The following is a 72,089-nucleotide window of genomic DNA, read 5'->3' on the forward strand; positions in this document are numbered from 1 at the left end:
ATCTATATTGTATATGGGATATATCCATCCATCCATGTTCAACTATATTTTGTCTTCATAGTTAATAGTTGATTACAACATAACTTTAGCGTTCTTCCACCTTGGAATTTTCCATATGTTTCACCTTCCTTTGATGAGTCATTTGACTTCTCTAAGATTCTTGGTCATTGTTGTTAGATGAGGGTGGTCTTCTTTTGAAGGGTTATTAGTCCCTGCCTCCAGCATAGCATCGCAGGGACTATAGCATTTGATCGAGCGTTGAATTCATATTATTTGCCATTGACCAAACAATATATTGTCGTACATTTCAGGTTTAACCAATTTTTGAAATAAAATGTTCTGTGCAATAGAGTTTTATCCAATGTTTTTGTTTCGACCTCTTATTGCCGGCTCAATTGTATACTTTTCTCAAAAGTTAGGATAAAGAGTTTGGGGCTCCACTGTGTACTTTTCTCAAAAGTTAGGATAAACAGTTTGGCAGGCTCGACTCTATGCTTTCATTTGCCTACCAGCTAGATAGCCATGCATAAGCTATGCTTGCCAGCGATATAGCCATGCATAAGCTATGCTTGACAGCCTTCCACCTATTTCAACTGCTACCTATTTCAAAAGTCACCTCAGCCTGCCAGCTACACAATCTTGTGTTTTGACATCCTTCGTGGGTTTCAAGATCCCACCGGTGAGTGATATCTGCATCCTTTCCATTTTGATAGACAGAATCAGATCCTTCATAGCCAAAGAATTCATCATAGAGAGCAGAGGCCATTAAATATCTTGCATATCCTCCTGACAACAGCTGAAGAAGTCATCACAAAGAACATAGGCCATAGAGGTTGGTATATAGAGGCAGATAGAGGCAGATATTCAAAAGGGAACTCAAACACTAAACCTTTCAACAAAAGAAAAGGTAAGGTGTTTTAAGTGTCCTTCAACTCTACCTACCCTATTAATGATGAATATGAAGCATATAATTAGCTTCACTGTAAAAAAAACATACCTATGTAGAGAAAAGAATGTGTGGTGACCCTCGAACCAAGCCTGTTTTGTTCTTGTAGCCCTCTCTCTGAATAAGCAAGCAATTTATCACTGTTAAATAAGGTAAAGATGCACTCTTTCAATGATTAACACGATGCTTTTGGAATTTAGTACATGCAAAATATTACCAAATTATTAATCACTCTGCTTTTGCAAGTTCTTATGTGCAGAATATTACCAAATTATTACCTTCCAGCAATGGTAATGAGCACTGTCGATGATTGACTATCAATTGCCCTTCTCAGAAATTGGCTTTCTCAGAAATGCGAGGCAACTATAGTAGTCCACTACGTCGGCATCTAGCTCGGACAACGTCAGGCCAGATGTTTGCATTTCTTTCGCAAACATTACAAGAACCTGCAATCATGGATATTTGTTGTAAACATATTCTTTTATTTGCACTGCCACTTCCTTCCACTCCCCCTGAACTGTAAACATATTCATTTATTTGCAATGCCGCTTCCTTCCATTCCGGCTAAAATGTAAACATATTCCTTTATTTGCACTGCCACTTCCTTCCACTGCGTGGAGTTGATTCAGTACACACAACTTGGACTAGTTTGGTTCTGCCATAAAATTCATCTCTAAATGTGAATGTATTTCACTGTGTACCAGCCATGATACAACCTCAAGCAGTAGGTGATATCATAGCATGATTCTTACCCAAGAATCTGGATATTTCTGCTACAGTTCGACAAGAGTTTGAGCTATTGGCCCTGAATTTCCACCATTTAGGCTCGTCGATCTTATTGCAGGCTTGACGAAGAACCTGACTGACCTGACAAGGTTCGTTAGCTCCCCATAGTGATGATTCATCCCTATGACCCTTGGATCTGCACATGCTTGAAACACCTGCACTCAACACCGGCTAGAGGGGGCACGTGGGCTTCATGCAAGCCCCCACATGCTTACCAACAAGTTTTCCATTCAGGTGGATTGCCAATGTATTTTTCTTTGGTTACATGCATATTAGTGTATAAAGTTATTTCTATCTCTATCTTTATAATTAAATAAAATTAAAGGTTCATTTTCATTATCCAATTCCATCTGATGAGTAAAATCTGTCTGGAAATTAAAATTTATTGATCCCTAGGTAATCTGTTCCATTAAATATACATAAATATTTGTTCTGCCGAATAGAGATGTTTCGACGTAAATAGAATACAGAACAAGCTACTCTGTAATGTCAAAATGCTATCAGGTAAACCCTGTTTCTTTCATTTCAAATTGGCTTTGATTGGAAAGCATTTAATTGTATGAATTTATAAACTGTTTCATCATAGTCGGTTCCCTAAGATTCTGTATAAATAATCCTTTCACGGGTTGACTGAATGAGAAATATGTATGTATCTATACCAACTTTTCTACTTTTCCATGTGAGTTATTCCTCGCCTTTATCTTGTTTTGACCAATCAGCTCTTAACTTTACCATGAAAATTTTGTACAAAGAATAGCCAACGATGAGTCAAGTTAATTGAATTAAATGCGTAGCCTACGCGCCACTCATTAACAGGGAAATCACTGAACTACTGCCGACGAATAATCGGCAAACGTCGATTTCACGTTAAAATTTTCCATCCCTTTCAATTTTCACAAGTAGATAACTCTATCCAAACTACTCTGGGGTGATTTTAGGTTCTGGAATATTTGGGATAATTTTTATTTTATTTTTATGATAATTATAAATTATAAAATGTTTGTTGCTTGTAGATTAATTGGTAATAGTTATGAAAATGAAATCTTAAAATTAGTTTGAGTTAAAATTATGCACTATTTCTAAATTAAACACCATAAAAATGTAGTACTATCAAACATAAAAAAAAGTTATAAAATATTTTATATTATTAAATTTTCTAGTATGATGTCTTTTTTGACAACAGTTTGCTTGGTGAAATATGAGTGTAAAGTTAAAAAAAAATGTAAAAGAAGACAACTTTTTTAATGGTAAGATAGACTCTCAGAAAGGAAAGATAAATAGAGTGCAAGACCGACAAGTTTCCATGGAGATATTTCATGATGATCATAGAGCTTACGGAGGAACAGAGAAATAAAACGTAACTGCGTTTAGTTTTAACAAAGTCAGAGAAATAAATTGTGACTGTGTTTAGTTTTAACAAAAGTCTGTAGGGTTTTTTTTGTTGAAAAATATTCCATCTGATGAGTAAAATCTGCCTGGCAATTAAAAGCTATTGATCCCCAAGTAATCTATTCCATTAAACATACATAAATCTTTGTTCTGTCGAATATAGATGTTTCAACGTAAATAGAATACAAAACAAGCTGCTCTATAATGTAAAAATTTGAATACTTTTATTTTCAAAATCGCCCATTATTCATCCTCCAATTCCGATGAAATTGGTGGACGAACAAGAACTTTGGATCCGTGAATAGACTACCTACTTCCCTCCAATATCTGCAAATTTTTGTTCCCACAAATACTCAAATTCCACATTGGACGGACCTGTAAGAGATGACACTGGCAGTGTTGCCGATGTTGGCATCGTGTGGTTGTGTCATCCGATATCATGTGAATTGATACCTCAAACAAATTTAGAAACATCATACACGACAATCATTACTCAGAACCTGCCCTGGTTTTTGTGGAACCGCCTACTACAGCTTGTTGAGGCTGCTGACCTGACTAAGGCTGCCGAATACACCGGCAACTCAAACGAATAGAGTTTCTCAACCCCGGCAGGGACTACCACTACGACAGTGGCTCCCTTTTTTTTGTTTATCATACTTTTCTTATAAGCACCCTCACTTCTTTTGAAGGGTTATTTTTTGTTTACCATATTTTTCTTATAAGTACTGATCTTGTTTCTCCACATAGCCTTGGACTTTCGATAACCTATGATTCAATAAATAAACCTTATTTATTTCCATTATTAAATTTTGGCTTTCCACCATCAAACTATCAAGTAAATACACTTACATTTAATAATCTAATTTATAATTAAAATGGTGAAAACATTACTTTTCCACATTCCCATTTCAAACCTCCATTTATACTTAACCCTTCATTATCCATATTTTCCAACTCTACACACCCCAAATGCACTCTTAGACCATACTTCTTTCTCTCATATTCCCTTCCCATAGTTCACAACCTAGTCATGTATGATACATGTCTTCTAATTGTAAAATGAATAAACATTTTCTTCTTAAAAAAAAGTCAACAACCAAAAAAACACGAACCATAAAATTCAGTAGACATTAAACAAATACCAACTAAACAAAAATTTAATATACTTTAAAAAAATATCAAGTAAACAAAAAGTCAAAAACTATTATATTGGTTTTTATTCCTATAGAGTATTAGATCATGTATCTCTTCACGAGGTCACATCATTGTCAATGTCATCTCAGTTATTGAGAATTAGTATCATATCACATTACCATGTTCATTTGTGACATCCATTGGATCTTAAGTGCCTTTTGTTTTATCAATCAAACCACTTTTTTCACCATGGCCTCTAAGTCTTATTCATCCTTTTAAGTTTATTTAGTAGCCGTTGATTTAAACCCATATTTATCGTCTCACATTGAGCTCATTTTTACCTTAGTAAACTCTTAATTAATCTCACCTCCTAGACTTTAAATTGAAATCCAATAAAATTATGTGGTTTGAAAAAAAAATTGGTCATTGCCTTAGGTAACTATTAGTTATATTAAGTTTATTGGAAATATTTTTGTTTTATCTCCATGGTGATTTCATCCCTTTAAGTCTAGTCCAAGTCTTTATCCACCCCAAATAATTTTAATTGACTAGATAATAAATATTTTATAAAGAATAAAGATGTAATTTTCATTTAACGGATTGATATTATGTAATATTTCACAAACAGTTTTTTTTCAGGACAGAAAAAGCACAATAGTATTTATATAAGGAATATAAAAGAGTCATAATGTACATACATCCAAAACATAGAAATATGTCCCAAAGTTATGAGACTGCACATAAGCAGAGCCATATTTTGAAAGAGCGCAATCAGGCCTTATAAAACCACAGAGATAGAGCACAGAAAAAAAAATTCGCGCCAGGATGAAACCATATCAAGAGAAAACCATACATAGAATCAAAATCTTGACAAATAACCCGCATCCTGTATGCAACCAAGCTGCGCCGAGAGATAGAGGTGAAGCCTGCTCAACCAAAACATTGAAAACAACATCATATATAGCATAAGAAGAAAAGACAATGGGAACTGAAAAACAGAAGAGAAACCACCGATCTGCAATAGAAAGCTAGAAGTCAGGAGGGAAAAATTCCTGAATGGGAAAGTTTTTTCCCTCGGAGGAAACCTGAAGATGCCAGAAACCCGGAGCTGCATGAAGACCCTTTTTCGATAAGGAGTCAGCCATTTGATTTTGATCCCTGCAGATGTAGTTGACTGAGCCACCTTTTAAAGAGTTCCAAAAAAAACTGATCCGATCAAGCCACCCCACGAGATGAGGCCTGGAGATGGATTTTTTCCCAGAGACATAATCCACCAAGACTTTTGAGTCTCCAAAAATAGACACACCTTGAAGATTTAGAAAGAGACAAAGGCTCATGAGACCTGTGAGAGCCACTGCCTCAGCCAACATGTTTTTACCCCTCCCCCCATTCCAATGCATAGAGAAAAGATTGTCTTCATTTGTTACAATATGAAAACCACAACCACATAACCCCTTCTACTTAGCAACATCAAAGAATGCCCTAGGCAAAGAAGAAGATACATGTGATAGATTTTTACCAACCTAGTGCTTTAGCTTGGGGGAGGAATGCGGTATTTCCTCATAGTGAGCATTAATTATGATAAAGATTTCCATAAACGGGGTCCTAATGTCATTGAAGATATAGCTGTTCCGCCACATCCAAATGCACCAGAAAGTAATAATAAAAATTGATCTCCATGATACTTTTTGTTTGCTGCACCATAGGAATGCTTCATTTATCGAAGCATGAGACTTGTGCTGGATACCAAAGCATTTTTCCAAAAGCATCCATAATTGACGAGAGCCTTTGCAATTTAGAAATAAGTGAAAATTATTTTCCCCTGCTGATTTGTAAATGGGGCAAATGCCCAGACCCTGCCATCCACGCTTGATTAGATTCTCCCAAGACAGATTCTTATTATGGAAGGTCAACCATGCAAAGAAGACCATTTTGGATGGACACCCTGATTTCCAGAAAATACACGGGAAGGAGATATTGCATGAGGATTTTTTGCAACTAATCAAATACTGATATATGTCTTTTACCCGCATGGAACCCATCCTGTTTGCGTTTCTCCAAATAAGACAGTCATGCTTGGACGAGCGGAAAATGCCACAGTTCCGGAGTCTTGTCCTGATATTTTCCCATATCAGAGTGAGATCAGCCGGCATATGTAAACTTTCAGCATCACACCAGATAGGGATAGGGCCTTGCCATCTTGCGATCAGACCGTCCCAAAAGAAGATGCCCTTCCTGTGAAGAAAAAATAGTAAGGATTCAGGAACGTTGATTTCCTCTGTGCCACTCAGAAAAACGTCTTTTCCAATAAGAATCTTTTTTCCAGATTGAAAGCTCCATATTAGATTTTCCAGGAACAGACTTTCGATTTTACGGAGGCTTAACCAAATTGACGATCCATGAGAGGATCCTATCCTTCCTTTTCTTAACCAAAAGGATATGTTATTCCTACCCAGATACTTTTTATGTGTTATGTTGCTCCAAATCCCTTTCTCATATAACCCCCTCCATAAAGTCTTGCATAGAAGGGCCTTCCTGAAAGTCCTCATGTCTAACAGACCCCATCCACCCATGCTTTTGGCAGAGAAATATAGGATAGCTTCGAGAGATGATATTTCTTCTTTCCCACCTGACCACCCCAGATAAAGTTTGCAGTGAGCTTGTTCATTGATTGAATTATGGACATGGGGAGGAGAAACAAATGTGCCTAGTAAACTGCCATCTGATTTAGAACCGATTGCACCAAAACAACTCTCCCTACCAAAGAAAGACATCTACACTCCCAAGTTGATATCTTCTTGAAGTATCTCTCAGGTATCCATTGCCAATCCATCTTTGAGTATCTATTTGCTTTTAACATAAAGCCCAGGTACTTGATTCCATTACTGATGGAATTTGCCTCAATATCGAAAAGATCAGATAACCATGCCAACTCTTCCTGGTTTATATCACTGTGATATATAATAGACTTCGAGCTATTTATTTGCAAACCAGCTGCCTTTTGGAAATTTTGATGAATTTCGTAGTAACACAGCCAAGTTACTCTGCATAAAATGCCAAACATTATAACATCATCAACGAAAATATTGCGAGAGATTGAAATATTCTTGCATATTGTCATCGGGAAGCACTTTTTTTCTTTTACAACCTTGTTGATATGAAGACTGAGGGAATTCATAGCCAAGATAAATAAAAGCGAGGATAGGGGGAAGCCTTGGCGAAGGCCTCTAGACGCTAGGAAGAAGGAGATGGGATCCCATTGACAATGACTGCATAATTCACCCTTTCTACACATGCCATGACCCAGTTTATCATATTTTCTCTTAATCCAACCTTTGCTAGCAAACATCTGATGAATGCCAAATCCATGCAATCATAAGCTTTGCAGAGGTCGACTTTTAGAATGACTGCATCACTTTTTTTAGCATGGCTGGCATAAAGACCTTCTTGAGTCGTTGCAACCGCATCTAAAATGTTCCTCCCCTGTAAAAAAGCATGCTGATCCTTTGATAAGAAGGTAGAGGAAGTTCCTTTTATTCTTTCAGCGACTATTTTTTATATGATTTTGTAAGAAATGTTACATAGAGAGATCAGGTGGAAATCCGTGAAAGAGGTTGCTTCTCCTTTTTTTGGGATGAGTGCTATATAAGTGGATGATGTTTTCTGGTTTATGCTACCTGACATCCTAGACCCTTCCACCGTTTTTAGCAGGTCATATTTTATGTTATCAAAAAATTGACAAAAAATCTCAATTGACCACCCATCCGGACCGAGGCATTTGTCCCTTTTAAAAGCTTTTAAAGTTCTCAGCAATTCCTCCTCGGTAACTGGTTGAAAAATTTGATTATTTGTGTCCTCATCGAACATCTGAGGATACACTTCAATGCCCCACAGAATATCCAGAAACGACCTGTTTTCCGATCTCTTATATTGCCTTTCAAAGAATCTCACTGCCTCTTTTGAGATTTCCTCTTGGGAATATAAAAAGCCCCCTCTTCCATCACTTATTTTCCAGATTGAGTTTTTTTCCCTCCTTGCGCTTGTGAATTTATGGAAGAACTTTGTGTTCTTGTCCCCTTCTCTTAGCCATAAATCCCTACTCTTTAGCCTCCAGAATAATTCCTCCTGTTCTAAAATTTTTTATTTCTTCCTTTGTAACTCCTTAATATGGCATCTCATTTGAAAAGACATGCAATTAGAAGCCATAGCTTCCGATGCATAATCTAACTCCTTTTGAATTTTCTGAAGGTCAGATCTGTTGGATTGCCTTTTCTTAAATTGCCACTCTTTTACCACCTTCCTTAAATGATCCATTTTATCTCTGAATGTCATACAGATCGAGCAAGGATTTGAAGGTAGCATCTCGCACCAGACTTTCTTAATGAGGTCATTAAAAGTTGGGTCTTCCAGATACGTCCTATTGAATTTGAAGGAGTATCCCTTCCTGAAACCTTTTTCCTTCCACCCCAACAAAATCGGTCTATGATAAGAAATGAACACCTTTTCAATCGATGAGAAAGGCATTCCCATCTTGTCAATTAAGCTGGAATGAAGAATAAAACGATCTAGCCTCTTTGCGATATATGCTTTTTTAGTTCTTCCATTTTTCCATGTCAGAAGCATCTGATCTGGGAGGATGTCCATGAAATTACTTCTCAGTAACTCATTTTTTATTCTTTCAGCCAACGGATCCTTTTTCCTGTTAATGCCCCATATTTCATCCATATTTAGAGTGATATTTAAATCCCCTGCAATCAGTAAATTTTCAATGTCATGAACTTCAAAAACAAAAAGTTTCTCCCAGAACGACATTCTGTTCCTGTAAGGCGCATAAAATTTTAAGATATTAACGCAGAATTTATGACCCCTTATTTGGGCGGAGATCAAAATTCCCACCAGACAGTTGTATGCTTTTTCCATGATCCAGTCCAGATTCCACAGGACTGCTAATCCACCCGAGAGCCCATTTTCTTCTACAACCGATATATACCAGGAAGGAAACACTTTCCTAAAATAAGAAATAGCAACAGAGGAGGCATGCATGGTTTCCTGGATTAAGATAATCTTAGGTTTGACTGAGAAGAAAAAATCCTTTAACTCCAAAAATTTATTCCCTGCCCCCAGCCCCCGAATGTTCATAGATATGATAAAATTCATTTTGAAAGCTTCTCGGCTATGCTTGCTCTAAGAGGCCTCTCATCAGTCATTTCTACAATACGGACATAAACAAGTGACAATTTACTGATTCCTCTACCCGCACCCTCACCTCTTCCTCTAAAGTGCCTATTGCCCCTGTTATTTTTCCTTCTCACCGTAATGTTGCTGGCGGAATTTGGACTGATGAGAGGAGATTTTTGGGTGCCGGGTTTATGGATGGTGAGAGCTCTGAGCTCCAGCGACTTCTTGGAAAGCAGGAAATCCAAATCACTGCCTATAGAATTAGAGGGCGAGGAAGATGGAGAGTTAGCAGGGGTGGGGGCTATCAAGATGTCCTTACCTTTCCCGACCGAAGAAACTGTCTTTTTAGGAGTTGGGGATGACTATATAATGTGAATTTCATTTCTTCTATTTTTGAAAGGATGAGGAATCGGGGGTGGATTGGGGACCTCGTGATCATATGATGGCTCCAGGGGAGGCATAGGCGGGGATATGAGCGAAAAAGGGATATCATGATCGAAGGCAGGTTCTAAAGGAGGCATAGAAGGGGATATAGGCTCCACAGGGGCGAGGGATTTAGCCTCCGAAGGAGGGCGATGAAGATCACCGAATGTGGTCAATTGAATTTCCTCAGATTCGGAGGAGGACCGGCTCTTCGTGGATGGAGATTTCCCTAAATTCCGGCAAGGAGAGATAACCCTATCAAAATTTGCTTTGAATTGATTAGTTCCATGGAATTTTCGACTATTATGAAGACGCTGAGAACATTTCCTAATTAGATGGCCAGTGTGATGGCACGCTGAGCACCTAAACGGAACCCCCCAATAGTCCAATCTTTGCCTAATTTTCAGCTCCTTCCAGAGAATTTCGATATGATCCGGAAATCCTCCCCTGTACGATTTATCTATCAGCACCCACGCCACTCTTTTATCTTTTTCTCCCAGACACCAAGGATCAATGTAAACACACTTTCCTATGGCATTCCCAATTTCGACTAAGGTTTCTTTTGACCATAATTCTAATGGCAGACCGGGTAGCTTGACCCAAATGAAGTTGTTTGAAGGGGTGTTTCTTAGTGGATTGAAACCCATGTACCATCTGTGCAATACCAGGAAGCTTCTATTATAGACCCACTGATGCTTCAGAACGGTTTCCAGATCACTTGGTTTAAGAAAATGAAAGCAGTACCATTCCTTTAGGAGGCTGGCTATAATAGGAACATACCCTATTAGCGGTTTCCACTGAGACGCGAGCCAACTTCTCATCTTAGAGTCATTCATTTCCGAGAAGTGCCATCGCCCGATCAAGGCGTTTCCTTGGAGGCTAGCTATGCAATCAGCAAGGTGGGTATTGTCTATTCTAATGGTTGCGGGAGGAGGAACAATCTTGACCGGTTTATGGATTTTCTGATATGAACCTTCTTCCGAATCCTTTCCAATATGATCATTTTCATTTAGTCTGGGAATTCGAGAAGGTCCTTCCTTTTGCTGATCAGAACCAGCCAAGTCATTCTGTGGGACCGATGGTCGAATCAGCAAGTCCTCCAGAGTGGACTGCCAGTCAAATGACAACTTGGCATTTTCATGGACTGTTTCTGCTTGAATGGTAGCTTGTATCATCTCCTCCGTAGCAGATGTGTCAGATAGTAACTCCATTCTTGAATGAGCCACCAACTCTTACCTCATAGGTACCACAAAAATCCAGAAGAGATATGGATCAGACAAGAGGTACAACTTACACCTGAACAAAAAGCCTAGAGAAAGAAGGATAGAAATGCGGTCTTCTGACTGGAGGACTGACAAAGGAAACCTCGAGAACATAAGGACTCTTTTCCCAAAAGGATGATAGTTATGAAAATTCCATCTGTCCTCCTATCTTAAAAGAGGTGACGACATCATGAGCTGGACATCAGACAAGCGGGAGGGAATTTGAAAAATGACGGCTTCCACTTAATTCATCCGATCAGATTGCATCCCAAGGATTCAGGATGACATCGCGAGAGAATAATATTTCACAAACATATGAATAGTTATACAAACATTTTATCAATTTTCCCTATAAAAAGTGTATGTTGCTTGATGTAAACTATTTGATACGAAGGAATTTCGAAGTATAAGTTTTAGACGCAATCCAATTCTAAATTTCCTCCCAATTGTTTCCATCGTTAGCCCATATTGTTTATCCTATTTGTAGTGAAATTTGAAATTTATAAACATGGAAGGACCTTTGGGAGGAGACACATATATTATTCTTATCTTCTCTAGTTCCCATTCGTATTTGAAATGTGGTTCAACTTGTTCAAAATGTGGTAAAAATTATTAAACGCAACAAAATGAATTTTAAAACTTAGTAAATGTTTAGTGGAAATTAATTGATTTCTATTTTTTTTAAGCTTACCTTTTCATATATAATTAGTGTAAAAGATTTCTTAATTTAACATATTAGATGATACATCATAATATTATTTTTATATTTTATATTTTTCCAAAAATCATAGTAATCAATTTTATTTATATTTTATACCGATTTATTTAGTTTTTTTTAGATTATGTTATAATAATATATTTTTTTATAATATTAACTTAATTATATTGAGAAAAAAATCGGTATTTGAAGTTTAATGTTTTCTTTTTGGATTGGTTTAAAATCGTCGACATAATTAAAATAGTTGTTTTATGTGCCTCTATATTTTTCAAAAATAAATTAAATTATTTAGAAAATATGTCGAATTCATTCCATAGATAATTTGTACTTGTTTCTAAGTAGTGTAATAAGTGTTGCTGCAATTTATTTAATGCCTTGAGCTCAATGATGTTAATGCCTAAGTTCCAATCATCACAATAAATCTTCTAATTGGAGATTTAGTATGCTTAGTTATAGATAAGGCTTCATCAAAGTCATTGGATCATTATCTACTTGCTACATGGACTTTGGAGGTGGTGGTGATTATCTTACTCATGTTCTATAATTCATATCATCATAATAACTTATTATTGTGTCTTTATTTTTTAATTAGGAATTGGAATTGAACTCTTTTGTACATACGTTAGTTTGGACCTTCATAAAAACTCAAAAAAATTCTTATCTTCACTCGCATAGCATCATGTGTGACTCTTAAACTCATTGTTTGTTCACTCGCTTGGTGTGGAAGAATATTAGAGTCAGCTTTACTCAAAAGGAAGTGTAAATGGGAATTAATGTTTTTCTACTTGGGTGTTACTTATGGTTCCACTTGGTCAATTATGTCATAATATATGTTCACCAAATCTCAAGGGAGAACTATGCTTACATGATCTATCCATATGGCAATGGCACTTAGTGGAAAGATCTAGTGGAGGTAGCTCCAAGGAGGAATTTATTTGGAAATGTAAATATTCACCTCAAATATCTCAACAAAATTTGATCACACCGAATAATCGGACCCCGGATCTCCGATCCAGATTGTGGCCAAGAAAGGTACTGGCTTGATTTAAAAGTGCCACTTTTGGGAAATTAAGAATGAATCACAACTTTGTTATGGGTTGATTGTGGCAACAGCTACCCAAGTTACATGACAAAATTTAGCTAGATCATTGAAGATAACAAATGATAGCCCGGGGAAAAAAAAAATTACAAACTACTAGAAAAAGTAGGTGGTAGAGAAGCAATGGATCTAATGGATTCCCCAAAGAATTGGAACCCTAAATGAGATGATGAAGTTTCGAGGAATTTCTCGAGAAATTTTTCAAAATTTACAAATTACAATTCCAATCATGATGACAAATTAAGATGGTGTTACAAATCTAAGGAGACTTTCTCTATAAATGAATCCTCGCAATTAGAAGTGAGATGGAAAGATCTACCAATAGAAGAGGTATGGTCTAAAATAATGAAAATCAATGTCTTCGTAAAAAATTATGTATTTTTCTTTGGTTGTTTGTAAAAAATAATCAATTAAAGTGGGTGAATAAAAAAGTGAAAGTACAAGGGTCCCCTCTTTGTTTGTTGCACTCCTAGGATGTTATGTAACCAAAGCGCAAAAAAAAAAATATGGATCAACATCTTGAAATAAGCCTCTTTGAGGGGGAAATTCCTTTAAAATTACATAAATGAACAATTCTTGGATGATGCAAATGACAAGGCCCCATTGGTATATATAGGAGTCTAAAGGGTCACAATATAACCAGGGCATACATAACAATAATAATGTAACCAGACAATAAGAACAATAGTGGACTTTTATGCAGCATAACAATAATAATTTAGGGGCTACAGAGGGCACAACGATAAAAATACCAGGACTACACTAGCATTATAGGGACCTAACATCTCCCTCTCCTTCAAAAAAGTGTTTCCTTAATGCTTGAGTAGTTTTGGATTATTTTGTATCAAATACTCACCCCTACATGTAGAATATTTAGCGGGTAAGTTCTTCCACTTAATGAGATACTCTGAAGTTGATAGATTTCATAGTTGTTAGGTTCTTATTTCTATGACTTATTCTGGATCCATATGATTTTTCCTTCTTTATCAAATTTTGGAAGTATTGTTTGAACAATGAGCTTATCATCGATAACCTTCTTTAAGAATGAAACATGGAAAACTAGGTGTAATTAGGAAGATGCAGTCCACTCCAAATTGTACTGCATAGTACTAATCTTTTGCGACACCTTGTAATTAACATAATACTTTGGTGATAATTTATTATACTTCTTAACTTTCTTTTTTTCTTATGGGGGCCTGACCAAGGTTTAGTGTTAGTTAGCCAAACAAATCCCTACATTAATGGCCCTTTCGGCATTAGCTTGCAGAGCATGAATTGAAGTCTCACTCAAAGCAGTATGGGGGGATGATGGAACCAATTTTCTGTCCCCTTGAGATAGTTTTGACGTTAGTTTATTCCAAATATACCTACCTGTGCACTCTGTTCCACCCTTCGGTATCTTTGCGAAGGGTTACAATCAACTTTCGTGCAGCCCTAACTAGGGGCTAAAGTCCTTTCATGCTGCTAGTGCAACGAACTATGCTATTTCCCAAACTCGACTAAGCATCTTACTTATCTTATTAAAAGCTCTTAATTATCTTCGTGTAAACATATATTCTAACTTGTGTTCAGTTAACCAATACAATTATACATATTTGCGCATCATATAAGCATTATATGTGAAATTCATACCCAATATAACAAATGCATAAAAGGGAAATAAAGACGTGGAAATAATAGAAAATTCTCTTTATTAATACTTCCAAATGATTACATACTCGACTCTCCCTGCACACTCAACTGCAGGTTTCCGTGCACTTAGCTGTAGACTACTAGGCCTTTGCGCACTTAGCTACAAAGTCTCTACATACGCTACGACCCAAAACTTAGACTTTTACTTCAAAGCTATCTCGCATACATCATATCTTCTTCTTTTTATCTATTGATTCCTTAACTACTTAAAGCTTTGCTCTATTTATATAATCCCATGGTATGCGGACCATGGGTAGATCTTTTACAGCCGACATTATATTAGCAAAATAAGGGCGAAAAAACCTATTACTCTTTAACAACTACGTGCTCCATGCCCACAAAATGCGGAGTCTTTACATTGGAATTACAAAATTGGACAAAAATCTGGGCTCTAAGCCCCAAAACTACCCTTGGGGGATCCCATGACCAATAGACCCCTAACAAAAACATCGTGAATAACCCTTGAGTCACTTTGCAAGTGCAGAGATCTTAGCACAAAGACCTTCTAGCTCTGTTTGGATTGCTGCAAGTTTGGCAGCGCACTTAGCGGCTGCCTGCTGGACTTCCTCCACTCACTGTTCAGTGACCGCTACTATTGAATTGCTGCCCTGAATCCTCTCTTCAGTTGCTTGCAGTTGTGCGAGCTTTGCTTCAATGGAGGCTGTAATTGTATAAGCCTCATCGATCCATGGTTATAGGTGTGCTTTCAATACCACTTCTTTGTGCCGAGCGGCATCCTCCTATTCCTTGAGACCCTTGGCTTGCTGCATCCTTGCAAGCCTCTATGTAAGGGCAACCGTCTGCATGGCCCCTTTTATCTTATCGTATTTTTGTTGTAGCTTGCGCACCTCTGCCTCTGGGTGCTCTATGTTCGGGTCCTCGTGTAGGGTGGTTAGGACCTTAATTGATTGTTCGAGCAACTTCATGCAGTCTATTACTGCACTGTCAATCGTCACCATTGTTGTTGTGATCGTGGTGGTACACTGTTCTCAGACATTTGGTGCAGTTGAAGGTTGAATCTTCAACTATAGTTCTGTGATATGCAGGTTCAACTCTAGCTGAACCCGGGCCATTTCTATTCTTGTGTCACGTGCCCCTGTAGCTAACTTATGGACGTGCGCCTCCACTGGTTCCTCTGCTTGAATGGCCAACTCCGGGACCATTTGGTAGGCTTCCTCCATAACCTACATGATCTGTTTGTTCTATTCCATGGCCTCATTGTGCTGCAGGCTCAACTGCTCAATGATGATGTGTTGCTAGCTCATTACCTGTATAGTGTGACTCTCCCTAGCCCAAATTTTTATGGTGGTTCCATCCTATAAGAGGTAGAGTGTCTCTCAACGGAGCGCAACCATGTTTATACCTACCCCTTTCAAATAGCTCACAATGGGTCTGTCGGATTCCTTTTCTATGGTAAGTGACCCATCTTGTAGAACTATTGTATTGGTCACCCTCATGCACAACATTTCCTCGACAGCTGAAGTGCCAAATAGAAGGTTTGTGGACATTGTGCCGACCTATGGAGTGTGCTCCTACAACTCCTATATTTCTACATGGAGAGCCCCCAATACCAACTAGTGTTGTTCCTCAAACTGCTAGAGGGCCTCTGTGGTGACATCCCTCGTTGTTTCACTAATATCATGCAAACCCCCTTCAGTGAGGGTGATAGGGTCAAAATATGTCTTCGAGGCCTTTTTTTTTTTTCGTGTCCCTACCTGCTCTCATGGTCATTGACATTTGAGTTGGGTGGATGTCATCTCTGGGTTCATGCCACCTTGTTTTGTGTCTATCTCTAGTTCTGGCGAAGGTGACTTCTGTCCTTTGTGCTCTTCTTCTATTTTTTCTGCTACTCCTCTAGCTTCGCAGCATCACGCGCTGCCTAGGCCTTAGCCGCTGCTTCTTATTTTCTATGCTTTTTGCCAGCTGCACCATCCATAGTTTTGTATCTTCCTTCTTCCGCTACACAGTGGACTTCTCTACTTCCACCCTTTAGTATCTTCACCAAGGGTTAAAATCGGCTTTCACACAGCCCTAACTAGGGGCTGAAGTCCTTTCACGCTGCTAGGGCAATGAACTGCTATTTCCCAAACTAGACTAAGTATCTTACTTATCTTATTGACAACTCTTAATTATCTTCACATAAAGAGATACTCTAACTTGCATTCACTTAACCGATACAGTTATACACATTCACGCATCATATAAGCATTAGATGTGAAATTCATCCCTAATATAATAGATGCATAAATAAGAAATAATGACGTAGAAATGATAGAAACATCTCCTTGTTAATACTTCCAAATGATTACAGACTTGACTCCCCATGTGCACTCAACTGCGCGGGTCGGCGCACTTAGCTGTGGACTACTAGGCCTCTGCGCAGTTAGCTACAGAGCCTCTACCTACACTACGGCCCAAAACTTATACTTTTACTTCAGAGCTATCTCGCATACATCATATCTTATTCTTTTTATCTATTGATGCCTTAACTACTTAGAGCTTCTCTCTATTTATAAAATCCCATGGTCCACGGACCATGGGTACATATTTTATAGCTGACATTATATTATCCAAATAAGGGCAGACAACCCTATGACTCTTTAACAACTATGCACTTCGCACCCACAAAATGCAGAGTCTTTACATTGGAATTACAAAATTAGAAAAAAAATCTAGGCTCTAAGCCCCAAAACTTCCCTTTGGGGATCCCATATCCAATAGGCCCCGAACACAAACATCATGACTTGCCCTTGAGTCATTCTGCAGGTGCGAAGATCTTAGCGCAAAGACCTTCCAGCTCTTTTTGGATTGCTACAAGTTCGGCAGCGCAATGGGGGATCATGTTCCCAACATTGCTCGAGGGACATTTTTTGTATGGTTGTAGCTATAAAAATACCCAATCCCTTACGCCAAAATATCTTTGACTTTGATGTTTTTCTTGTTGTTTCATTCAATTCTATGCTACTGTCAGGTTATCCTTTAAGAGTTGGAGAGCCTAATTTTGATGCTCGATGTGATCTTCCACTTGTTTAACCTTATAATTTTCTCTTAAAGATGAGGTGATGGATGGTGGATGATATCGATAAAGTTCCATAAATGGGGTAATTTTTTCTATGGTATGGAATTGTTATATCGCCATTAATCCATAGGTAACGACTTGGCCAATAATAAAATCGCCTCACTATTGTCAACGTCTTTTAATACCCTCGGTGACCCGAATATTGTTTCGCATCAAACTCCCTCAATATCACCTTCTTAAGGTTAATGCTATCTGCAAGATATATCTTATCTCTGAGCCTAACCAACCCATCAACTATAACAAAATTATCCACAACTTGTGCACTTGCACCTGTAGCTATACCTATACTACATCCCATACCTGTACCTGTATTACTACCTATATCTCTACCTCTACCTATATCTTTACCTATACTACTACTTGTACCACCACATGTACCTCTACCTGTACTTTGTTGTAACCTGTGCACAATCTACATATACCTGACATCCTATTGACCTGCATGCAAGATATTATCATGTAATTTTGTCCCATATGAGCTCATAACTATTCAATGATTTACGTGTATCCTCCTCCTGAGAGCATCTACCACCTTGTTCTCCTTTCCTTTGATGTACCTAATCATGAAGTAAAGCTCACTGGTCATGGTCAATCATATAGCTTCTCTGGCATTCAAATTTGTTTGGTCAAACAAATACCTCAACCTAATGTGATCACTCATCCATATAAACCTCCTTCCAAGAAGATAACACCTCCACATATTCAATTCATGTATGATCGCTGCTAAGTCAAAATCATCTATTGGAAAGTTCTGCTCGTGCCGGTTTAGCTTCCGTGACTCATAGCATACCACCTACCCATCCCGCATATGGACTCTACCAAGTCCTCACTTGCAATAATCTGCACATACTGCAAACTACTTGTCTGGATCTACAATATTTAACATTGGAGGATGTGTCAATAACTGCTTAAGATGCTCAAAGCTAGCCTCACAATCCTCTCTCCATTCAAACTTCTTACTTTCCTCTACAATGATGTAATAGGATAAGCAATCTGTGAGAATTTCATGATGAACCTCTTGTAATAACCTACCAATCCCATGAAAGATCTCACCTCATCTATATTATTAGGAGCTACCCACTCGATGATGGCCCTTATTTTTTCTAGATCTACTGTAAGTCCGTCCTTGGAAAGAACATGTCCCATGTAGTGTACCTCAGTCTAAAAGAAACTACAGTTGATGATCTTAGCATATAATTGATGCACTCTCAACAACCTCAACATTACTGCTAAATGCTCAGCATTCTCTTCCTCATTTTTAGAGTATACCAATATGTCATCAAAGAACAAAATAACAAACCTATCCAAATATGGGCACAACATACTATTAATCAAGCACATATATGTAGCTGGAGCATTAGTCAAACTGAATGGAGCTACAAAAAAAATCATAATTCCCATACCTGGTCTGGAATTTTGTCTTGTAAATGTCCTGTTCTTTGATGTGTACCTAATGGTTTCTAGATCTCAGGTCAATCTTAGAGAACATTGTTGCTCCCTTTAGCTGATAAAAAAAATCATCAATCCTTGGTAACAAATACCTGTTCTTGATGGTTACTTTGTTCAAGTTCCTGTTGTCAATGCATAATCTCAGAGTTCCATTTTTATTCTTCACTAATAATACCGGTACACCCCAAGGTGATACACTTGGTCTAATGTATCCTTTGTCCAACAATTTCCTTTAACGACAACTTTAAATCAACCAAATTTGGAGTGCTCATATTGTAAGGCACCTTTGCTGTTGGAGCTACCCCTAGCACTAACTCAATAGAAATGTCTACCTCCCTATGAGGTGGAAACTCTGAAATGTCCTTAGGAAATACATCCCGAAACTATTGTAGAACTGGGTATTTATTCAAAACATCTACATACTCAACTTCGTTACCTTTGTCACTAGAAATATGTACGAAAAATAACACACATCCTTTTCTATTACTACGCTTTTCCTACATAGCTGTCACCATCCTAACTGATGTGGATTTCCTCTTCCTATGTAAGACTCTTGGTTCCCCATTATCATCCATGCACTCAATGGCTTTGTCATAATAGTCTACCTTGGTTCTATGAAGCTACAACCAATCCAAGCCCAACAACATATTGTATGATCCCAAAGGTAATACATTCAAATCATGTGTTGTGCTAGGAATACCATTCAAATCAAATGCATAGGATCTTAACCAATAATGAACTCACTTCTTTGTACATGTATCTAACTGCACTAACTAAGGTTTTGCATTCAATTCATCACTCAAACCACAATTATCCACCAATTTAGGACTAGCATAGTTATAATTAGTTTTAGGGTCAATCAAAATAGAAATAACTTGATCATAAAGCTTACAGTACATCTCAATGATAGATTCCTGATGGTATGCTTGTTTATTATCCAATGCTACATAAATACGAGGAATCCTTAGAACAACATCCCCAACAGTCTGTGCCTCCTGCACACTATATATCTGTGAATTATGACACTTATTATGTGCACAATCTCTCTGAAGGTGCTCCTTACCACATGTCCAACACTCCAACCCAATAGTACCCTCACCTCTATGCTGCTACTATGACCCATGTCCCTGGTTAGCTGCATTGAAACTCTTTTTTGGTGCCACATTTTCTTTCTCACTGCAATATGATGCCTTATCCTTTTCATATGCCATTTAGCTTTACCTTTTTCCTTTCCCTTTTTTTCTTACACTTTTATTGTTCATAAAAATGATTTAATTTCCCATTAAATTCCTCAAGTGACCTAGGCTCATCATACTCAATATGATCTCTAAACACCAATGTAAATCCACTAACAAATTGTTGAACTTAAGCCTTCTCATCTATAAGACATGGTACATCCCTTAACAGCTCCAACAGCTTGGTCGTGTATTCTTCATCTCCCATTGATCCCATCTTTAACTCATAGAATTCTTTGGCCTTACTATCGTAGTAGCTCTCTGACAAGTATTTCTGCCCGAAAATCCTCTTCAGCTTGTTCCAACTCAAGTCATTTGTTTTGATATCTCTCACCCACTTCAAATATTCCCACCAAATGTCTACTTTACCTGTCAAGCTGAAGATAGAAATTCTAGCCTTCATGTTATATGTGTAATTATGGAAGTCAAATATTTTTTTCATGGCAAGTATCCAAGCCTCTACATCTTCTGACTTCTTCACATATCCATCAAAAGTAGGTGGCATTTCTTTTTTAAGATCATCTGGAAACCATCCCGTATCACTCCTCATGTAAGGATGATAATGATGATGACCATGATGCCTATCAGAACCATAACTAGAATATTACCTGTATCCATCACCTCTCCTAACTAAAGTATCCAAAAATTTGCCATCCCTAACCGCATCATCTATATCTGACTTGTAACCACCATGAGAGATACTGCCATATGCCCCATTAGCTTTTTCCTCTAGTCCATGGTTGATCCAAAGTGGCTCTTGTCACTGCAATTCTGACAAACTTTGAAGATGTATTACATTAACCTCTACTTGTTTCCCTTGTGCCTGTATGATCTTGTCATTGTCTTCCTTACAACTCCTTATTTCTCCCTTCAATCTTCTCAATTTGTCTACCAAATTAGAAGAGTGAACAATGCCACACTTCTAATCTGATTCATAGGGAGATTCTTTGTATTCTACAATCTTGCTAGTCATTTTGATATTTCTCCTTCAAGGCATACTATGTAAACTAAACCAAATCACAATAAATAAATAGATCTTAGCATAACTTGGGGAGGATACCTTATGTACAAAATAAAAAAATTAGTGTGATACATGTATAACATAATCATAACATCATATAGACATATACAAATAAGTGCATCAACACATAAGCATCATTATAGCTAGAGTCCAGTCATCAATGCATGACCATATCGATTACACATACCATGACCTCATGCATGACAGAAACCATTACACAACTGTACACATGGCCACATGAATAATAAATGTGTAATAAACCACACACACGCATGAACACATATAATAAAGCATATGTCAACAACACTTGAAACCAATCTTACAAGAATGATACATGCAACCAAGCATACAAGAATATAACGAAGCGCACAAAAATGATACTTGTAAGTGACATATGACAACATGTAACAATTCATATGCTCATGATGATGCATCTCACAACAACAATCTCAACTTCCACCTGGCCACATCACTACAACCATGATCAACACCATGCAATGCAACAAGCACATGGAATGAAAGTATAAGAGACACACACGCAATTGACATGCATGCATGACCAACACACATAGCTCATCCATTCTGAGGGTTGATCCATGCTCTGATACCACTTTGTAACACCCTCCTCTCACACCTACCCAAGTAATTGGCTAACCGAGGTAAACATGCGAAGAGAGACTACTATGATTGGATTCAACCTCCTATGTGATCTTAAGGAAATGGAATTGAACACAACATATAGACCTTCCACATCAGCTATAGGACCCTGGAGAACCACTCGAACTCTTCAGGTAGTTATCCCCTCAATCCCATTGATGTTTGTGACCACTTAACCTCTAGACAATCTCATGCTATAAGTATGCCAACGTTCAAGAGGCTCTGAATACTCTCATGCTATAGAGATGCCAACAACTAGGGACTCTTTTGTCCAGTGTTGTGCTAGCTGTCCATGGGTTTTGAGCCAATTTTTTAGCCGCAGAGCCCAAGTCACTACCCATAATTGAATGAGATCTACATAATAGTAAAATAATAGGGAAGAAATGATGTAAACACAAATAGTTGAACAAGCCCTTACCAAACCCCTACTAGCCATGATAGGCATTTCGTCACGCATATCACAAATATGTAATCAATAGGTGTAAGTAACATATTTAAGTGTAGGGATCCCATACTTATATGAGAATTGCTAAGAATCATTGTTCCCTCATATCATTTGCTACATTATCATATATTAGGTCATGGATACATTATCCATTCATTTAAAAATAAAAACACGATGAGAGGCATGCATAGCCACTATCATAAAACACATACATAACCAGCATAATAGTAGCAGAAATAACAATGAAATCATAGTCATATGATGCAAATATAAATTTGTATAATACTCATAGAAATACAAGTAGAAATTACCTCTCATAAATGATGCAAAATCCAAACCTAGGATGGGACTACGACATTCCACTCGACCATAGAATGGTTGAGCAAAATTCCAAGCATGAATGTGGGACTCAAACCAAATAACCACCCAAGGCATCCCGAGGCTAAACCACCTCACACTTATCAATAGAAACCAGGGTTTACCGTAATCCATCCCGGATTCACTAGGCCAGCACAATCATAACAGGCTTTACCATTATCTCTACCTGATCACTAGGCCAAATAAGCATAGATGCCACTAGGCCAACACAATCATAACAGGCTTTACCATTATCTCCTAGTATCTCAGGATTTACCGTAATCCAAAGCTAAATCAATAGTCCCTAAACTGAGATCCACTCTCAAGGCTTTACCACATATCCCAAACGTGGGATTATTGGGTCCAATCGAAAGAAAACCACCCCTTGGATGTACCATATATCCTGCCATTCACTAATAAGGATTCATAGGCCCACCGAGGAAACACAATCCTGGCTTTACCACAACCCACAATCTGGCTCAAGGGTCACCAGGCCAGTGGCTTTAGCATGATCCACAGTCTAGTTTAGGGACCACTAGGCCATGTTCTCTATCATTCAGAGATCCACCTCACTCAGCCTTGAATCCATTTGGAAATCCAACTCAACCAAAATATGAGGACCCCATAATACAATGGCTATCTGGAAATGGAAAGGCTAGGGTGAAATGACTCTTACACCTAGAAAAACCCATGCCATAACAAAAAAAGAGCCACATGCCATACCATGCATGCCAAATCCAGCAAGGAAAATAGATGCAAATTGATACCTCTGAAGAATACTCTTGTACATGTTTGATCCTATTCTTCCCTGATTGATGCTTGCTTCGTCTTTCCTTCTTTTCCTTTCTTGATCCAATTTCAAAATGCTCCAAGAAAAATCAAAGTGTCCAAGAGTGAGAGAGTGAGGGAGAATAATGTGAGAGATAAAAAATTTAACCGACAAAAGGGCTTTCCTTCAATTTCCTCTTCACATGCAACCTGTGACCTTTCACCTTCATTTTCTCCTAATTTCCAATATTCTCATAAATAAATGTGCCAAAATTCCATTTTCCCTTTCCAAAGCCTTAGCCATTGCCTTTACCAATTTCCTTAGCCATAATAAACTGATGAACACCCACACTAGGATGCACTGCCCAACATTTAGCTTGGAATAAGTGTCCCATCAACTGTGGTTTTTACTTTTCCTTTATTAACTTTTATTACATGGAATTTTCACTGGGGATGTTACATAAAAAGGAATTTCCATGGACTTTTTGAGGGGTTTACATATAATGAGGAAAGGCCATGACTGCATGTTCATGGTACTTGATAGGTTCAGTAAGATGTGTGTTCTGATGCATTGTAAAAATACCATCAGTGCATAAGAAGCGATAAACATATTCTTTGGACAGGTATGGGTGCACTTTGGATACCAAGGAGCATCATTTCAAATAGGAATACGAGATTTTTGAGTGCATTTTGGACTACATTGTTGGAGAATATGGACACAAAGTTGAAGAGATCTACATCATTCCATCCACTAATAGATGGGAAGGCAAAAGTAGTGAACAGGACATTGGTGTAGCTTCTGAGGGGATATAACCAAAAGCATCCAAAGACTTAGGATGGAAATATAGTATATATACAACATTCTTACAATATATCAATCCACACTTCTATAGGAAAGTCCCCATTTGAGACTTGTTTTGGATGTTTTCAACCTTCAACTTTGGTTATTACATATGGTCATCAAGGAGGAGTGGGGTAAATTCTTACAGAAGATCCTTTAAGGGCTAAAAAATATATAGAGAAGATTAGGAAAATCCATGTATAGTTATAGGAATCACTCCAAAATTTGTAGGAGAAGTATAACGCTAGCAATGATCAGCACAAAACAAAGAAATCGTTCAATGTGGGATACAACATATGGCTACAGTTAAATAAGGAGAGGTTGTAGGGGCCTGGTATGAAAATAAGGGCTTTGAGAATTGGTCCCTTTGAGATACAAGAAAAGGTAGGTGATAATGCCTATCGACTCAGTTTACCACCATATATACGCATTTACTCAATTGTGCATGTAGATAATTTGAATATCTATAAGCCTTCCATGCTAGATGAAGAAGAGGAATATGTCCTACCTTTTGTGGAGAAGTTGGCATGAGATGCTCAAGTTTATTTGAAAAAAAATATAGGTTTACATAAGAGGTCTAGAACTACAAGATAGGGGCATCATGAACTTTGGTAGATTGGGTTGATGGGGTAACTCCCAAGCAAATCTAAATGGTACACCAGAGAGAAGGTCGAGGAAAAATCTCCTCACCTCATTCAGTAAAAAAAAAAAATCGGAGAAAAATCCTCCCAAAATGGGGAGGCGTTATCTAGATTGGATCATTTGATTGTTTTTCATCCATCTCGATGCATTCAAAGTGGAAAAACTTGAGGAATCGGCTGATGGGACCCTTTTTTCGTACAAGACCCATTTATATGAAATGATGTCTAAAACTTGCCAAGAGAATTTTTGAGGCATCGAACAAATTTCTTTGGGGTAAAAATTAGCCTATTTTTTTTCATACTTCCATGTTATTCTACACACATAGATCTTTCCAACGAAACAAGAAGCACATCAATCAGCTTTCGTATGCATAAGTTATGCCACTTAGAAGTTGACCTTCCTGTCTTCAAACCTATAGTTTGGAAGGATGCCAAGTCAAGCCCCATTATTCATGCAAATGGTGCTAGTCATGTGTTTTCAATGTAAAATACTCTAGAAGAGTATATATTGTAACTATTTAAGAGTTGATGTAGTCAAACTTAACCAGTCATAGGCTAATTGGTTGTGTTATAACTCGGCTACTAGGAGGAAGAGGCATTCCATTCTTTTGAGACAATTTTGTTCCATAGTTGAGTGAATATATCTAGGAGAGATAGGATGTAGAGCACACAAAGAGGATCTATGCACTGTAGGAGCCCACGGGCCAAAATCATTACTTCTTTGTACCTCAAAGCATATTTCTAGATAGAGAAAAAGAGCGAAGCGACCTCACCTTCTAGTTGGGTTTTCTCCCAAAAGGGTTCCCCAGAGAATATATTGTGCGTTATGTGTATGTGTGAGCTTATTTTGTCACTCTAGTTTTTGCATAATTTCCATTCACATGCGTGCACTAGTTATAGTAATTTATAGATCTAGAAGTTTAATAAAATTGTAATAGTGTAAAAATTCATAATTTTAATATATTATTATCACATATGTTGTGATGAACTATCCAGTGGAATATCCATGGAATTGTATAGATCATTTGTATTAGAGCGAGTTTATTTGTGTATTTTTTGGAGATTATAAGGATCTAGATTAGAGGGACCAAAAATTATAAAACCTTAATCATGGACGATGAATCTGTAAATGAACCTCGTGATCCTGCAAATGTGAGGTTTACATGGTTGCGACAAAAAATCACAAATATCAACCACAATGTAATCCACCTCATGGAAGCCTTGAATAGAAATTTGGGGATATTTGGAGAAGATGGGTGTTCAAATATAGAGGATAAATTTGAATGCGGATAAAAAGGTCGAGGAGAAATAAAGAACTAGTCAAAGAAAGAATTCAGAAAATATCAACCCAAATCGAGTGCCATGAATCATTCCCTATTTAAAATGGAATAAAAAATTGATATCATGCAATATCATGTAGATGTCTACACTCTAAATATGAACCATTGGTTGCAACAACTAGAAGTTTGTTTTAGCATCCATTAGTTGTGGAAGGATAGAAGATCTGATTCATGTGGCTGAAATTAGAGAACCATGCACTTACTTGGTGGGAAAGCCAAACGATAACCTTGAGGTTGGGGGCAGATCCTCTAGCGACTGAATGGGAATATTTAAAAACCATCAGTAAGTCACATTTTTACCCCATTGATTACGTGGAGTATTAGTGGATACTGTAGCATTACGTCAGGCAAACTTCTAGCCAAAGGGTGTGACAATACACCACATAATTCGAAAATATGGCTATAATGCTGAGTATCTCTTCAAAGAACCCATATGTACTCCTCAAGTATTTTGAGTGTCTTGACTGTTATCTATCCGAACAAGTGATGTTTCTCAATTCGAAACTGGTGGATGAGGCTTGTGTATAGGCATAGTACATGGAAAACATAGGCCTAAAGCGAGTGAAATTAAGTGGATCAAATTAGAAGGAGAAGCAAGATGCTTCTAAGGTGGGGAAGAAGAGGCAAAAAGGGGCTAAATATAAAAATATGGCAACCACAACACACTCATGCAAATATCCTATAAAACACTGAAACCACTGTAACATTGATGGCCATATAGAGGAGAAGTGTTGGAAGTTGCATCTAGAGCTAAACTCAAAGAAAAAGAAGAAAGATAAAAAGAAGAAGAATCTCATGGCCACGGATTCAAGCAACCAAGTTGAAAGAAACTCATATGTGGATCAGAATATGGTATTTACATCAATCAAGAAGGAGGTAAATTTGAGTAGCCTTTAGCAACATGAAGAGAAAGAAATGACCAAACTCTTCCATATAAAGATATAGTTCAAGAAGAAAAATATTGATGCCCTATTTGAATCTACATCGCGTGTGAATCTCATTGCAGCAGATTTGGTCAAGAAGATTTGGTTGGAATTTCATGATCATATAAACCCATATCCACTTAAGATGGGTTAATAGGGATGCAGAGTTGAAGGTACCAAAACAATATAAAATTAAATTTACTATCAATGTTGATTTTATTGATGAAGTATATCTAGATGTGGTTCCCTATGATATATGTGGATTCGTGTTTGGGGATCCATACATGTATGTGAAAGATGCAATATTCATGAGGATATCCAATTAGTACTGATAGGTAAATGATGTAAAATCATTCATCATTAACGCGAACAAAGGAAAGTCAAAAATTTCACTAGTAAGTGTGAGCCAAGCAAATAAATTGATTAGTTCTAGCGAGAAGTATGTTTTATTATTTTTAAGAGAAATTTAGCATGAAGAGGAGTCAACAAAAGGCAAGGCAGCCCTGGAGCGGTTTACTAAGAAATACAAGCAACAATTGGATGAGTTGATACAAGCGTACAAGGATTTTTTTGATATCTGAAAGGGTTACCACCTAAGAGAGAAGAAGAGCATGAGATCCAATTATTGATAGACTCCCCGTTGCCAAATATTGGGCTATAATTTTTGCAATAAGAGCGAATACGGCGAACAAAATGTTGTGGCATCTATTGGAACAAGGTGTTATTCAACTGAGTAGATCACCATGTCGATCACCCATCGTCATTGTGCCAAGGAAGGACACAAATTGACAGATAATTATAGATTATAGAGCATTGAATAAAATCACACTCAAGAAAATATACCCTCTACCCAAGACAGATGATCTACTAGATAAGTTTCATCAAGAAAAATACTTCACCAAGCTAGACTTGATGTCTAGATATTACCAGTTTTGAGTCAAATAATAAGAGACATGGAAGACCACCTCCAAAACCAAGCAAGGTTTCTATGAGTGGTTAGTTACGCCATTTGTCTTATGTAATGCATCATCTACATTTATCAGATTAATGAATGACGTAATGCACCCTTTTATAGATGCATTTTTTATTTTCTATTTCAGATTTTAGGCAAGTGGTGGACACCTTGGTGTATCTGGGGTATGTGATTGATGGAGGAGAACTGAAAATAGATCCTTCCAAGATGGAGGCCATCATGAAATGGATGGTACCTACTAATGTTTCTGAGGTCAGTAGCTTCATTGGGGCAACACATTACCTAAGTAAATTCATAGCCTCATTTTCAATAGTAGCAACGCCCCTCCACGCAACAATAGCAGGTGGCAAGACTTTCTAGTGGGAAAATGGTCAGGATAAGGCTTTATAGGAGTACAGAATAATATTAGTGAAGCACCAGTTCTGGCATTAATAAACTTGAAATGAACCTTTGAAGTGGAGACATATGTGAGTGGGTATTCTATGGGAGGTTTTTTGATGCAAGGAGGAAAGCCCTTTTGCTACCATTCTAAAGTATTCATTGGGTAGTTCTTAACTACCCTACATACGATAAAGAGATTTATGCCATGGTGAAAGCTGTGAAGAAGTGGAAGCACTATCTGATGGGAAAGGAGACAGTAATCCACACAAATCACATGTTTTTATAGTACTTCTAGGCACAAAATAAGCTACAAAAACCAGACATTACAAGTGGATGGTATTTTCGCAACAATTTCATTTGGTGATCAAGTATAAGAAGGGAAACACAAACAAGTTGGCCGACATGCTATCAAGATGGCCCACATGAAATATCACAACTTTGGTGACTCTTATGCACATGAATCCATTCATCCATGATGCACACAAAGAGGCATATTCATAATATTAGAACTTCAAAACGGTGTATCAGTAGTTTCAAAGTCAGAGTCATGTGCACAATGACAAAAACACCATTGACTACCATCTCTAGGATGGGTTACTATATAGGTTGCATAAGCTATGTGTTTCTAAAGGTGATTGATTGAAGCTAATCAGATAGGCTCATGGCTATATGGTTGCAGGGCACTTTGGCGTAGAGAATATCATGGCTAACTTATAGAGGTATGTGTGTTGGCTGAAGATCCAAGAGCATGTCACTAGGCTCATAAGGGGATGCATGATTTGTTGTATTAGAAATCCTATAAACAAGAAAAAGGATCTATATCATCCCTTACCTATATCTACCTTTCCTTGGGAAAGCATTTCCATGGACATTGTGGCTATTTTACCAACAACCAAGAAGGGGCATGACTACCTGTTCCTGGTAGTTGATAGGTTCAGTAAGATGTGTGTTATGATGCCCCATAAAAGGATCATCAATGGGAAAGAAGCAATAAAGTTGTTCTTTGGATAGGCATGGGTGCACTTTGGGATACCAAGGAACATCATCGCAAATAGGGATATGAGTTTTCTCAGTGCATTCTAGCCTACATTGTGGGAGAATTATATGGACACAAAGTTGAAGGTATCTATAACATTCCATCCACAGATAGATGGTGAGACAAAAGTAGTGAATAGGACTTCAGTGCTTCTTTTGAGGGGTTATAACCAGAAGCATTTGAAGACATGGGATGAAAATTTGCTATATATACAACATTATTACAACAAAGCAGTCCACACTTCTATAGGAAATTCCTAATTTGAGACTTGTTTTAGATAATTTCCATGTCCACCTTTGGATATCACATATGGGAAACAAGGAAGAGTGAGGGAATATCTTCCAAGAGATTCTTTTAGGAATGAACATTTTATAGAGAAGATGAGATAGATCCATTTAGAGGTACAAGAAATAATGCAAAAGTTGCAGGAGAATTATAAGGCTAGAGATTATCAACAAAGAACTGATAAATCATTCAAGGTGGGAGACAATATATGGCTATAGTTAAACAACGAGAAGTTGTAGGGGTCTGGTAAGAAAATCAAGGCTCTTAGATATGGTCCCTTTAAGATAATTGAAATGGTGGGTGATAATTCCTATTGACTTAGCTTACCATTATATATGTGCATTTATTGAGATGTGAATGTAGATTATTTCAAACTCTACGAGCCTTCCATGATATATCAAGAATAGGAACAAGTGCTACCTTTTGTGGAGGATGTGGCACCAAACGCTCACACAGAGTTGACAGAAAATATAATTTTGCAGAAGAGGTCCATAACTACAAGACAAGGGTGTCATGACCTTTGGAAAATTGGGTTGAAGGGACAACTTCCAAGCAAAGCTAAATGGTAAACCAGAGAGTAGGTGGAGGAAAAATTTCCTCATCTCATGTAGTAAAATATTTTGGGGACCAAAAGCCTCCAAAAATGGAGAGGTGTGATTGGGATTGGATCATTATATTATTTTTCATCCATTTTAATGCATTTAGAGTGGAAAATTTGGAAGAATCAGCTCATGGGACTGTTTTTACTGGTGGGGCCATGTTTGGAAAAGGGGTGTCTAAAACCTTCTAGGAGCCTTTTTAGGAATCAAACAATTTTTTTTTGGGGAAGAACGTTTCCACTACAGAATTTCAACTTTTCATGCTATTCTACACACAAATATCTTTCCAACAACACAAGAAGCTCATTAATCAGAGTTTGTGTGTAAAACTTATGCCACTCAAAAGTTTATATACCTATTCTCACACCTATATTATGGGAGGATGTTATTTTCCCCCATTATTCATGGAAAATGGGCTAGCAATTTTTTTTAATGTAAAATATTATGGAAGAGTCTATATTGTAACTCAAGTTAAGAGTTTATGTAGTAAAATTTAACCACTAGTAGGCTATCAGGTTGTGTTATAATCGAGCCACTAAGAGGAAAAAGCATTCCATTCTTTCCAAATAATTTTATTCCATACTTGGGCAAATATATCAAGGAGATATAGGAAGTAGAGAAGAAGAGAGGATATGTGCAGTGTAGCATCCCATGGGTCACAGGCATTACTTCTTTGTACTTGCAACCATATTTCCAGACAGAGAAGGAGACTGAAGCAACCTAAGATTCCAGCTCGGTTTTCTCCTGAAAGAGTTTCCTAGAGCATATACTTTGTCTTATGTGTGTGTGTGAGTTTATTTTTTCATTCTCTACTCTTCTCCATAATTCCCATGCACATGCATGTACTAGTTAGAGTTAAATTTACATATCTAGAAGTTTAATAAAACTGTAATAGTGTAAAAAATCATAGTTTTAATATATTATTATTAGATTTGTTGTGACGAACTTCCCATTGGAATATCCATGCCAGTTCATGGACCATTAGGTATCATAGCACGTTTCTTTGGGTATTTTGTGGAGATTGTAGGGATCTAGATCAACGTGGCCTAAAATTGTAAAACCCTAATCATGGCCAATGAATCTATAAATGAACCTCAGGGTCCTATAGAGGTGAGGTTTGTGTGTTTGGAACAACAAGTCACAAATATCAATCATTTCCAACAATAATTTAGTATCAATTACTTTATACGCTATATATATATATATATATCCTATTATCAATGGATGTCTTTGTGTTCCAAGTGTTCTCAAGATTATTGTGAAGTACAAAATTTGTTTGTTACATTGGTATCAAAGTTGCTCGATCATCTGACCAGTCAACCACTACACAGAGCTAGACTCAGCCATCCTTTGGCCACCAACTCTTTGTGAACTTTATTTCTGTCACAGTTGAAGTGTTTCGCTACATATTTTGGAGACTCACCATTCCATTGTGAGGACCTTGACCATTTGAAAGAAAAAAGAGGAGAAAGTATATATTAAATAAAAATATTAAATTAAAATAAAAGGAAAATACATAAGAAAATTATATATATATATATATATATATATATATATATATATATATATATATATATATATATATATATATATATATATGCTCGATGGGACACCGTATGTCTATACACCACTGCAACATCCCTGGTCCACTGTCTCCCCATGCTATCACTGATATGGTGTTTCCTAAGCCACTATTTGACCACCATTTGCATCTCTATTAGGAGTTTTAGACTATGTGCTACCGAATAAATTAGGTGATTTGATAGAGAGGAAAATAGTTCTACTTAAGCTACCCTCTCCTCCACCGCTACTATTCAATGTTATAACTCAAGCTTCAAAATCATCATCGTTACTACTAAACATCTTGTTGCTTGATTTAGTGTAACACGCAAGTTTCCACTACCATTACCACGTGAGGAATCAACTCCTGTAAGAAAAGTCTACAACAACCATCATTTCCACAACCCTACAACAATTACTGCCATAGTTTATCCATGCGTCATTCCTATTTTGTTCCCTCCTTGTTTATTCAATGCTACACCCCCAAGAAACTATATTTGTCATTCATCATACTAGTTTTTTTATTATTGTATAATCCACTACAACTTAATGCAACTAAAAGCTCTATAATCAAGTTCCTACCAACCAATGTGACTATTCAAATCGTGCAATCAAGGATTAATTATTCAACAATTAGATTAATAGATTTGCAACTTTAAATTTGAATTTTATAAAAAAGAATAGTAAGATTCATTATTATATTGAACCTTTCCTAGAGCATCGAAGGAAAAGGGTTTAAATATATATTTTTTTAAGCAGAAAAGGGCTTAATATAATTTATGAAGGGAATTAATTTACAAAGAAGATAAGTAATAAGTTATATTAGAGTACATTATAAGGAAAGGTATTTTTTAAGTTGGAAAGAAAAAAAGGGTTACTTTCAAACCCTATTTGCATATCGACAAACACAAAATGGAGTCTATAACAAAGGATAAGAGAATATTCCCTGAAACTTTGTTTAAATTTGCTTCAATGCTATTTAAAATTAAAAAGACTCTTGTAGAAATATACATTTCTATTTCTAACACTCCTCCCGAGGATAAAAATGATATAAACCCTAAAATCATATACCAATTGGTGATTCATGAGTAAAATATAATTAAAGGTTAGAAATATGATATAAAAAACAATATGACATGACCGATTTAAAATTAAACATTGGGGATTATAGTTTTATATGGAAATTTTATGTTCGATGCCTAAGGAAGGATCATGATATTATTCTAGGTTCACCTTGGATGGAAACATTATGGTCCTTCATCCTAAATATGAATAAGTTTTCAACATTTTCCTACAAGAAAAAATCATAACACTATAGGAAATTACATTGATATCAAATTCAATAACAGGAGAAGACATACAAGATATCTCAAAAGTAATTTTTTAAGAAAGTAAAAATGTCATATAAAATATGCAAAAGGAAGTTGAAAAAATCGCAAATGAAAAAAATGAAGAGGTTTCTTGGCTTAAAAACGATAGTGAAAAATTACTGACGCAAATTAAGAAGCTTAAGAAGGATGGAAGTCATTGTAAAGTAAGATATACTAGCTTATTGAGAAGGAAGCATCAAAATATTCAAATGTGGAAATTAAAGTTGAATAAAAAGGAATGAATACCGATCTACTGAATATCACAAATCAATCAGATGATAAACAATCCAAATGAATATTATGTAATCAACTTAACAACATCAATATTTCAAGTAAATCAAGAAATTGCCGCATAAATGATAATTGAAAATCAAACCACAATAACACCTTATCAACATTCGAATCATAAGAGTATATAACTCAAATAATCTACATATATGTATCACTAAGAACAAAAACAACAAACCTATGTTCGAGAGACTATTAATGTCAGTGTAATTCATTCTTCTGATAAGAATTCACATGAAGTGTCTAGTAACCACAATATTCTAATGAATATTAATTTAGGAAGGTCAAATTCCATCTGAGTTCGAAAATTTTATTTATCACTCGAACAATCCTATCATCTTGTATCATAAAAAACAACAACTCAAATTTTTTCAAAAGTTGCAAATAGATTACAAGGCAAAGAAACAAGAGGGCATGCCTTGTTAGCAATAAGCTTTGAGGAAAAATCATTTTAAAGAGAAAGGAAATGTTATATATATAACAACAATGATAATGATTAAATTATTCATTAGTAATTAATATCAAAGAGGGATGTCTCTAAGCACATGTCCATTCATGAAGCGGTGGTTTCCAAGGTATATAATTGATCCCTCATTTGTAACAATAATCTCATGTCAATTTTTTATACAATATATATATATATATATATATATATATATATATATATATATATATATATATCCTTAATGGACGTCTTCATGTTCGAGGTGTTTAAATATTATTTTTAAGTACAAAATTTGTTTGTCACATCATGCTGTTGTTGTTTGTACTTAAACTGTTAAACACACAATTATATTGTAAATAGTATATATATTGATAATATGAATAGAATGAACAGGATTGGTGATGTTTCAAATAATGGGCCCCATTATACTAGGCACAGTACCCTTTCATATTAAGGGATGTTTCCCTTTGATAAGACACACCATTTCATTTACTTATTATTTATTGTTTTGTTTGTTACATTGCCACTTCCTTAAGGAATTCTTTTCCTTAAAGCATAATGAGTAAAAAGTACTATCTTTGAATTGGGATTTATCAATTCCTCTTTCAGTTTTTTTAATTATTTTTATTAGTTTTTTAATACTATATTATTTTTAATTATATATTAATAAAGTAACCTTATAAAATTAATAAAGTTACTTTATAATATTTAATAAAGTATGTTAGTATTAATTAATAAATATTTTTTAATGTTATTTCTTATTTAGATATTTATTTATTGTTATTTTTAAAATTTAATATAATTAAATTATTTTTGAAGGGTTGTAAGGTTGTGTTCGAGCAATTTCTTCGTGCCACCAATTAATAATGTAGGCCTACATGAAATTGGTTTGACATAAACATCACATGCATACATGTGACCACATATATTCCAACATTTCTCCCTTGGAGGCATGATATTCCATAATGGCAAACATGATTTCCCATGTTTGTTAGGTCCCTATGATACTAGTGATTCCCCCATTACTATTTTAATTGTAGCCCTTATTGTTATTATTGTGCCCCTATTGCCGTCATATTGTTATTATTGTGCTCCATAAAATCCCACTATTGTTATTGTTGTGCCCTTATATTATTATTGTTATGTCGGCTTTGATTATATTGTGAACCCGTTAGACTCCTAAATATAGAAATGAGGTTTTGTCATTTGTATCATCCAAGAATTGTTAATTTCATGTGATCTAAAGGAAATTTCCCCCTTGAATAGGCTAATTTTGAAGTCGTTGGTCTATCTTTTCTATATTTTTTTGTCATAAAATTGGTATTAGAGCTTTGGATTCTAGGGTTTCGTTGCTCCAAAATAGGTCATCGTGCATGTTTTCTATAAAAACTTTCTATGACATTGTAGAAGATAAAAAGAAACCCATTTGAGCCGAGATATTGATGATCCTCAAGTCTGAATTTCAGATCTTGCCTTGCTATATTTTCAGAGATATGATTCAAAGAAGTTAGGATTTTTGTAGGCTCCCAAATTACATCCCAAACTTGCAACCTTGGGAAAATCGTCATACCTTTATCTCTGAGTATCAGATTGAAATTTTGTAAGAATTTACAAAATTACTATGGATTATACTTTTCTTTGCATCATTTTCATGTCTGAAAGTTGAAATAGTGACACGTGGCTCTTCATACAAGTTCGCTCTACTAAAAAAATGTATAATAAGGTCATCTTGGGATATTGGGAATAACGCTTTCTTGGAGAATCCAATTTCAATCATACTAGTGGCGTTGGAAAGAGGACTCAAAGAGCTACCAAATTTCATAATTTCAGACCTTGGAGATCCAAAATTTAAGAGGTACCTCAGATTCAATATCTAGCTCCTACAAAGTGAAAAAAGGTGTGTAGTTTTTTTAAACTTTTGCATAACTTTGGTTTGAAAAATTATTTTGAAGGAATTCTAAGGGCTTTGTTACAATTGTGATATAAAACATATTAAAGGTCATAAGTGTTTTGAGAAGAAATTATTTTACATAGATTGTGAAGAGGAATAATATAAGGAACAAGAAACATCAAAAGAAGAGGATACAAACTAGGAACAAACCTTAGAGAAAGAAGAAACAAATCCAACCATATCTTGTAATGCATTGACCGGAGTAACCACACCTTAAACTATGAAGAGTGAAGTACATATCAAGAACAAAAATGTAATAGTGTTGATTGATGCATGAAATAACCATAATTTTATTCATTGTATGCTAGCGAAGGAATTGAATTTCTTCCTATATCCATCACTAGAGTCTCAAGTGATGGTTGCAAGTGGAGAACCATAAATTTCTCTGGTAAGTGCCATATTCTCAAGCTATCCATGGGAGAATATGTATTGAATAACCCAATTATTTCCATTGAAATGGGTGGTGCTGATGTTGTACTAGGAGTCCAATGTCTACAATCCTTGGCTATAATATCTTTTAATTTTCAAGAACTTTTATTGAAAAAAAGTTCAGAAGGAAAGGAAGTTGAATTAAGAGGTATCACAGGGAAACCAAGAAATATAATCAGCTCTAATGGAATGAAAAATCTTATAAATAAAGAACAACGAGGTGTAATTTCACAATTATGTTCGCTAGAAGTTCCCACATCGAAATATTCTATTTGTCTAGATCTCCAAAAAGCCTTGGACAATCATTCCAAGGTATCTGAGACTCCCAATGGCCTCCCACATATTCTTGATCATGATCATGCTATTCATTTGATTCTAGTAAGTGTTCCTCCAAACATCAAGCCTTACACATATCCATATGCCCAAAAGAGCGATATTGAACATATGGTTGCATAAATGCTAGAAGCTGGTATAATTCAACCTATTCAAATTTCCTTCTTTGCTTTAGTAGTATTTGTTGACAAGAAGGATGGGTCATGGTGCATGTGTACAGATTATATGGATCTAAACAAGCTCACTAGTAAAGATAAATTTCCCATTTTTATCATTGATGAACTACTGGATGAATTACATGGATCAATTTACTTGACCAAGTTGGATCTTTGTTCAGGATATCATCCAATTAGAATTAAGGATGAAGACATTCTGAAAACAAAATTTATAACTCAGAAGGTTCATTATGAATTTTTGGTCATTGCTTTTGGCCTTATCAATGCACCTTCTACATTTCAAGGTTTCATTCATTCCATTTTCAAACCCTTCCTTAAAGAATTTTTGTTAGTATTTTTTGATGATATACTAATCTACAGAAAGTCTTGGAATGATCATGTTCAACATGTTGAAAGGGTGCTCAAACTATTGGAGGAGAAACAATTATATGCAAAAAGCTCCAAATGATTCTTCGAAGTACAAGAGGTGGAATATCTAGGTCATATTGAATCTCATGAAGGTGTTAAGGTAGAGCCTAGCAAAATTAAAGCCACTAAGGAATGAAAAATCCCCACATCCATAAAGCATCTTCCAGGATTTTTCGGGTTGACAGGTTATTATCGCAAGTTTGTTAAGAATTATGGGAGAATAGCATCACCTCTAACAACATTATTGAAGGAATATCCATTTTCATGGACTCCAGAAGCAACAAAACAAGGGATGAATGTAGGAATGAAAAATAAGTGTGGGCACCCATTCAAAAGCTACAACAAGTTCCTAGTACATCTGATAGCTAGAAAAATGATTCATTATGGTACAAATATCACTTATACCTAGGTAAGAATTCCCAACCAAACAAAAGATTCTAATGTAATTTCACACTTATCACTTTGGAGGGCACTTAGGATTTTTTAAAAATTATCATAGGGTTAAGAAGGAATTTTTTTGGGATGGCCTTAAATCAGATATTCAAAATTTTGTGGTAGAATGTTTGGTTTTCCAACAAAATAAAGTTGAAACAATTACGACCCCAAGTATGTTACATCCTTTATCCATTCCAAGCCAAGATTGGGAGGAGGTTTAAATGGATTTTATCATAGGATTACCCAAGTCCGAAGGAAAGGGTGTCATCATGATGGTAGTTGACAAACTTTCCAAGTATGAACACTTTTGTGCATTATCTCGTTCATTTAAAGGAAATACATTTTCTATTGAATTTATGGAAACAATTCAAAAGCTACATGGAAACCCAAACATTATTGTAAGCAACAGAGATCCCATTTTCACTATAAATTTTTGGACATAATTATTTTCTTGTCTTGGTACTCGGTTAGCTCATAGATCATCTTATCATCCTCATTCTGGTGGGAAACGGAGATATTAAACAAATGTTTGGAAGGATATCTTCGTTGCTTTGTCTCTAATAAACAAAAATAATAGGTCAAGTGGTTGCCTCTAGCTGAATGGTTGTATAACAATTCCTTCCATATTATAGAAAAAATGACCCCATTTATGGCACTTTATGGATATCATCGACCATCCATCACATCATATCTACGAGATAATTCTAAGGTTCAAGAAGTGGAAGATCACATCGAGCATCAACAACAAGTTCTCCAACTCTTAAAGGATAACCTCACTTTGGCATAGAATAGAAAGAAACAACAGGTAGATCAACATCAGAGCGTAAGAAGATTTGATGTAGGTGACTAGGTATTCCTATAGCTACAAACATATAAAAAACTATCCCTCAAGCAAGCTAAGAAGGATAATAAATTATCAGCAAGGTATGGTCCATACAAGGTGTTGCAAAAGATTGGTACTATGGCATACAAATTGGAGCATCTTGTAGCTTCCCAAGTGCACCTAGTTTTCAACGTCTCATGCTTAAAGAAGGTTATAGGTGACAAGATCCCAGTTCAAACAATATTTCCAGAGCATGACAAGGAAAAATCATATTGGAACCTGAAGCAGCCACAGAAACAAGAAATCGAAATCTACAAAATCAATCAATTTTAGAGTATCTCATAAAGTGGAAGAAATTACCTGCTTAAGATTCCACATGGGAAGATGAGAATTTTAGAGAGAATCATCCATAACTACTCAAGCATTAAGGACAACACATTTTTGAAGGGGAGGGGCATGTTAGGTCCCTATAATACTAGTGATTTCCCCATTACTATTGTCATTGTAGACCTTATTGTTATTATTGTACCCGTATTGTCCTCATATTGTTATTATTGTGTCCCATAGAAGCCCACTATTGTTATTATTGTGCCCTTATATTGTTATGGTTATGTCGACTTTGATTATATTGTGAACAACTTAGAATCCTATATGTAGAAAGGACATTTTTTCATTTGTATCATCAAAGAATTATTCATTTTGTGTAATGTAAATAAGGTTGCCCCCTAGAAGAGGTTGATTTTGAAGTCCTTGATTTATCTTTTCTATCTTTTTGTGAGATGGTTTCATAACAATTTCTCTACCTTTCCAATGATTCAAGATATTTAAAGTTATCACGTACCTCTTATTCATAAATTTCAAACCTAAGACAATGTGAATTTCCTTACTTTATGAAGATGGCTACATTTCTTAGATAATCTTGGCACATCAAGATCTTTATCATGGGTTTCACTGAAGCTACTTGAATCAGAAAGGAACCTAGTCAAAACATAATAAATTCCAATAGAACTATCTACTTTATTGTCAAAACCTTCTTTTGAATGGTGGCTTATAATATCTTTATTACCTCTATTATGGGGTTTTGGCGTAACATGTCGGTGCTCATTTTCAATGTTATGACATTTGTTCCTAATCATTTCAGTTTCTAGAGCCTAATATGGTTATACAACATGTGGTAGATTCTAGCCAACACCATATACATGCCTAAACACGTGGTAGATTGTATCCAATACCATGGAAATGCCTACCCACATAATTTACTTCTTGTTCACTGTGTTTTCCTCTATAATCCAAAATCCTTCGTGGTTGGTTTTCATAATAATTATGTGCTCTTGAGCTAGAACCATTCTTCTTGTCTTTTTGTTCTTTTATATTTTATTTTATGATATTTGTGAGGGGTAATCCATTTCTACAATTTTTTTGATTATTGGTTCTAGTATCTAGAATTATGGGTACTTTAACATTATATCATTTATGCACATTAATTTTATATGCATCTCTAGTATGTTCAGTTCCTACGTATTGTTTTATCTCTTCACTATATGCAACAATAATTTTATTAATCTCATCGTTGGTTTTAGAATTCTTGTGTCTTGATTTCTCATATGTATAAATTTTATGACAGATTTTAGAATCTCTGTTGATCGGCCTTCCCTCTCCATAACTATTATGAATGCTATAACTTTCAAAATATATGCTTTTCGGTATTTGAACACTATAGTTGCAATTCATGCTTATTCCAAATGTCTCTCCATCACTTTTATTCATAATATACCATTTTAGCACCTTATCGTCACCAATTTTTCTTATATTGTGATGAGTTTTATAGGTTATGCATCTTGATTTCTTATCTCTATGACTTTTATGTATGATTTCAATGTCTTAGCTAGTGTATGTTTTGTCTCTATTGTTTTCCCAACTACTAGCATCAAAATCTATGTTTTTTGGAATTCCAATGTTGATTTCAACATTTAGATCCTACAATTGCATTCCAACATATGATTCTTACGAGATAGTTTTTTTGGCACTTGATTCATATAGTGAATTATTCATCCTAGATGATGAAGAGATATCAAATTTCACCTTGTACAATGCATTAGGATTTTCAATATGAGAAACCAATGATTTAGGATTTGAAATGAGATAGTTTACTAATTTAGCCTCAATTTCTAATGATGCATGTTTCTGACTAGAAATTTGAAAAATATTTAGCTCTAGCTAAAGAGTGATATCACATTTCATATTGTCTAGTCTAGTATCATTTATGTCACCCCAAGGAATTCCTATTTCAACATATTCAACATGATTTTCGTACTTAGATAATTATTTATTGTTAGTCTCTTTGATGTCAATGTCCTCCTCCATTGAAGGTGTTGAATCCCATGTTTCATTAAGCTTTATTGATTTTATAAGTATTTCTCTCATTTCCAATAACAATTCTCACTTAGTTTTATGGTCATATGATGTTGCTTGGGAATATGGTCTCATAATTTTCGAACCTAAGTTTAATGAATGAACTATGAAGTGGTTAATGTTGAGAGCGTTGAATGGATCTAATACCATTGTTATAACAAACAATGTTGATTTTTATGCTTAAAATATTAAATATACAATTGTATTGTAAATAATATATATATAGCTATAGCTATATATATATATATATATATATATAGATAGATAGATAGATAGGATTGATGATGTTACAAATGGGGATCCCCATTATAAATATGATGTGGGGTGCCACTTAATATGAAGAGATGTGTCTCTTTATTAACACAAACTTTTACAACTTTTTATTTAATTATTAATTATTATTTTGTTTGTAAAGAACTAGTTAAAAAATTCCACAAAGAAGTAGTAGTAGTTTTGCAACTAGAGCGATCTTTTTACTTTGAGTATTAGGGTTAATATTTCAAGTGTATAACTTTTTTCATCCCTATGATTACGAATGCAACTATCCTTTGAAATTATTTGTAGATGCCATCCATATTTCATTCATCTATGCAAATGTGTGATGCTTTAATTTCTGTTATATTCCAAATTGTGATTAATAAATATACAAATTTTATTTATGGTTATATGAATATTGTATTACATAAATTCTAATATCATTCCATGAGTATATTATTTTTATTTGTCATATGCAAACCATATAGATAAAATGCTTTGCAGACATATTTCTTTTCTTTTTTATGTGTGAATGAGGTGATCTTCTTTACAAGTAAATCTACTATATGAGAGCAATGTTGGAAGATTTGTTGAGGTTTTATCTTTAACACCCTCTCATTGCATTCATTTGATCAAAGAATAAGAATCTTCCATCTATCAGGAGAGGAGTACCACCTTTATAAAAGCAAGTCTTTCTTATTCCTCAGAAGATTTTCACTTAATGTTGTTCATTTTCCACAGACAAAAAAAATGATCAACCGAAGGCCATACCATGTATGTAAGGTTTGCATAACATGATATGTTGCAATTAGCATACCCCTTGGTATAATATATTCGAAATGTTTATTAGTTGAAAAGTATTTGAGAAATGACAAAACAACCTTGCAAGTTGTCTATTGGTGGATTACATTGATGTTATTACTATTGGTGCATCTACTAGAATGTGTAATAGCACATCTATTTTGTTTGTTGAAATCATATTTTCAGTTATAAAGGTTGTCGAAATTGTTTGAATCATGTACATGTACATTTATATATAATTTAGTCAACATAAAATCGAACTGGGAATAAACGAGTCAAGCCCTTGCTACTAGAGTTTTCCTTAATATCATTTCTCCAAGGTAAATATTTGCACCTCCATATGCTATGATTGTGTAGTATATTTGTTATAATCATTGAGTTTATTGGCACTAATTAAATAAAACATATAGTAGAAATTAAATGCCAAGAAAAAACTTTGTTAATAATATAATATACTTGTTGGTAATTGACTCAACCAATTGTTGAAAAATTATACATCATGTTGATATCAAAAAAATTTATTTCCAAATTTTGAAAATAATGTCATTGTGAATGTTGAATTTTTTTTGAAAACTAAAGAAAGTCATAGTTAATTTAGAAAAATCTCATCATTAGAATAAATAAATAAATAAATAAACTCAAGATCCTTACATGAAAAACAATCTAAAAGATAGCAAGTTAGATGTCATACTTACAAATCCAAAGGCTTAAATAACCTAATCTCTAATAAAACATCTCATCTAAGAACAAACATGTCAACTATGAACCAAAATGTCTCCACCTTAGCCACAACCGTGATGTGTATGAAAAAATGCTTCTACTACCTCAGAAGTCAAAGTTCAATTTTAAAAGATAAGAATCATAATGAAAATAAAATTTTGTTCTCTTAAGTTGAATAAATGATTACATTAATTATAAATATAATTTTAACATGAATCAAATTATTGAAGATCTTATAATATATTTTATTCAATTAAAATCAAGAAGTCATGTTTTGGCAGGGTGGGAGAGTTATAAAACTCCTTGGCCCACAAATGATAAAATATGATACCTTTTATAAATGATATTAAATGTCTCACGAAAAAGGGAAAAAAATATCATTGACATTTTAATAAATATACCATCTCTCTCTCTCTCTCTCTCTCTCTCTCTCTCTCTCTCTCTCTCTCTCTATATATATATATATATATATATATATATATATATATATGTATGTATGTATGTATGTATGTATGTATGTATGTATATATATATATATATGTATGTGTGTGTGTGTGTGTATATATATATATATATATATATATATGTGTGTATATGTATATATATATATATATATATATATATATATATATATATATATATATATATATATATATATATATATATATATATATATGTGTGTGTGTGTGTGTGTGTATGTATGTATGTTATAAACAACCTAGATTTGAACTTTGAATCTCATGTTTCACATATTACTTCATAACAAGGCTACTATCAATTAAGATACACCTCATAAAAAAGAAACCCAAAAATATTATTATAAAATATTTTGATGAATATCATTAAGGATCAGTTCTTCCCAATGGTTATGAGAAAAAACCCAAAAAAAAAAAATCAATGACATTTTAATAAAAGTACCCATCTTCTAAGCATTGCAATAACATTATTATAATAATGTTATTATTAGAGAGGATGAGACTACATATGGGTATCCAAAATAGCCGAGGGATGACCTGCAAAGTTTGTACTAATGTCATTTCATGTATTTACTCCTCAAGAGGGTTCTCTTAATTCCAATGCAGTATTTCAATACTATGCAAACATCGACATAAATGACCTATCAACAAATTCGGTTCACCCCTTATGAAAAGAAATCATGTTTAAATCTTCATGAAGGGAAAATTATGCCTCCTATGACTTGATTAATAATTAAAGCGACATTCATGGCTTGCAGCTGTAGGGATATTTTTAGAATAGTTGAGAAGTAGATTGACTTAAGTATACTAGGTACATATAGATCATAATGGTTCCTTGTCAGCCATAGTTTAATTGCAGTCTTAGGATAATATAAAAATAATGTGTAAGACTTATTATGTTGGTAGGTGTGGTTTATTTAGAAATAAGTTTGTGAGAATTTTGAAATTTAAAAAAAGAAGTTTTCGATAGTTATGGATGATGTAGATTTAATAGTGTGGAAATTGCTTTCTTAATAGATACAATTTAATTGTTAAAATGAAGGATTTCCAAATTGTTTTTTAGCTACTGATCTCCACTCTGTAGAGAGGCCCGTGAATAAACTCTACAAATGAAAATTTATATATTGATATTGAAATCATTTATTTATACACACGAGAAGTAGGAAGGAGACAAATATGTCTCAATAACCTCTTCCTTTGAAGTAGGACAATGTTTCACATGAATGAATTTTTCCTCTACATAATGTCGAATCAAGTAATTTTTGGTGTTTATATGTTTCCTTTGATGATGAAATTTAGGACTCTTGGCCAATTGAATTGTAGAAGAATTTCAAATGAATAGAGAGGTTGTAGTCTTTTGTTTCTCTTGCAAATCTTCATGCATTTTGTGAAGACAAAATATTTCTTTCGTAGCTTGTGTTGCAACAACATATTCAACTTTAGTAGTAGAATTATGAGGAACAAATTGTTTTTCTCATCTTCGAGTGATAGATGATGATCCAAGATTCATTAAATAAATAGAAGTAGAGAATCCATGTTATTTATCTCCAACAAAATAAAAAATTGAATAATGATTGATATCAAAATTTGAAACTTTGGAATATTTGATGGAATATAACAGAGTACCTTTTATAAATTTTGAGCACTTCTTTTGTTGCGATGCAATGACCTTCATAGGGCTAACACATAAATATGGAAAGTATCCCTACCATAGAAGCTATGTCACGAAAAGTAGCAATAAGAAAATTTAAACTTCCAACAAGTTGCATGTACTTTATTGGATCTTCAAATGTACCTTCATTTTAAGTAAGCTTTACCTTCTCCTGCATTGGTGTACAAGCAAGATCAATCCTGCATTCGAAATTTACCCAATAACTGTTGAGTATATTTTTTTTGAGAAATAAAAATATGCTTAGGTTCCTCATCAACTTCAATTCCTAAATAATAATGAAGTAAACCTAAATATTTCATCTCAAAACTCTTTTGTAGCTCCCTTTTAACATATGCTATATAATCATCATTGTTTCTAGTGATAAGTAAATCATCAACATAGACAACTAGATATACAACTGATCTTCTAACTTTCTTGACAAATAAATTAGCATCATCTAGGTCAAAATGCTTATAAGTCAATTTGAGAAGATGTTTTGTTAACTTCTCATGCCATTCATAGGATGATTGTTTCAAACCATACAAAGCTTTTATCAATTTACATATCATTTGTTCTTTTCCTTTAATGGAAAAACACTCTCACTCAAACATATAGACATATTCTTTTAAATATCCATTTAAAAAGGTTGTTTTTACATCCATATGATGCATTTTCCATCCTTTTTGAGTTGCAAGATAAAATAAAGTTCTAATAGTGCACCATTTATCTATAGGAGAAAATGTGTTTGTATAATCAACACCTTATTTTTGTGCATACCCCTTTGCTACAAGCCTTTCTTTGTGCTTGTCAAGTGAAACATTTGGTTTATACTTAATTTTATAAAACCACTTACAACAAAGGGGTTTGATTCCAACATGAGGATCCACCAACGTCCAAGTGCCACTTTTAATGAGAGCATCATACTCCCTTTCCGTTGCATATTTCCATTTATTGCAACTAGCATCTTCTTCAAAGGCAGTAGGTTCATTAACAACAGAAAAAATAAATTCACAATCATAAGAACTATGGGAATTGTTACCTGAGTTTGAATTAACATCCCCTTCATTTCCTTTCTTCTATTTAGTTGAACTTCCTATATCAAATTCATCATACTTTCATGGAAATGTCTTGATCCATGTTGATCTTTTTAGTGGTATTGTGGTGGTTTCTCATCTTGAAGATAGGCTCTTCAAGAGAAGTATTTGATCCCATATAAACATTATCATCATCCAATTTTTCATCATTATCTGTTAAAGATGGAAAATTTATTGAAGGAAAATCTATAGCTTGATATAGAATGTGAATCCCCTCTTTAGGATGTGGAAGATCATTATCTGATTCATAATAAAACTTTTGGAAGTGAATTTATTCAAATGACTAAGTTGTTTATCAATAGTGGAAGCGTCCTTATTATATTTTAGAAAATTACATCTCTTAAAATAATAAATTTCTTTTTCTCCTCATCATACAACCTGTAATATCTGGAAGTATTAGAATACCCCAAGGAAATACATTTGTGACTAGTGGCACAAAATTTGTTGCATTAATGTTTAGGAATCGATGCATAAAATAGAGAAACAAAATCTCTAAAATGTTAAACAATGTGAAGACCACTATACGACATTTCATAAGGATGCTTATTATTGATGGTAGAAGAAGGACAACAATTGCAAATATAGACTTCATAAAATACTGCTTCTCCCCAAAACATCAACTTAATATTCTTAAAAAACATCATTGATCTCAATATATTTATCAAGCTTATGTTCATATGTTCTCAAACACCATTTTGTTGCATATTATAAAGAATTGTAGTTTGATGTTTAATGCAATTGTCTTCCAAATACTTTTCAAAATCATGAGATGTGTATTCAACACCTACATAAAATCGTAGAGTGTCAATGTTAAGTTGAGTTTCATTTTTAATCCATAAATGAAAATTTTTAAAAGTTGCAAAAAAATGATATTTCTCTTTCAAAAAATAAACCCAACACATCTTGGTGTACTCAACACATCTTGGTGTAGTCATCAATAAAAGTCATTAGATATTTATTACCATTGGAAGATGGAATAGGCATGGGCCCACATAAATAAGAGTGTATATGACCTAACTTCCTTGAAGCTCTAAAAGTAGAGTTATGAAAAGGTTTCTCTCGAAGTAAAGTTATGAAAAGGGTGGTTACAATGCTTTCCTAAAATCACATGGAGTAAGTTTTCTTGGAATAGTAGGAATCCCTTTAGTGCTTTGTTGTTTCATAATCCTGATACTATCATAATATATATGGACAAAACGAGCATGCCACAATAAAATTGAAGATAGAGTGTCACTTTGCTTAGAATTGAATGTAGAAGATGATGTTCCTTTGAGTTTTAAAAGTTTGTCTTGTTCAACTCGAGTCATAAAAATGACATTATTAGATGTTCTATGGATTTAAACTATACCATCAAACATATGTATAGAATGTCTTTGTTTCCTCATATGTAAGGACCAAGTTTCTTTGAAATTGAGGAATGTAAAGAACATAATCTAGAATATAATGAGAAAGTCTTGGTATTTTTAGCCGAGTAGATCCAATTCTTTATTTGTGATTTATGAGAAAAATAAAGTACTCCATCAATATGATCATTGAATGTTTCAAAAAAATCTCTTATGAAGGTCATATGACAAGTTCCTTCTTTGTCCAATATCCAAGTGTCTTTCCAAGAGAAAAATTAGTGCTAAAAATATCATTTATACTAAAATTACAATGTGCAACAATATTGTGGGTAGATTCAGGTGGTTTTCCTTTGTCTCGAGGTTGTTTCTCTTTCTTCTCACTAATATTTTCACAAGGAACATGGCAATTAGGAGCACCAAGACCAAGTTTACCACATCTATAACACTTAATATATTGTTTATCATTCTAAAAATGCTTTTGCTGCCTATCACCTTGATTATTATTACGTGCCTACCTCTAGAATGCTTCTTACTATGACCTTTGCTACGTTTCCTATTTCTAGTAGACTATGCTTGAGACTTTTATTTTTTGTGTGCAAGACATAAAGTCTCAACATTGGAATTGGGAAGTGACTCCTTCTTACCAAATACTTTTTCTCTCTCTGTGCTATTTTATCTACAAGTTGATCAAATGTCATGGTTTTCACTTGTTCCCTAGCTTGAAGAGACTCCAAGTAATGTGAATAGGTAGGGTATAAGGCATTACTAAATGCATTTATTTGAAAATCAAATTTAACACAGTGGAATCAATATCATGATAAACTGATTTGATTTCTGAGACTATCTTCACTGAACCATTATCTTTCAATTCCAAATTAGATAGTTTCATCAATAATTGTATGATTTGTAACTCTAAATGGGACTCATAAAGATCCTCTAATTTCTTTAATGGTTCAAATGTTGTGGTGGTAGAAAGAGTATGTCGACTTATCTCTTCTATTAAAGAAACATAAATTAAAGCATATGTACTTTTATCTTTACTCTTCATAATTGTGAGTTTTGTCATGCCTTCAGACAATTTTTGTTGTATTTTAGCAGCTGCAACACCCTCCAAAATTTTGGCCCACATCCAATTTCGGAGCCTCCCTTGAATTTTCATTTGATGTTTGCAAGCACTTGAGCTCACTCTGTGGGCTTGTGTGAGTCTTTGCACCCTATTTGCTTGACCATTCAATGAAAAACTTTTGCATGTTGGTGACAATGTCATGCTTGCAACCATGTTCTGGTCGTGCACAAAGTTTTAGCTTCGTGTGTATAGTCTGCGTTCACTATGTAGACATCTATCGTACTCACACACAAAGTTGTATGCACTGTCGTGCAAGTGTCATCATGGTGGTTCAACGATCCATCACAAGCGTCACTCTTTTCGCTCGCACCGTTGGTCAGTCATGTCGAGCATATGTTGTCTTGATGGTTTGAGGCATCTTTTCATCGAGTTATGTTGAGTGTGTGTTCACAAAAGTCATGTATGCACAAATTCACTCACTCACACGCTTAGTTATTTCGTTGATGTTCAGAGGACTGGATCACCCCCTAACAGTCGGACCTTCACCCTACAATCGACTCGACCGACTGCTGCCCAAACCAATGCAGAAGTGTGCAACAAGCCATTTCAATTTGTGCTGACTACAAGCTGATCATCCAACCCTTCTACTGGTCAACAGGATAGTTTGACCGGGGAGTCACCCTAGGACTCACTCCCCTCAAAAATTGCGTAGAAGCTGTAGACTTTGCCCTCTCCACTAACTGAGAAAATTGCACAAATAGGCTAGACAGTCACCAAGTCTCCATGCCTGTCTTTTTTCAAGATTGCACAGTTTTTCCAGCGAGTGACTAGTAAGTGAACCAGTTTCTCATGTAGAAAATTGCGTAAATTTATGAGCAAGCCCCTCAACAGCCCAACATCCCACTTAGTGCAGAAACTAGACAAAGGTGCCAAGTAGGTTAGCCTCCCAGCATTTGTGCAGTTTTTGTCTCCAGCAAGCTTCGCAGCTCGCTACCAACTCCCTCTAGGAATTGCACAGTTTTTGCTTCCAAGCCTTCCCATAGCCCACTCCAAGTTCCTTCTATGAATTGCATAGTTTTTGCTACCAGGGCCCACTATTGTCTGAACTACTTCACTCCAGAAATTGTGTAGATCTGCCCTTTAGCCGAGCCAGATCCCGCAGATAGTCAGTGTTGATCTAGACTGCACATTTCAATCTCCGAGTGACCTTTGCGCAATTTTCACCAGCGATACCCATAGCTCGAATCCCAACTTGAAACTTGCCTCGCATAGTTTCACAGTCGTGTCCTCTCTCCGAGTCACCTACATCTGAAAGCGAACTACCATGCATCATGGTAGACTAGGGGGTTTACGGATTTGATGTCGTCTCGTCATGAGTGACTGCAAATACAGGTACATTAACAAACATGAGGGGATGAAAAACATGATGAAGAAGGAGAGTATATGCAAAAGGACGTGTTCGCAAATGAACAAAAAAATGATGCATGTGAAGAGATGTGTTCGCAAATAGACAAACATACGACGTGCATGGATGGATGAACAAGAAAACATGTGAGGAGATATTTTCGCAAATGGACGAACATGTCAAGCATGCCAAAGTACAAACAAAGGAGCAACGTACGCATGCAACATCAGGTGAAACCAATGACCATCGAGGACTTTGCACACTTTGCCATCTCGAGGGGAAGCTGTGATATGCGAAGAGGGCATCCATCACTCAGCCACATTCCAGTTGGACATGCACACCAGCAAACGCATGAACATATCAACACCATCATGTTGAGTCGTGTCAGAAGTTGTGTGGGCCACATTACTACTATGGGCCATAGTGTTGTCAATCAATGTAATGTAATGTCGATGTCTAAGAGACCCACTTGTAATGTGAAGAGTCATGTAATCTGAAAAGTCATGGAAGTCAAATTGTCATGAGGGAAGTCGAATAGTCACAAGGGCCAATTTCACCATTGGCTATAAATACCCCCTCATTTGTACATGCAAGGGACTTTTCACCTTGGCTCACCCCACATAACCCTGACAATATGTAATCTTTTCTTTGAGGAGCGAGTAGTGGCTCCAACGCCTCGGCCATGGGGTTAGTGATGTATGGTATATCAATGTGTCTTGGAGCTTTCACTTAATTCAGAATCCTATTTACACGCCAACAAATTTTCTCACATGTCTTGTAACTATTTGTAAGAATTAATCTTGAACACTTGTAATACATGTTGCTTTAACCTATGTTCAACAATTGAACTCATTCAACTGTTCTAATACATATATTTATGAAAATGTGTTGTATAAGTTGTTAATGTTTTCATGCGTACGATGGTTAGCTCGTGGAAATTAGAGAAAACATTTCATGAAACTTGCTATAATGACTGTCGCACTCACATGGATTGTCGGCTCGGTGTTGTACATGCTATCTTCCTTTGTGTGTTGTGCCTACCGCATCCATGTGGATTGCTCTTTCGGAAGCTATGCATGTCCTCTTGTATTGTGTGTCTCTCACAGAGTTGGGACGTCCTCCCATCGGATCTGAGACTCACTCTCACCCTCTCTCTCTCCTGTGAAAGAACCTTGACACAAGTAACACTAACATTCACGAGGCACCCGAACCTCGTTGTTCGAAGATAAAGGAGACCACTCTCTCGTACTCACAAGCAAGAGGTAACACAAACGTCATTTAAGATAATGGCAACCAAACGATGAGAGTCCTACACCAAACGATACGAGATCTAGTTGGGAATTCATACAAGGCAGATACCCTAAATGTTGAGAGGCCCACTACTCTTACCATCAACAAGTTTTGGTTTAGTGTTATCTTTCCTTTCACCAACACTTTCCCATAAATCATCAAAAATAACATTATTTTTTACTTTTAAAACCATGCTTGTTAATTGTAAATACCAATGAGCACAAAACCTTCCACAGAAATCTAAAAATTCACATTGCAAAAATATTTGGTAGCCAAAATTAATTCAGTTAACTAAAGACCCTCAACCATTTTCGTTACCTTATAGCAATCTATTGATGACGTGTCATAATACCCAATTCTAAAATCCCTTCATACACTTCTAAATGAACCAGACAAATCTCTTAAAACCATTCAATATTTGTTAATCAACGACACCAGTTTTTTAAACGCCTTGCAGGGCTAAAGCATCACAAAAAGGTCAACGCATAAAACCGTCAACTAATAAACCTTTCACACACTTCTAAATGAACGAGACAAATCTCTTAAAACGCCTTGCAGGGCTAAAGCATCACAAAAAGGTCAACGCATAAAACCGTCAACTAATAAACCTTTCACACACTTCTAAATGAACGAGACAAATCTCTTAAAACCATTCAATATTTGTTAATCAACGACACCAGTTTTTTGAACGCCTTGCAGGGCCAAAGCATCACAAAAAGGTCAACACATAAAACCGTCGACACATAAAACCGCTAAGAACAAACTGAACGAAATTCCATCACACCCACTACTTAAATCTAACCTCACTTTATCCCATTATGAAATTATCTCATTCATAATGCTTTGAATTCGTGTATTCATGCTTTTCATGCTTCAGATGAGGAACACAACATCCAACCAAAAGGTCACCGGCAGATCATCCAACAGCACATGCACATGGATTCCAACTCTCCATTCACTAAGCAATATTTTTCTTCCATGCTTCAGATCAGGAACCCAACATCCAACCAGAAGGTCACCGGCAGATCATCCAACAGCACATGCACATGGATTCCACCTCTCCGTCCAGTAAACAATATTTTTCTTCCATAATTTTTTTTGTAGGACCACCAAACTGCAGACTTGAGTTCAGTCAAATTTGTGCCGTATACGAAGCCATCTCCCTCTAAACAAACTCAATTAATTATGGCAGACCAATAAATAATGGGAGAAAACCGAGTTAACTGCCTCCATTTATATCTCCAACGAGTCTTCACTCAATATGGTTGGTTTATAATGCAGCTCTTCCGGTTGTCATATTTGTCTTGGTGATTCGTAAAGCCATCAGCGAGAAGTAGAGAGTATAAAAATAAATTTTATTTTTATACGAATACAATTGAAATATATTTTAATAATTGACCTTATTTTTTAAATCAAATTTTAAAATATTCCTAAAATTTTATTATAAAAAAAATACCAAAATATAATAAATTTTGAAAACTACTCCACTTCATTACAAATAGTATTCCATTATGTTTCTTTCTTTCAATGACTCACGAAGGGTGACAGGAAACCAGCATCATCAGTGAGGTCACGGAGGTCTAGCGATGGCTATAAAACGGGGGCGTCCTCAGCAGAATGACAAGAATCCCAACAATCACGTTTGCCACTTGCCATTATTAGGGGTGAGGTGATATTATTTCATTTGGGACAGCCATGGCGATTACTTCATTTGGCTTTGCTTTACCTCTAATGTTACTAGTCGTGGTGGTGGGCGCGGATAGTCCATCCATCCTTGGCAGCGCATGCAACCCCCAGCAAATCCCAAGCAATAGTATTTCCCTCATTAGTGTCGGCGACGTGTTCCAAGCTATGGCACGAAACTCATACTTGAACAACGGTTACGACTTCAGGACGTCCAGTGCAGGCGCGAACGGCTTGCCGACTTTCTACGGCTATGCACACTGCGATGCCTCACTGTCTAGCGACTATTGCGCCGTCTGCGTTGAGAACCTATGCAACTCCATCCGGGCCACTTGCCCGGATGCCTACGGTGGTCAGATGCAATACGGTACGGCAGATACTACATACTGTACCATCGAGTACGAGACGTACCCCATTTAATATTAACCACTCTGCAACACGGCGCTATACTTAAGGGACATATTATCTGGATTTAAATAAAACCCCAAGGAAGCTCTCTCATCCGTGTAGCAATATTGTTTCCTTCTTTGATAATGTGCTGGTATCTACCTCCTTTTCATGAATAGTCATAAAACTATGTTATAGGATGTATGTGGTGATGCTAGTTTTTCTATGTAAGATTGATATAACACTCTGTTATATCAGTTATAAGGATATATGAGTCATTGTTTTCATTAAATCTGGTTTCATTAAATCTGGTTTCTGGAGTTTTGGTGTCTGAAATGTATTTGTAGAAATTTCACACTATTAGTGTTTTCAAATTGGTGTGGTTATTTTTATAGAATTTTGTGAATATAATTATAGGTGTTTGGAATCTATTTGCAGTAGTCTCATTACTCTTGTTCTCAAATTGGTGTATGGTTATTTTTATAGAATTTTGTGAATTTAAATATAATTATAAAACATTATTTGTTAATAATATAATATCCTTGTTGGTAATTGACTCAACCAATTGTTGTAAAATTATACATCATATTGATATCAAAAAAATTATTTCCAAAATTTGAAAATAATGTCATTGTGAATGTTGATTTTTTTTTAAAACTAAAGAAAGTCATAGTTAATTTAGAAAAACCTCAACATTAGAATAAATAAATAAATAAAAAATCTCAAGATCCTTACATGAAAAACAATCTAAAAGAGGCAAGTTAGATGTCATACTTACAAATCCAAAGGCTTAAATAACCCAATCTCTATTAAAACATCTCATCTGAAAACAAACATGTCAACTATGAACCAAAATGTCTCCACCTTAGCCACAACCCTAGTGTGTATGAAAAAATGCTTCTACTACCTCAGAAGTCAAAGTTCAATTTTGAAAGATAAGAATCATAATCAAAATAAAATTTTGTTCTCTTAAGTTGAATAAATGATTACATTAATTATAAATATAATTTTAACACTAATCAAATTATTGAAGATATTATAATATATTTTACTCAATTAAAATCAGGTAGTCATGTTTTGGCACGGTGGGAAAGTTATAAAACTCCTTCCCCAGCAAATGATTAAATATGATACTTTTTATAAATGATATTAACTGTCTCATGAAAAAGGAAAAAAAATATCAATGGCATTTTAATAAAGATAGCATACCCATATATATATATATATATATATATATATGGTATAACCAACATAGATTTGAACTTTGAATCTCATGCTTCACATATTACTTTATAACAAGACTATTATCAATTAAACTACACTCCATAAAAATGCAACCAAAAACATTATTATAAAATATTTTATGAATATCATTAAGAAGTTCCTCCAGTTCTTCCGGGTGGTTATTAGAAAAAACCAAAAGAAAAAAATTCAATGACATTTTAATAAAAATACCCATCTTGTAAGCATTGCAATAACATTATTATAATAAGGTTATTATTAGAGAGGATGAGACTACATGTTGGTATAAAATAGTATTATCATGCAAGGTTTTATTAGAGAGGATTTACTCCATGTTGCTATTCCAAAATATTTCAATACTATCACCATCGACAAAATGACCTATCACAAATGTCATTTATGTATTTACTCCTCCAGAGGGTGCTCTAAATTCCAATGCAATATTTCAATACTATACAAGCATCGACATAAATGACCTATCAACAAATTCGGTTCACCCATTATGAAAAAATAATGTTTAAATCGTCATGAAGGGGAAATTATGCCTCGTATCACTTGATTAATAATTAAACCGACTTTCACGGCTTGTAGGTGTAGAGAGATTTTTAAAACAGTTGAGAAGTAGATTGACTTAAGTATACTAGGTACATATAGATCATAGTGGTTCCTTGTCAGCCATAGTTTAATTGCAATCTTAGGATAATATAAAAATAATGTGTAAAAATTATTGTGTTGGTAGATGTGGTTTATTTAGAAATGAGTTTGTTGGAATTTTCAATTTTTAAGAAATAAAGTTTTGGGTATTTATGGATGATGTAGATTTAATAGTGTGGAATTTTTTTTCTTAATAGATACAATTTAATTGTTAAAATTAAGGATTTCCAAATAGTTTTTCAGCTACTAATCTCCACTCTGCAAAGAAGCTCTTGAATAAACTCTACAAATGAAAATTGATATATTGATATCGAAATCATTTATTTATACACATGAGAAGTAGCAAGGAGACAATTATGTCTCAATAACCTCTTCCTTTGAAGTAGGACAATGTGTCACATGAATGATTTTTTCCTCTACATAATGTCGAATCAAGTAATACTTGGTGTTTAATTTTCCTTTGATCATGAAATTTAGGACTCTTGGCCAATTGAATTGTAGAAGAATCTCCAATGAATAGAGAGGTTGTAGTATTTTGTTTCTCTTGCAAATATTCATGTATTTTGTGAAGACAAATTATTTCTTTCATAGCTTCTGTTGCAACAACATATTCAACTTTAGTAGTATAATTACCAGGAACAAATTGTTTTTGTCATCTTCAAGTGATAGATGATGATCCAAGATTCATTAAATAAATAGAAGTAGACACTCCATGTTCTTTATCTCCAACAAAATCAAAATTTGAATAACCAGTGATATTGAAATTTGAAACTTTGGAATATTTGATGGAATATAAGAGAGTACCTTTTATAAATTTTGAGCACTCATTTTGTTGGGATGCAACGACCTTCAAAGGGCTAACACATAAATATGGAAAGTATCCCTACCATAGAAGTTATGTCATGAAAAGCAGCAGTAAGAAAATTTAAACTTCCAACAAGTTGCATGTACTTTATTGGATCCTCAAATGTACCTTCATTTGAAGTAAGCTCTACCTTCTCCTCCATTGGAGTAGAAGCAAGATTAATCCTGCATCCGAAATTTACCCAATAACTGTGGAGTATATTTTTTTGAGAAATAAAAATATGCTTAGGTTCCTCATCAACTTCAATTACTAAATAATAATGAATTAAACCTAAATATTTCATCTCAAAACTCTTTTGTAGCACCCTTTTAACATATTCTATATAATCATTGTTGTTTCTAGTGATAAGTAAATCATCAACATAGGCAACTAGATATATAACAAATCTTCTAACTTTCTTGACAAATAAAGTAGCATCATCGAGGTCAAAATGCTTATAAGTCAATTTGAGAAGATGTTTAGTTAACTTCTCATACCATGCATGGGATTATTGTTTCAAAATATACAAAGCTTTTATCAATTTACATACCATTTGTTCTTTTCCTTTGATGGAAAAACTCTCTCGCTGAAACATATAGACATATTATTTTAAATATCCATTTAAAAGGGTTGTTTTTACATCCATATGATGAATTTTCCATCCTTTTTGAGGTGCAAGAAAAAATAAAGTTCTAATAGTGCACCATTTATCTATAGGAGAAAATGTGTTTGTATAATGAACACCTTATTTTTGTGCATACCCCTTAGCTACAAGCCTTGATTTGTGTTTTTCAAGTGAACCATTTGATTTATACTTAATTTTATAAAACCACTTACAACAAAGCGGTTTGATTCCAACATGAGGATCCATCAACCTCCAAGTGCCACTTTTAATGAGAGCAACATACTCCATTTCCATTGCATCTTTCCATTTATTGCAACTAGCATCTCCTTCAAAGGTAGTAGGTTCATTAACAATAGAAAAATTAAATTCACAATTATAATAACTATGGGAATTGTTACGTGAGTTTGAATTAACATCACCTTCATTTCCTTTATTCTATTTAGTTGAACTTCCTATATCAAATTCATCATACTTTCATGGAAATGTCTTGATCCATGTTGATCTTTTTAGTGATTATTGTGGTGGTTGCTCATCTTGAAGATAGGCTCTTCAAGAGAAGTATTTGATCCCATATAAAAATTATCATCATCCAATTATTCTTTGGCAAAAACATTATCATCATCCAATTTTTCATCATTATCTATTAAAGATGGAAAATTTATTAAAGGAAAATCTATAGCTTGATATAGAAATTTGAATCCCCTCTTTAGGATGTGGAAGATCATTATCTGATTGATAATACAAGGATGTGGAGGATCATTATCTAATTGATAATACAACTTTTGAAAGTGAATTTATTCAAATGACTAAGTTGTCTATGAATAGTGGAAGTGTCTTTAGTATATTTTAGACAATTACATCTCATGAAATAATAAATTTATTTTTCTCCTCATCATACAACCTGTAATATTTGGAAGTGTTAGAATACCCCAAGGAAAGACATTTGTGACTAGTGACACCGAATTTGTTCCGTTAATGTTTAGGAATCAATGCATTACATAGAGAAACAAAAACTCTAAAATGTTAAACAACATGAAGACCACTATACGACATTTCATAAGGATACTTATTATTGATGGTAGAAGAAGGACAACAATTGCAAGTATAGACTTCATAAAATACTGCTTCTTCCCAAAACATCAACTTAATTTTCTTAAAAAACATCATTGATCTCAATAAATTTAGCAAGCTTATGTTCATATTTTCTCAAACACCATTTTGTTGCAGATTATAAATAATTGTAGTTTTATGTTTAATGCCATTATCTTGCAAATAATTTTCAAAAACATGAGATGTGTATTCAACACCTATATAAAGTCATAGAGTGTCAATGTTAACTTGAGTTTCATTTTTAATCCATAAATGAAAATTTTTAAAAGTTGCAAAAAATTGATATTTCTCTTTCAAAAAATAAAATCTTGGTGTACTGAACACATCTTGGTGTAGTCATCAATAAAAGTTAGAGATATTTATTACCATTGGAAGATGGAATAGGCATGGGCCCACATAAATAAGAGTGTATACGACCTAACTTCCTCGAAGCTCTAGAAGTAGAGTTATGAAAAGGTTTATCTGGAAGTAAAGTTATGAAAATGGTGGTTATAAGGCTTTCCTAAAATCACATGGAGTAAGCTATCTTGGAATAGTAGGAATCCCTTTAGTGCTTTCTTATTTCATAATCCTCATACTATCATAATATATATGGAAAAAACGAGCATGCCACAATAAACTCAAAGATAGAGTGTCACTTTACTTAGAATTGAATGTAGAAGATGATGTTCCTTTGAGTTTCAAAAGTTTGTCTTCTTCAACTCGAGTCATAAAAATGACATTATTATATGCTCTCTAGATTTAAACTATACCATCAAACATATGTATAGAATGTCTTTGTTTCCTCATAAGTAGGGACCAAATTTCTTTGAAATTGAGGAATGTTCATAACATAATCTAAATTATAATGAGAAAGACTTGGTATTTTTAGACGAATAGATCCAATTCTTTATTTGTGATTTATGATAAAAATAAAGTACTCCAAGCATATGATCATTCAATGTTTGAAAAAAATCTCTTATGAAGGTCATACGATAAGTGCCTTCTTTGTCCAATATTCAAGTGTCTTTCCATGAGAAAAAATTAGTGCTAAAAATATCGTTTATACTAAAATTACAATGTGCAACAATATTGTGGGTAGATTTAGGTGGTTTTCCTTTGTCTCAAGGTTGTTTCTCTTTCTTTTCGCTAATAATTTGGCAATTAGGAGCATCAAGACAAATTTTACCACATCTATAACACTTAATATATTGTTTATCATTCTGAAAATGCTTTTGATGCCTATCACCTTGATTATTATTACATGCCTACTTCTAGAATGCTTCTTACTATGACCTTTGCTACGTTTGCTATCTCTAGTAGACTATGCTTGAGACTTTTTTTTTGTGTGCAAGACATAAAGTCTCAACATTGGAATTGGGAAGTGACTCCTTCTTACCCAATAGTTTTTCTCTCTCTGCTATTTTATCTACAAGTTGATCAAATATCATGGTTTTCACTTGTTCCCTAGCTTGAAGAGACTCCAAGTAATGTGAATAGGTAGGGTATAAGGCATTACTGAATGCATTTATTTGCAAATCAAATTTAACATAGTGTAATCAATATCATGATAAATTGATTTAATTTCTAAGACTAATTTCATTGAACCATTATCTTTCAATTCCAAATTAGATAGTTTCATCAATAATTGTATGATTTGCAACTCTAAATGGGACTCATAAAGATCTTCTAATTTCTTTAATGGTTCAAATGTTGTGGTGGTAGAAAGAGCATGTCGACTTATCTCTTCTGTTAAAGAAGCATAAATTAAATCATATGTATTTTTATCTTTACTCTTCAGAATTGTGATTTTTGGCTTGCCTTCAAACAATTTTCGTTCTGTTGTAGCAGCTGCAACACCCTCCAAAATTTTGGCCCGCATCCAATTTCGAAGCCTCCCTTGAATTTTTACTTGATGTTTGCAAGCACTTGAGCTCATCCTGTGGGATCGTGTGAGTCTTTACACCCTCTTTGCTTAAGCGTTGAATGGAAAACTTTTGCATGTTGGTCACAATGTCACGCTTGCAACCATGTTATGGTCATGCACAAAGTTTTCGCTTCATGTGTACATGTTGTGTTCACTATGTAGACATTTGTCACACTCACACACGAAGTTGTATGCATTGTCGCGCAAGCGTCATCATGGTGGTTCAACCATCCATCACAAGCGTCACGTTTTTTGCTCGCACATCGCTGAGTCATGTCGAATGTATGTTGTGTTGATGGTTTGAGGCATCTTTTCATCGAGTTATGTTGAATGTGTGTTCACAAAAATCACGTAAGCACAAATTCACTCGCTCACATGCTTAGTTATTTTCTTGATGTTTAGATGAGTCGATCACCCTCTAATAGCCGGACCTTCACCTTGCAATCGACTTGACTAACTGCTACCCAAAACAACACAGAAGTGTCCAACAAGCAATTTCAATCTGTGTTGACTGCAACCTGATCATCCAACCCTCCTGCTGGTCAACCAGAGAGTTTGACCAGGCAGTCACATTGGGACTCACTCCCCTCAAAAATTGCGCAGAAGCTACAGACCTTGCCCGCTCTACTGACTGAGAAAACTACGCAGACAAGCTAGACAGTTACTGAGTCTCTGTCCATGTCTCCCTTCAAGATTGCATAATTTTTCCAGCTAGTGACCAGTAAAAATTTCTGAGCAAACCCCTTAATAGCCCACCATCTTGTTGAGCTTAGAAACTAGACAGAGGTGTCCAATAGGTGAACCTCGCAGAATTTGTGTAGTTTTTGTCTCCAGAAAACCTCGTAGCTCACTCCCAGCTCCCTCTAGGAATTGCATAGTTTTTGCTTCCAAGCCTTCCCGTAGCCCACTGCCAGCTCCCTCCAGGAAAATCACAGTTTTTGTTGCCAGGGCCCACTACTATACGAATTTCCTCCCTCCAGAAATTGAGCAGATCTGTCCTCTAACCGAGCTAGATCCCACAGACAATCACTGCTGATCTGGACTACACTTCCCAGTCTCCCAGTCACCTTTGCGCAATTTTCACCAACAATACTCGGAGCTCGCATCCCAGCTTGAAACTTTCCTCGTGCAGTTTCGTAGCCGTGTCCTCTCTCCTAGTCACCTTCATCTCAAAGCGAATGACCATGCATCATGGTAGACTAGGGGGTTTACGGATTTGATGTCGTCTTTTCATGAGTGACTGCAGATACAAGTACATGAACAAACATGAGGGGACGACAAAAATGATGAACAAGGAGAGTATATGCAAAAGGACAGATTCGCAAATGAACAAAAAAATGATGCATACGAAGAGATGTGTTCATGAATGGATGACCATGCGAATATGTGTTTGCGAACAGACGAACATACGACATCCACTACCACGCAAACGAGCAAACATGTGATGGGATATTTTCATGAACAAACGAACATGTCAAGCATGCTAAAGTACAAGTAAATGAGCAACGTGCACATGCAAGATCAAGTGAAACCAATGACCATCGAGGACTTCACACACTTTTCCATCTGTAGGGGATGCTGTGACACACCAAGAGGGCATCCATCACTCAGCCACATTGCAGCTCAACATGCACACCAGCAACATTGCAGCTCAACATGCACACCAGCAGAAGCATGAACATACGAGCACTATCATGTCGAGTAGTGTGAGCCACATCGCTACTGTAGGCCATACTGTCGAGTGTCGGCAAGAGGGGTTCGCTGGCTACCTACGGCTTTGCATTCGCAATTACCTACTATCTACCAACTATTGCACCGTCTGCATTGAAAACCTATGCAACTCCATCCGGGCCGCTTGCCCCAATGCCTTCGGTGCTCAGACGCAATACGGTATGACAGAGTTTATATATTGTTCCATCGAGTACGACAAGTATCCCTTTTAATATCAACTACTCTGCAACACGACACTATACTTAATGGACCTATTATCTAGATTTAAATGGAACTCCAAAGAAGCTCTCTCACCTATGTAGCAATATTGTTTCCTTCTTTGATAATGTGCTGGTATCTACCTCCCTTTTCATGAATAGTCATAAAACTCTGTTATACGATGTGTGTCATGATGGTAGTTTTTCTATGTAAGATTGATATAACATTCCGCTATATCAGTTATAAGGATATAGGAGTTATTTTTTTCAGTAATCCTTAGTGTTTGGAATTTATTTGCAGTAGTTTTACATTATTAGTGTTTTCAAAATGGTGTGGTTATTTTTATAAATTTTTGTGAATATAATTATAGGTGTTTGGAATCTATTTGCAGTAGTCTCACTACTCGTGTTCTCTGGTTATTTTTATAGATTTTTGTGAATTTAAATATAATTATAAAATATTATTTGTTTGTTTAGTTATCTTTGGCACATAAATAAACAAGCTATTTAGCAGTTATGTATTTCATATACATGAAGTTTAGAAGTAGATTGGCGAAATATACTGGGTAAATATATCGCAGTGGTTCCTTGTCACCAATATTTTTAATGTGTAAAGTGTGGTTTATTTAGGAATAAGTTTCTGAGAATTTTTAATCTTTAAAAAATAAAAAATTATGGATGATGTAAATTTACTAGTGTGAAAACATTTTTCTTAATATACAAAATTTAATTGTTTAAATTTAAGGTTTCTAAATAATTTCTCATTTTCTAATCTTCACTTTACTTCCACCTCAACTAGATATTATAAATTCTCAATATTACAACCAGCTTATAATTTTTTTTAATGATTATCAACACTTATCTACCATTTAATTTATATAACTCATATCATAATATGAAAATAACATGCTTTAAGTGACCTCCATTTCTCCCAATGTTACAAATTCTCAACATTACAAATAGCTATAACTTAAACTCATAACGTTATTGGTTGAAATTTGTAAAATAAGAATAAATTGCCCGATGCAAATTCGAGACTACCCTGTGCTTAATTATAGAGGAAGACATTTCTGTATGATGTTCAAATGTGTATTAGAAATTCAATGCATTAAGAGTCTTCAATTTACAAAATCAAAGATGGACCTACACACGACTTTGTAATCAATGATGTTTGGTTAGTTTGGTGAAATAGCACTGATGTTATAATTTTATTTTCTAGCTTTACTTTTTTATAAGTTTAACTTTTTTATAACTTTAAATTGAGAACTTGTATTGCTCTTAACTAAGCTTCTTGAATTGTTACAAAGATGTCACAAGTTTGGCCTAAGTTCCTTACCTTGTTTGAAAAAAAAAATATGTGGAACACAATCATTTACTGGACGTGCCTTTCTCTTGTTTGTTAACATGGGACAGCTTGAAATAAAATATCCAACCTGGGACAGAGGCGGCCAAGACAGAAATAAAACATCCAATTTTTTGTACAATTAAAGCTTAACAAATTAAAATTTTCAATTATCATAATAAATATTTTATCTATTATTTGCCATAGTCAATGCGAAATTCCTAGTTTATTCAAGCTCACTAATTCTTAATTTAAATCTTTTTACTAAGTTCTTTGGGATTATTTAGTTTTATCAGACAACCTGGCCTCTATGTTTTTATTTTGAGAGTTTTCTTTTTCTAGAAGTAGGAAAAAGTTTATAATATTTCAGTTTTGGGATAAATTGGTTGATTTTAATTTTTTATAAATAATGATGTTGTCAATTTGATATGTTTAATTTTTTTTGAAGGTTGAAAAAATTTACAATATTTTAGACTATTAATTTATTTTTTTGTTGGTACTATCTTAAGACCTAAACATGTATTAACATCATCATGTCTAAATAAAATCTAGACACTTTTAACTCCATTCTTATCAAGGAACAGACTTCCACTATTGCCAAATGTTTTTTGGCCTTGGGCCACTAGGTTTCCATACATGTGGGGAAGACAAACTCTTAAGTAAGAAAAAAAAATTGAGGTGAAACTCTAAAACCAAAAAGTTATCTCAACTACTCACTTGCGTCCACTAGATACATAATGTCCTATCTAATTGTTGTTAAAATTACAAGAGAGGTGTAGATGTGGTATCCAAAAGAATGTAGGCTTGAGCTTCATATATAAGTTTTCATTCTAGAACCTCATTACAACTTAACCTCATTAAGAAAAAAAAGTTTTCTAACATTTGTATTCTCAATTTCTCCTAGTCAATTTTTATAAATTTATATTTATATATGCTTTAAGGTTATATATAATTTGTATATAAAATCTTAATGCAATTTAATTTTATATTTTAAAAAATATTATTTCACCAAGATCAAAAAATTACATCTAGTAATTATTGTGTTGTTGTTACAACCTATTGTGTAGAAAATCATGTAGATTCACAAGCTCATGCAATGTACTAAAGCACACGACATGAATCTACTTCTACTTTCAAAGAATGGAAGCCAATAGATCGATGAAAACAATATGAACAAGAAGAAGACAAATCAATGGTATATAACACAAGATGTATTGCATATATAAAAAATTTGAGTGAATATACAAAGCTTGTTCTCACTAGAACAATTCCGCACAAGTATGCGCAAATCTCTAAGCTCACAAGCTAGGTCTTGGCAAACAGTTTGCCAATTCTGTAACTCTCCAAGCCCCTAATCTCTTGTGTAATTTGTAAGATGAATAACTTGTATTTAAATGGAATTCATGCTTCCAAACTGTGAAATCAAACATAGGATCAATCTATAATGCATTATATATTCTTAACTCGGTCTTTCGCTAAACTAACATGCATGAGTTTCTGATCAGGGAATCTTCAGTTAACTAGAGTATCACTAGTGGATGCATTAGTGCACCAACTAATTGTCCTCTATTAATTCCAAAAACAATTTAGAACTAATTTAACTGAACTTAAACTGAGTGATCTAATTTACAACTCAATTTAAACTCATACTCGGCCCCTAAAACTTACGAAGAACATATACATGACTACAAAAATACTTCCAACTCGAAATTCCTAAGATAATTAAGTGAACTGAACTTAATTAACTATTTACAAGCTCTTATGAGAATAGAATTTGATTTTACTTCTCAATTGAATTCAAGGAAAAATTAAATTGTAATTTCTTGTTGCCATTTCTCAATACTCCCTCTCAACAAGAAAGGGATTATGAGCTACCCCGATCCTATCTCTCTGAAACTCGAATTTACATCTTGACAATGCCTTTGTCAAAATGTTAACATCTTTCTTCTCTGTGGGAATGTCCTCTAACAACATAATCTTCCTCAATACACAATATATGAGATGGTGATATTAGATATCAATATGCTTGGACCGATGATGAAAAACTAGATTTTCAGAGAGTTTGATACAACTATGGTTATAACAGTAAATAATAGTTGTATCCATCCGCTAACTAAACAAACCAACGAGGATCTTCCCCATTCATATGGCCTCACATGCTACGTAACTTGCAGCCATGTAATCTGCCTCTCTCGAACTGAGTGCAATCGATCTCTGTTTCATGTTGTACCAAGAAACTGTCATTAACCCAATATTGAAGATCCCTTGGATGGACTCCTTGTCGAATCTGCATTAGTGAGGCCTTGAAGCTTCACTCCCTTTGTCCATTTGTACCATAATCCATTCTGAGAAGTGACCTTGATGTATCTCAACACATGCTTTGTCACCTTCCAATATAGCTCGGTAGGTCTACCCATCATTTGACTAAGTAGGTTAACTGCATAGCACATATCTGGTCATCTATTTACCAGGTACATGACTGAACCTGCAAGCTTCTTGTAAACAATAGCTTCCACTATTTCCCCTGAAGTAGCATCCTCCTTCCTCAAGATACATGCTAGAGGAGTCTCCATGGGTTTTCTGCTCTCCATGAAAAATATCTTGAGTATCTCGTTGGCATACTTTCCCTAAGACACAAACAACTCCTCATCTCCATCTCGTACCTCCATACAAAGAAAGTAATGCATGAGCCCCATGTCCTTCATCTCAAATTCTTTTGCAAGGTCCTCCTTGCAATATTTAATGAGTTGATCATCATTTTTTAGTATGAGATCATCAACATAAAGTACAATGATAAACAATTTACCTTCCACCACTATGTGGTACAGGTTCACATCCACTTCACTCTTCATGAAGAAAAACTTGGTGAAGTAGCTATCTATCATGGTGTACCAAGCATGGGGTGCTTGCTTCTGCCCATACAACACTCTCTCGAGTTAGCACACATGTGAATCACAGTAAAAGGTTTCAAAAACCTTCAGGTTACTCTATGTACACCTCTTTCTCAATCATTCCATTAAGGAATGTTATCTTCACATCCATCTGATGTATCTTCCAACCCATCTGTGTTGATCATACCAATATAGATATGTTTGACAAGTACCTTGAAACAGGAGAAAAGGTATCATCATACTCAATCCCATCTACCTGCGAAAAGACACGGGCCACAAATCTAGCCTTATGCTTCTGCACACTACCACATGCAACTTGATTTACCTTGTAAAGCCAATAGGAGCTCACCACTAACTTATCCTCTAGTCTTGGGACCACATCCCAAACAGTGTTACAAACTATGGAGTCATACTCCACCATGGCATCAACCCAAACTGAATACTGCACTGCGTCCTTAAAGGAAAATGGCTATGTCACAACACATTCGCCCATAAGAGCCATGTATACAGTGTACCTCTTAGGTGGCCCCCTCTATCTACACTCAAAAGTGGGTGCTCCCACATTCTCCTGCGCATCAGCCAAGAATCTATCAGCCCCTCTGGTGCGCTTTCCCCCCTTTCTGTTTGACTCTGCTTGAGTGGATGTATCCATCAGACCCTCTGCATGTGGCTCCTCCACATCAATCTGAGGCTCCTCAACCTTAGGAGCTAAAATATTCTCATCCACACATAGCTCCAGATCCCTTTCAAGGGAAACTCACATGGCATTCTCCTCATCAAAATTGACATCCCTGCAAACCACTGTCATCCTGTTGGTCAGCAAGTACACCTGATAGTTGTGAGGTATATCAATGTACCCCACAAATATCCCCAACTATGTTGTAGGCTCAAGATTCTTCCATGCATCTTTGGTCACATAGAAATATACCAATGACCCAAAAATACTGAAGTGACCAACATCTGGCCTCTTACAGGAATACACCTCCTCTTGTGTCTTCATCTCAAGTATCTGATGTGGGCTACAGTTCTGAACATAAACTGTTGTGTTTCATGCCTCAACTCACAAGTGTAGTGGTAGGACTTGATCATGCAACATCACCCTTGCTGCCCATACTATGCTTTTGTTCTTCCTCTCGGCCACCCCATTCTACTGAGGGTTATGGTGTGTCGCCAACTCACATTTAATCCCTTCCGTTGCACATATATTCTTAAACTTGTTTGAGACATACTCAACACCATTATCACTCTGAAGAGCTTTAACCTTCTTGACTGACTCTTTCTCCACCAATTCTTTAAACTTACAAAACTTTGTGAAAGTTTGATCCTTTTTCTGCATGAAAAATATCAAGCATTTACAAGAATAGACATCAACAAATATAACATAATACCTCTATTTGGTCATGGATGTTGTCGAAAATGGTCCACACACATCTAAATGGACTCACTCTAGAATAGCCTCTGCTCGAATGTGTTTGTTGTGAAAGGAAGACTTGGTGTATTTTACCAAAGTACACCCCTTGCATGTATCAACTTGCTCAAGCATATCTTTGGGACAATCGGTAGAGATCTAATGCAATATCTTCAAAGCCCCATGATGCAAGTGGACCAATCTCCTATGTTACAACTCACCAATGTCTCGACTTTGCACCATTTTTGCTTTGTGCTCAAAGCAACACACTCCTCAACTTTCAACTTATAGAAATTCTACACCCAAATCCATATCTTCTTCACTTGACCTGTGGCTATGTGTCAAAGGAACACCTTTACTTTCAAGAAGATCACATCATATCCTCTATCCTAAAGAATGTCAACAGATACTAAGTTCTTCTTTAGCCCGAGCGCATGCATAGCATTCTTCAAGGTGAGTGGAACCCCATGCTCCCTATGAAAAGTAATCGTGCCCAATCCAGTAACACTATACTTCTTGTCATCAGCCATCTCAATATGCTTATGGAGATCTTTCTCCTCCAGGTCACTGAATAACTCTTTTTTGCCAATCATGTGGAATGAAGCTCCACTATCTAAGTATCATACACTTCCCATAGTTGATTATACTATGCATGAAATCAGGGAAATGTCTAATTCGAATTGAAAGGTCGAAGCCTCTCCCACTGCTCCTCCTAAGGACTTCTTCTTGGACTTCTTGAGTGGACAATTTGTAGCAAAATGGCCCAGGTCATGACAATCAAATCACTTAACTTTCGTCATGTCTTTCTTCTTACCTCCATGATAGGAATCCAATTTGGAATGGGTAGCTTTCCCTTTCCCCTTCTTTGCCTTAATCTCTAAGGCAAAGTTCTCTTCATCTTCACTCTTTGATGAAGAGCCATCCCTAGTGTTCATCCTCATCTCCTCCTCCATCAAATCCAACCACAGTCATTCCCAATCTGGCAGCTTCTCCCGACCATTAATAGAGTCCTCATAACTATGCCAACTCTTTGGGAATCCTATAAGAGAAAGACTCACCATATCATCCTCGGAAATTGTGATTCCAACACTTCCAATTTCATCACAACATTGATTTAACTTGGTCAAGTATTTTGGAATAATCTCACCTTTCTTCATTTTGAGTTTTCGAAGTTTTTCCTTCAGTGCCAATTTCCGTTGGTCACTGTTGTTTTGATACAAGTCTGTCAATGTTTTCCACATAGCATATGTATTTTCCTTGCCATGGAGACTCAAGACAATGTGGTCTCGAACTCCCTCAAGAATTATCGGCCTCGCCTTCACCACATAGTTCTTCCATTCGGCCAAATTCTATGCATCCGATGTTGCTGGATTAGGAATTTCTCGATCAACAAATTCCTTCAAGCCATTATCCTTTAGCACAACCTCCATTCTATCCTTCGAGGCTATAAAATTTGAGCTTCCTTCCAAGGCATACTTGAGCCACAAACCATAGAACGATATCTATTGATCCTAAAGTATGTATTGCAAATTCGAATTTCACCTATAACCCAAAACTAAAAACTCTAAAATATCCTCTAGTATATTGTTCTCAACTCTAATACCATGTAGAAAATATTGTAAATTCACAAGCTCATGTAATGTACTAAAGCATAGGACAAGAATCTACTTCTAGTTTCAACAAGTGGAAACCAATAGATCGATGAAACCAAATGGAACAAGAACAAGAGAAATGAATGGCACATAATGCAAGATGTATCTGGGGAAATCCATTGCTCAAAACCCCGCTATATTTATTTCATATATCCAAAATATGAGTTAATATACAAAGCTTGTTCTCACTAGAAAAATTCTGCACAAGTATGCTCAACTCTCTCAGCTCACAAGCTAGCTCTTGGCCAACACTTTGCCAATTCTACAACTCTCCAAACCCCTAATCTCTTACGTAATTCCTAGGATGAATAGCTTGTATATATATGGAATGAATGCTTCCAAAATTGCACAATCCAAACATATGATCAATCTCTAATGCATGCATGATATTTACACTCCAGTAAATAATACCACAGATAGTACAATGTCCTTGCACTCTAGTCTCAACTCGGTCTTTCTCTGAACTAACATGCATGAGTTTCTCTTGAGGGAATCTTCACTAGACTATAGTAGCACTAGTGGGTGCATTAGTGCACCAACTGCCTGTTAGTCCTCTATTAGTTCCAAAAACAATTTATAACTAATTTAACTTAACTTAACTCAGTAAACTCAATGATCTAATTTCCAACTCAATTTAAAGTCATATTGGACCCCTAAAAATTAGGGAGAACATATACATGACTAGAAGAAGACTTCCAACTAGAAATTCCTAAGATAATTAACTTAATTAAACTTAATTAACTATTTACAAGTTTTTATGGGAATAGAATTCGATTTTAATTCTCAGTTTAATTCAACCACAAATTAAACTAGAATTTCTTGTTTCCATTTCTCAACATATTGTTGGGGAAACTAGAATAGCACCACAACATTAAGAATTTTATTACATAATGACATTTATTATATATCAAAATTTCTATTACATACAAAAATTGGGCATCATGCCCTACTATCCTATGTGTGATAAAAAAATGATTAAAAAGTGATAAATGTAAAATGACAATAACTAAGTCAACATATAAACTAGAAGTTGTTAATGAAAATTATAATAGCATGGCTTATTAATGAGATAGTCCATGTGAATAGTTTTAGGGTGGAAAAATTCATTGTTAAAACACAATGATAACCGTTTCATATGCTAGGTTATTTATTTTTTGATCTACCATCCCAACTTTTCTTTGAATCTCATCCAACTATAATTGAGTCTCTTGTTTTCTTTCTGACCTTTCATGTAATCCTCTACCCATAACAGCCTTAATTTTCTATGTCACATCAAAACCTATAAAATATTGGGTTTTTTAGGATCGAGTGCAATTAGTGTGAGGAACCCAATTCACCACTTGTTCCATCATGTCAAAGTATAAAAATGTATCTTATTTTGATCCTAGTGTCCTCCTTTGTTGCCACAATTTCCACATGGACATCTAGGGGTGTAAAACTAAAGAAACTACTAACTTCCACCTCAAAAGTTTGTTAAGAACAAAAGGGATAGGGCACATTAACACTTTTTATACCTCTCACACCACCCCCCTCAATTATTTGCACCTATTCCTCCACTTTGTCATCCCATAAGCATTGTAAATGAGAGGAAAGAAAAAGAAACATGGGTGGAACTAACTTGGAAAAATGACAAGTTGCAACTATAGATAACATTTAGTCATGGTGGGAACACATAATTGTTGGAATTATGGCTAATGTGTAGTCTTTAATGTCAACCTAGATGTCAAATATGTCATCCATGATGCCAAATTGTCATATGATGTCACACTCTTGTTATGATTGAATAAGCCCAGCTAGTCTATGGTTGGATGATGACTACAAAGATATCTTGAACTATTGCAGATGATCTGAATGGCTATACAGGTGTTACAGAGGATGGGGAAGAGAATCAACAGCTTAGTCACGGGTTTAATTTGAAGAAGATTGAAGAGGGTCAAGTTTCCAAAACCATACACTAGTCGTGTGAAGAAAAGTCACGTACATACACATACTTCATGAACAAGAGTCACATACATGGCTCTACGTCTGGAAAATAAAAGAGCACGAGCATTTCCCATGCTAATATCACACAGTTTCATGTCTCCAATGTCTGTTTGATTCTGTCAACTATTAACAACAATAAACCCAAGGATTTGTGTGTGGTGTTAGCACAGTTCTAAGCTAAGTTATGCGTAGGTTTAGAATTTTTTGTTTTTAGGATTAATTTTGTAAATTTCAAAAAATTTAAAACCCTACCAAAATTTCTAGCAGCACCCGATTTTCTCATTCAGACAATCTCCCATGTTTTCTGGACAGTGTTTCCATTATCATTTTATTTCCTATTTTCTCTAAAAAAAATCCGTTGCTATCGAAATTTCCAGTAGAGTTTCCCAGTTTTTAAAAATGAAGATGAAAACACAATTGTTTTCGATTGTCCATGTGTCATAACGAAGGAATATCTAATCCAAATCATGGGATTTCATGATTGGACAGGTCACAAACTCCAAGTCAAGTCAAGTGGTAGTCATTAATCATTTTGGTTGATCATGTTTGCTGGTGTCAGCAATAGCCAATTGTTTTCTACCCCACCCATCTTAAATAACTCAGGTTTCCCGAAATCTTAAGTGTGTCTAAAGCATTAGTCACAACAGGTTATTTAAATTTTGACTGACGTTCTTTCTATTCCGCGTAATGCACTACCGAAATTTCTGGTCAATCTGAATTAATGCTGGAAAATTGCCAAATTTGCAAGATTGTCATACAACCATTTGTAGCAGCTCAGCTAGAATCTCCAAGGCAACTCGACTTCATCATTACAACAACATGTTGTCTATCATGAAATGAAATCTTGTGTAATTAGGAAGGGTTATATGCATGGGAGATTGAACCATGGCTTCATCTCAAATATTTGAAAGTGAAAGAAATATCACCATTTCGAATTTCTGAAGAGCAGCTAAGGAGACACTGATGAAGGAGTTAAGGAACATATCCCAGATTTCTAGGAAGCCTAACTCAAGATAGTAGCAACAACTGTTGGGTAAGGATTCAAA

General features: G+C 35.2%; 1 pseudogene; it reads left to right on the forward strand.

The window, feature by feature from the left end:
* Positions 1-53,083: 53,083 nt before the first annotated feature.
* Positions 53,084-53,491, forward strand: LOC149144767 (antifungal protein ginkbilobin-like protein pseudogene; annotated as a pseudogene).
* Positions 53,492-72,089: the final 18,598 nt, after the last annotated feature.

Source organism: Pinus tabuliformis, chromosome X (genome assembly GCF_031772625.1).
Source record: "Pinus tabuliformis cultivar Carrire ecotype Pingquan chromosome X, CPIR1, whole genome shotgun sequence".
Classification (NCBI taxonomy): Eukaryota; Viridiplantae; Streptophyta; class Pinopsida; order Pinales; family Pinaceae; genus Pinus; species Pinus tabuliformis.